At 39.4% G+C, this 60948-nt stretch overlaps 1 protein-coding gene across 1 annotated transcript; it reads left to right on the top strand.

The window, feature by feature from the left end:
* Window positions 1-6041: 6041 nt before the first annotated feature.
* LOC116523926 (myosin-3) lies at window positions 6042-33735 on the top strand. Its single transcript, XM_032239018.1, has 38 exons — window positions 6042-6245; window positions 7003-7146; window positions 7228-7384; window positions 7864-7891; window positions 7988-8105; window positions 9782-9874; window positions 11238-11301; window positions 11383-11481; window positions 11646-11749; window positions 11846-11984; window positions 12879-12997; window positions 14623-14772; window positions 15048-15218; window positions 15545-15854; window positions 16008-16078; window positions 16389-16476; window positions 16565-16682; window positions 17361-17484; window positions 17567-17703; window positions 20086-20341; window positions 22190-22432; window positions 24281-24457; window positions 24864-25009; window positions 25094-25184; window positions 26527-26916; window positions 27033-27159; window positions 27625-27743; window positions 28523-28719; window positions 30055-30238; window positions 30723-30888; window positions 31005-31129; window positions 31371-31679; window positions 31772-31975; window positions 32205-32330; window positions 32882-33052; window positions 33143-33247; window positions 33323-33418; window positions 33559-33735. The coding sequence occupies exons 1-38, from the start codon at window positions 6042-6044 to the stop codon at window positions 33733-33735; spliced, it is 5847 nt and encodes a 1948-aa protein (XP_032094909.1).
* The last annotated feature ends 27213 nt before the right edge of the window (window positions 33736-60948 follow it).

Below are 60948 nucleotides of genomic sequence, written 5' to 3'. Positions count from 1 at the left end.
TTAGGTTGAGCTATTCAACCCACCCTGTTGCTTGAATGCATCTCTCACTGAATTTCTGGACCTGGTACAGTATTGGATTCTCTCCAGCTGTTATCTTTTACCACAGAGCAGTTGGCTTGTAATTTAACAACGGAGAATATTAGTCTTTTATCATAGACAGATCATTCTCTGGTCAGTCTATGGCTTATCAAGACCACTGACCTCTGAAAATGTAGAGGATAAGGAAGATGACCTTAACGTAAATACAGGTAGTCTTCAACTTACACAAGTTCATTTAATGACTGTTCAAAGTTACAACAGCACTGAAAAAAGTGACTTATGACCATTTTTCACATTTACAACCGTTGCAGCATCCCCATGGTCACATGATCAAAATTCAGTTGCTTGGCAACTACTTACAGTATCCTGGGGTCATGTGATTCCCTTTTGCGACCTTCTGACAAGCAAAGTCATTGCGAAAGCCAAATTCACTTAACAACCCTGTTACTAATTTAACAATTGCAATGATTCACTTAACAACAGTGGTGAGAAAAGTTGCAAAATGGGGCAAATCACCTTACAAATGGTGCAACATAAATTTTGGGCTCAATTGTGGTCATACATTGAGGACTACTTGTATGCAAGATTCCTTACCTAGGTGAAAGGGGAAGAAGCATTTTTAAAGTCCAGAACAAGAAGATAATGTTCAGAAGTAGCTCAGAGTCCTCCCTAATTCACTGAACTATTGTATATGAAGGAGGAAAAGGTACACAACAATCTGACTTGGAAATTTGGTTATTGTATCCAATCTCAATAGGAATATTTTTTTTGTTTATAGTGGAATTGATTTCCTGGTTTGCTCTACCTACTGAGGCTGATAGCAAAAAGTGTGCGGAATGGGGGCAACCAATTAAGATGGTTCCTCCTGGAAGCCTAATGGATCTGCTTGGTTTTCTGCAGGTTATGCTTTTGGATTTGGCTAGAAATATATTAGACAATACTACCATATGCCTTGTTCAATCCTGGAATGTAGAAATGATGAGAATATTGAATACAATTGCTTTCCAGGAGGCTTTGAAGTTTATTTGGGAGCTCTGGAATTGCTGAAGTGATGCTTTCAGTAATGGTGACAAAACATGTGGAATGATGAAACCAAAGTACAAGCCCATTGTCAGGCCTACATCATGGGAATGAAGGTTGTGAAGCATTCTTACTTCCCCACTCTCACTGGGTTCACAGAATATTGTCCAGAATATTGTCCACTGTTAAAGGCGGCTTGTGTCATAAGAAACAACAGTGATAACTGAGACTACATATCTTATTAGGTTACTTGTCTTTTTGATGGGGTTTTTTTTTTTTTTTTGATTCTGAAGTGGGTGGACAATATTCTTGAGAGCATGAGCTCTGAGCTAAAGGTGAATTTGAGAGATGATGTATACTTTTTTGAAGGAGTGTGGGTGTGTCTTGACCTGAATGAAGGAGTAGTGCACTCTGTCCTGTTGATCCATCTCTCAGTTAGATCGTAAACTTTCTCTTTGGAGAAGAAGGGTGGTGGGGCAGTGGCTGTAAAGCAGGTCTGTCAAACTCACGACCCGTGGGCCAGATACGTCACACGCTGGCCATGCCCACACCTGGTTTAGGGAAGGGGAAAAAGTCTTGATACATCACGTGACACCGCAGTGATGCCACAAGGTCGACATCCCTGCTATAAAGAATCCTATTTGAAATGAAATGATTTATTTAGGTTCCTTTCTGCTGAGATTCAGACCTAGGCATGAGATTGAAAACATATTGGTCACTTTTATGGAATACTCCACCAGGACCTGGGTGGGTCCTGCAGTACTTCTGAACTAATGGAACTCTTAGCAGCGCTGGATACTATAGTCTACACCACCTGTAAGGATTGAGCACAATAATTCTGTCTTGCGATGGTTCTACTACTACTGAGTCAATGGTTTTGGAAGATGGAGGAGAAGGAGGCGAGCGATGAAGAGTACCACTGAGATGGGTGAAGTCATTAATCAGTTTGAAGTGTCATTAGTGAGATATTGTGAGAGCCAAGGTGGCGCAGTGGGTAGAGTGCAGTACTGTAGGCCACTTCAGCTGACTGCTGTCTACAGTTCAGCGGTTCAAATCTCACCGGCTCAGGGTTGACTCAGCCTTCCATCCTTCCGAAGTGGGTAAAATGAGGACCCAGATTGTGGGGGAGATATGCTGACTCTGTAAACTGCTTAGAGAGGGCTGAAAGCTCTATGAAGCGGTATATAAGTCTAACTAACTGCTATTTATCAGTGTGCTGATGATGTTAGTTACACTATATTGCCAAAAGTATTTGCTCACAACTGCTTCTGATTATGTGGGTGGTTGAGCGAATACTTTTGGCAATATAGTGTCTCTCCATGATTGGAAAGATAGTGGATGATGTTCTAACCTGATGTGTAGAGGTAATAAGGGGCAAAATGGGTTGAATCACACGAGGTGAAGTGGGATTGGCCCTGATCTTATTGGCAGTCAGGAAATCCCTCAAAATCTGGTTTAAAACAGGTTTGAGAATTCCAGAGAAACAGAAGCCTGTGAGGTGGCAACACTGTGTCTGAGATGCTGGTCCATTCTTCTCTGCATCTCAAATATATGACTCTGGGCAGCTTATAAAACATAACATCAGGTAAAGCAAATATAAAACAGTAGTAAAAGTAAAGGTTCCCCTTGCACATATGTGCTAATCGTTCCTGACTCTATGGGGCGGTGCTCATCTCCGTTTCAAAGTCGAAGAGCCAGGGCAGTCCGAAGAAGTCTCCGTAATCATGTGGCCAGCATGATTAAACTCTGAAGGCGCACTAAACATTGTTACCTTCTCACCAAAGGTGGTTCCCGTGAAGGCATGAGGCCTTCTTCTAAATGCAACCAAAGGCAAACTATTTACCCTGGCATTTCTTGGGTAAGAATTTTGTCCAGAACAGGACTAGTTTTTGTTAGACTTAAAAAAAAGTGTAACCCTTTAATTTCTGTATTGTTATTGTCCTGGATGGTTTTGTCTCTTACCCTGGTTTCATTGTTTAATGATTTACAACAGGGGTGTCAGACTCAAGGTCCATGGGCCAAATCCAGCCCATGGGGTGCTTAGATCTGGCCTGTGAGGCCACCCTGGAAACAACGAAGGTCCGACCCGTAGGACCCCTGCCAGCAAAAATGGGCTCCCAATCTTCGTTTTCTTCTGGGACGGCCTCCTGCCATCCTCTGCCATTCTGGCCACACCCATCCCAGCCCCCCCAAGGTCAAACGCAACCCTCAATGAAATCGAGTTTGACACCTCTGATCTACAGTAACAAGAGATGGATCTTGTTTGCTTTGGGAAGCTCATTATTGTAGTGAGACTTACTATCGTGACAGCTGAGTTCTGGAACACTGCAATCACTGTCAAGGAATGGAGAGTTGAGAGATTTCCCATTTAATATATTTGCTCTCAGTTACTCATTTGGATATCTTGCTTTACACAACGGCTGCTTTTATCAGCTGTTCCTAATTCTATGTTTGAGGAAAGCATTATTGTGATTCTTTGGCATGCTTAGTTAGGAAGTCATGCCTGCAGACATAGTGATAAATCAATAATGGCTTAATGGGCAAACCTATGGGTGTTAGAAATAATTAGTTCTTTATTGACTATTAAGGCCTGCTAATTAGTATATACTTTAGGTATTTTATACATTTATGGCTATATCCTTTTTACCCAAACCCTTATAACTATTTCTTTCTTAGCTGTTATAATTTTTTTAATTTATCCATTCATTCTTTAGTACTCCATCTTGTTACAAACAAAAGAGGAGTCTAGGTTGATTGTAATTTCTCATGACTACAACCAGCAGAAAATGAACAAATAAATCCATTATGCATATGCTGTGCATATATTTATATACTGTATTTCCCAGTATTAACTAAACAACAGCTCTTTTATTAAACTGTGTGGATATGCATATTGAGTATTCACACTCAATATATTGTCTGAATAGTGGTATATATGATGTCGCAGCCATAAATTAGCCTTTGCATAATTCTCAGCTCAGAACAATCTCAGCTCACGTTACTTTGCACGAATTTTTGCTAAATAGATTTATTCTCTTAATGTATACTGATCCAAAATTAGCTGAGATTAGCACTAGCATATGAGGAGATCTACAGAACTATCATAAACATATAAGAAGCCTGTAAAGTTTCTGAAGTAGAAGATAATCTCCTTCCTACTATGTTCTTGACTTCCAAAATTAAAACAGGTGCATTTACAAGATTGCCCTAGGTTATCAGAACTGATAAATAATGTGTGAACTTGGTCATTTCTAAAAATACATTAACAGGAGAAAAAAAATAAGGTAGAAGTGGCAAGCAGATTGCAGGGCTGGTCTCTAATTTCCATATAGGGAAAAGGGTTGAGCTAAAAGAAGAATCAGAGCCTATAAAAGCTTTCAAAGGTGAAAGGTTTCTTGGTGGTTACGGACTGTCAGGGGTAAGTTTTCTTTTGTTTCCCTTTGCCCTGATCTTTTCTCTTCAAAAAAAGTACAGGTTATACTATTTTAGGGGATTTTAGAATGCCATGAGATTAAAGGCACTTTTCTATGGTGAAGATGTCTTGTGCAGTCCATTCTTTGCTGTGTATTTTGAGCCTTTGCATATGGGAAGAATGACAAATTCTCAGCTGTTGGGCTGCCTGGGATCCTGGATGCATTATCACATATTCTGTCTATTCCTTTGCAGGTTGAGCATTTCATCCAGTTCCTTCTTTCTGTTGAGAATAGATAATAAAAAGGTGAGAAATCCAAGTGTGGTTATTGAGTGTCTATTCTTTACAGCAAATTGCAGGTATCTATAGGTCTCTTGTGTGCTCTAATTTCATTTGATGAGGGTTTGGGAGGGAGGTTGTGCTTTTGTGTTTCTGAGTATGGAGATGAAAATCTATGTGCTTTGATTTTCTTGATGGAAGAATAGAATGTAATCTTGTTTTGAAGAGATAAGAAGATCAATGCCAACTTTTCATTAAACTCAGCTTTGCAAACAAAAATCTTAGTTGTCTATTGCAAGTTGTTCTGCTCAAGGTTGCTTAGTGATGTAGCTGTTTCTCACTTCAATACCATTTCCCTATCTATTCTGCAGAAATAACTATCCAATTCATTGGACATCCTTTTAAATATATGGGACAGTTCATAATCTAAATCACCCCTCTTCTGACAAAGAGATGCACCAGGTCTTCTCAATGCTTCTGATGAATGATAAGGAGCTGAGCTTCCACTTATATTAAAACAGGAGAGGAAAAAGGCTTGCCCCTGCCCAGAATTTCTTGTTATTTTATAACTCATTTTATATGCTCATTTCCCCTTCCCCCATTTTATGAGCCATTAAAATGTGATTTGGGGTTTGGAAGTCATCTCATATTAGAACCTCAGCAAACCACCCCATTCCATCTCAGACCATTGTGGCACAAAGTCTAATGCAAAAATATACTTAAGGAAGTAGCTTCTGGACATCAAGGTGATATATAAAGTGAATTAATATAGAAAAATAATAAGAATTTAATTAGAAATAATATTGCCTGTATCCATTTCACATTATTTATATCCCATAGTCTTTGGAAATCAGTAGAAAATGTATGTGTTGCATGTATGTGTATCACTATATACATATAGTGGAATAAACATTTTTTTTTGTATTTCAATGCTCTTCCTACAATGTTATATTGTTTTATATCTTTCTTTCCCCTGTTAACTTTCAACAATTTATTGCAAAGTGCTGTCTCTTGATACTTAAGATTTTGCACTTGCCCAACTATTTAATGAACAGCAAACCACCCTTGTTATTATTGTTATGCATTCCCCTTCTACTTATTTTTTGATATTGATATTTTCATTTTTTTTACAAAAGTTCTCAGAAAAAAATCAGCAAAATTTAACAAAAGCTTTTTTTTACATAAGGCATCTACTATAGTGAATCATATCACCAGATATAGCAACTGAGAGCAGGTGTACTAACCTTAAACCAAACAAACTAAGGTTTTTGTATCTCCTTTAGCTGCAGCCATGAGCAGGGATGCAGAGATGGAGGCTTTTGGGGTGGCTGCCCCTTTCCTGCGTAAATCTGAAAAGGAGCGAATAGAGGCTCAGAACCAGCCCTTTGATGCCAAGACTTACTGCTATGTGGGTGAACCCAAGGAGGAATATGCCAAAGGGAAAATTAAGAGCTCTGAAGGTGGGAAAATTACTGTAGAGACATCAGATGGCCGGGTGAGCATCTTCCATGGTTTGGGCGAGGAGAGGGTGGGAAACACTTTTTAAATAAAATAAAATATTTTTCTGGTACAATGTGAGATTTTTGGAATTAGAATCAATACATAGCTCTGTCATTTACTGTATATATTGGTGCAAAACCTGATCCCATCAATTCCTTCCTCAATTATTCTGAAGGCAAATGGGGCAAGATTGGATATTTTATTGGGCTGAGTTGCTGTAAGTACCATCAGCACGAGGGGGCATAAGCAATAGATTTTCCCTTCAAAATTTCCTTTGGGTCCCAAAGACAAGCAGACTGTGAAGTGTCATTTGCTGGGCCATTCATTCTTATGACAATTGTCACATTTGAAGACTAAGTTAAAGTTTTAATCATCTAAGCTTCGATGCAAGCACTTCTACCATCGGGCAGAAGACATCAAAGTATAGCCAGCCGAACAAATAGGATAGTTTCTATCCTTTGGCTGTAAAACTTTTAAATACAACCACAATCACTCCATGCACACGCTAATTTTTTTTTCTTTTTCTTTCTTTTTTCGTTTCTGCTATAATTTTGCACCAGGTGAGATTAAAACCAATTTCGTTGTATTTAAGTACGATGACAATAAAGATTATACTTATACTTAAGGGGGAAATGGCTGTAATGTTATCAATAGCTTCTCGTTAATAACATAATGATTGTTCAAAGTATTGAGTTGGGATTGAATCTCTAATTCTGAGCTTTTTCTGAAGGCTTTTCCTCTTATTCTTTCAGACAATAATTGCCAAGCCAGAGGATGTGTACGCAATGAACCCACCAAAGTTTGACAAAATTGAAGACATGGCAATGCTGACGCATTTACATGAACCAGCTGTTTTGTATAACCTCAAAGAGCGCTACAGCTCTTGGATGATCTACGTATGTTTTATTCTTACCTCGTACCAGGACTGAAATCTCAAAGAGGGCAGATTTTAACCACTATTTTTGGTTTCCATGCAGACCTATTCAGGCCTCTTCTGTGTCACTATTAATCCATACAAATGGTTGCCTGTGTACAATCCAGAGGTGGTTTCTGCTTATCGTGGGAAAAAGCGTTCTGAGGCCCCTCCCCACATCTTCACCATCTCTGACAATGCATATCAGTTCATGCTAACTGGTAAGTCTGCTTGAAGGCCTGAAAGGGAATAAGGTTGAATAAAGAACAATACAGAGCAGGGGTGGGTTGCTGCCGGTGTTACTACCGGTTCACTTCCCACCACATGTGCTTGCACATGTTCAGTTGCCTGTAAATTGTTCTGCGCATGCGCAGAACATTATAAAATGCTTAAAAAACATGCTGGCAATGGCGTGGGCAACCAGGAAACCGGTTCAGGGGCTGGGCCAACCTACCGTCCCTACCAGTTCAGCGACCCAGTCCCAATTTCCACTACCAGTTCACCCAAACCGGTGCGAACCAGTAGCAACCCACCTCTGGTATGGAGGGATGAGGGGTTGGGGGCAATGGCAAAGGTCTTCCTCATCCCTCCCAAATAGCCCTGCCTTCATGAAATTAATTCCAGAGGCGCTACTTAACATGGCTCAGCATCCATCTCTGTAGTTTGTAAATATATATATTTTTGCCTCTTCCTTTGGCAGATCGTGAAAATCAGTCTATTCTGATCACGTAAGTAGACATTTCAGATTCGTCCTGCTTGTTTAAAGTAGTAACACAGTGCTAATACAAATAATATTTCTTTACCTGATGATTGATTTTTCCTAGCGGAGAATCTGGTGCTGGAAAGACTGTCAATACCAAGCGGGTCATTCAGTATTTTGCAACAATTGCAGCTACTGGAGAAGGCGCCAAGAAGAAAGAAGAGTCAAAATCGGGGATGAAGGTATGAAAAATACATCTCATTCTAGAAGTGCAGATAAAGGAATTGAAAATCCCCAAACTCTAAGCAAAGGTAGTCTGACTAATTATATTCTTTCTGTCTCAACTTCCACAGAGTTTGCTCAGTGGAATTCTTTTCATCAATTAAAACTATTAACTATTAACTATTAAAACCAAAGTAACACCATATAAGTAGTCCTTGCCTTATGACCACAACTGAGCCTAACATTTCTGTTGTTAAGTGAGACATTTGTTAAATGGGTTTTCCCGATTGTACAACCTTTCTGGCCACAGTTTTTAAGTGAATCACTGCGGTTGTTAATTTGCTAGCATGGTTGTTAAGTGAATCTGGCTTCTCCATTGACTTTGCTTGTTGGAAAGTTACAAAAGGTGATCACATGACATTGGGACAATGCAACCATCGTAAGTATGAACCAGGTGCCAAGCATCTCAATTTTCATTACTTGATCATGGGGATGCTGCAAAGTTTATACCTGTGAAAGATGGTCATAAGTCACTTTTTTTCAGTGCTGTTGCAACTTTGAACAGTCACTAAACAAACATAACTTGAGGACTACCTATAATAACATTAAGACTCCTTCAGAAAGGTCTATACTGCATAGTTCCATAAACAGTTTTATTCTATTTTTTAAAAAATAAAAGAGAATGGAATTGTAATAAATAATCATTATACTTAATAACTGTCTGAAATTGATTTCTCATGCCTTCATAATAGTTACTCTCAATGCTGTTAAAGCAAAAACCTTTGACAAAGGTTCTAGGACATAAACTACAGTGATTTGCAGTTATGATTTCAGTTATTTCATCCCAAATGCTGACAAATGTAGAAATGGTTGAACGGTAGTTTTTTTTAAACCCTAAACAGAATAGGTGACTGGATCATGAAATCTATATACTGAAGAAAGCACTTTCTAAGTCCCACAGGAAATGAAGCTCTCCTGCTGCCAGCAGCAATTCTAGTTTGCAGAATCATAACATTCTAGGCAGGACTTATGAAAAATGTATTGCCTTCTTTTGCCCCCTCTCTTATCCTCCTAATTCTCTCCTTCTGTTCTTTCCCTCCATTCTGACAGAACTTTTTAGGAACCATTTCTGGGGGGAGGGAGTGTGAAGGGATCGAAATGTATTTCCTGCTTATAGAATCAATTTCTGATCTTCTATTTTCTTGAGCAAAATAATTAATGCAACACCTAGTAACAGTGTGCAAAATGTTTTGTAATTCTGAGTTTTTCAAGTCTGAAACAGCTGTTTTGATTTGGGTGAAAATGTTCTGAGCTTTCTGTACTATTGGTAAAGTTAGAGCAAACCCATTTTGAACTCAAAACATTTTGCACATTTCTGAATCTGAGCACCAATTACAAATCATTTAAATCTTAAGAGGGAAGAGTGATGCCTGTTTGGTGCAAAAAAATATTGTGTGGAAAACAAGGACTTGTCAGAATTAATTGAAATTCAGTGAAGGTGCTCTGGTAATTTAATTCCAGATTTCTCATTCCTTGGTCCTATGGGGGAAAAAAACATTTAAAAAAACATTCTAAATCCATTCATTGGAAAATCAGTCACATTTACTTTAATTAAGCTCGCTTATGTTCAAGATTTTGCAATGCTTCCCCCCCCCCCCCTTTTGGTTTTCAAATATGTCTTCCAATACTCCTGCAGGGGACACTTGAAGATCAAATCATCAGTGCCAACCCTTTATTGGAGGCCTTTGGGAATGCCAAGACTGTGAGGAATGACAACTCCTCCCGTTTTGTAAGTGATGAATCTTTGGCAGGTGACACATTTACTTGCAAGCCTCTCCAGACAGCCTGTTCTGCTCCTTTTCTCATTCCCTGTAGAGCAATTCAAGCTGACATTAAAAATGTCCCATATTCAATGAAAGGCTTTAAAAAAAAACGTAATTCAAAACCTAATACAAAGAAGTAATTGGTATGGGGGATATTTCAGCTTGGATATGAATGTATAACTTACCTCCCTGCCCAAAATGATTATGTCCTTCCTCAGAGATTCATTGAAAGATTTTTCCAACTGGGCTAGTAGATTTCTTTGGCTCAAACTACATGCTGTGATATTTTCACAGGTGCTGCTAATTCTTATGTGGGAGAGGATATTCAAAAATAAAGTAATGGGGAAGAAGCTTTAATCCTCCCATCCTCACATGCCATATCCAGTGTTAACAAAATGAGTCAGTTTTATGTTCTTAAATATGGTAAATATATCATTTCACCATGGACATGACTGTGGGTTATTAAAACAAGAACAGGTTTGTGGGTGCCTGTTTTATGTGAGTCAGGGGGTGTTGGCCCCTTGGGTATATAACACCATAAAATATGTCCTTACAGGGAGTGGTCCTCCAACTAAAGAGGAGGATTCTTTGCTTGTTTACTTTCCATCATCCCAAAGCTGTTTTCGTTTACTCAGTAATAACCATTTCATAATATAACATCTATCTCTTCCATTCTTGGAACAATACAGATATACTGAGAAAATCCTCGCTGAACTGATACAGGAGAGCCATGTTAGTCAATATTGGCCAAAAATCAAAAGGAATCTGGTGGCACCTTTTCTAATAACAAATTTATTAAAAGACATATTTATTTGAGCTGCCACTCACTTCATTTGATGCATGGAGTCTGACTGAAGCTTGACAGCTTTGTAGTTGGGCAGTTCAATAGATAGTGGATGATTTACATGTTAGTTTTATATTGCCAATTTTATAGGTTTCCGGAATGTTTTGGAACATTAACGTTATCTTGACTTCAGCAGCCATCTTATTCCATTTTAAATTCACTTATAGGAAGGAGTGGAAGGGATGTGAAAATAATATCCCAAACTGGAGCATTTGTGTTGTTCCTGCCTATGTGGTAAAACATGCTATACCTATTAAGAAATCCTTGCAAGAAAAAGATTTTAACTGAATATACACAACACAAGAACATTTGTTAAAATTCAGTGACTTACCTATTTACTCTTCAGCAGCAAACAGTTCCTATGAAAACAGTACCACCTTCAAAATATAAAATAGAACAAAAACCATAGCAAAATATTCAGTTACAAAAATAATCCATATGTTGTGGCTCATTAAACATTTCTCTTCCATCTTTCTACCCTATAGGGTAAATTCATTAGGATTCATTTTGGTGCCACTGGAAAGCTGGCTTCTGCAGATATTGAGACCTGTAAGTAGCTGAATTTGAAAATTGTCTCCATAATGTCTACAAAATTGGACTTGCAAACATTAATTGGACCTTCTGTTATAGATCTTCTGGAAAAGTCAAGAGTAACCTTTCAGCTAAAGGCTGAGAGGAGTTACCACATTTTCTACCAGATTATGTCCAATAAGAAACCAGAATTAATTGGTAGGTAGGATTCTATTTTACTTTCCTGAACCTTTTATCTTATTGATAATGTGTGCGGTAAATAATATGGGGAAGGTTTTTTTTTTACTCTGTTGAGTTTTTGTCTGCATTGGAAAGTACAATAATCCCTAGAATTTCAGAAAGGCTTCCCGTGTATATTTCAGAAATGCTTCTCATTACAACAAACCCATATGACTATCCGTTCGTAAGCCAAGGTGAAATTACGGTCCAGAGCATTGATGACCAAGAGGAGCTTATAGCTACAGAAGTGAGTGAAAAAATGATTATGATGTAAAACAAAGAATGTAATTCCTGTCTGAAAACATAACTAACTGTGACACTCTCTCCCCACTCCCCCTTTTAGACAGCTATAGACATCCTGGGCTTTACTTCGGAAGAGAAAGTTGGCATTTATAAACTGACAGGAGCAGTGATGCATTATGGCAACATGAAATTTAAACAGAAACCCCGAGAGGAGCAGGCAGAACCAGATGGCACAGAAGGTAACAAATTCCACAAGTTAGCTTTCAAATTTTATAGATCATATGATTCAACTGTATGATTTACAAAACTCCTTTGGAAAGAGCAATGATAAAGGATGTCGCCTCAGCTTTCAGCAATGAAACACTTGTTTTCCCTCATTTGCTTTGCATGTTTTGTAGTGTGTACCAGAATTAAACTGATTACTTTTTGCTTTGGTTGCTTATTGATTGGGAGGTAGGAATGTGAGTGACAAAGGAAAGAGTTTTGAAAAAGAGAGAGGATACACAACTAACTTTTTAATTGGGTTCTGAGTAGTAAGGATTAAATGAGTAGTAAGGATTGGACGTGGTGACGTATCAGCAAGTAGTAAGCAGTAAGTAAGTAGTCAATAAGAAGTAAGGACAAGGGGACACGATGGTTCAGTGGCTGAGCTTGTTGATCAGAAAGGTTGGCAGTTCGGCGGTTCGAATCCCTAGTGCCGCGTAATGGACTGAGTTCCCGTTACTTGTACCAGCTTCTGCCAACCTAGCAGTTCAAAAGTATGTAAAATGCAAGTAGATAGGAACCACCTTTGGTTAGAAGATAACAGTGTTCCGTGTGCCTTTGGTGTTTAGTCATGCCGGCCACATGACCACGGAGATGTTTTTGGACAGTGCTAGCTTTTCGGCATTGAAACGGAGATGAACACCATCCCTTAGAGTCGGGAACGACTAGTACATTTGTGCGAGGGGAACTTTTACCTTTATTTTTAAGGATTGGACAAAGGCTGAATTTCACAAACGTGCTCTGTCCAGAAATGTCAGTATTGTTTTCCTGCTTTTAACTTGTGCTGCCAATTCATTGGTTGTATTTTTCACAATCCCGAATATTCTACTAAAGTTTCACAAAGCCTTTTTCTTGTGGGTTTTTTACAGAGGCTGACAAGACAGGTTATCTGATGGGCCTAAATTCTTCCGATTTGTTGAAAGCCCTGTGCTTTCCTCGGGTGAAAGTGGGAAATGAGTATGTGACCAAAGGTCAAACTGTGGATCAGGTGAGTATAGGTAACAAATCAAAACCACCTAGTAGTCCATATGTCAAACAACAAGGATGTGTATTTCTTCTATTCAGAGTGTTCATTAATTTAGAATTACTACTTTGAAGGAAATTGTTCCATTCATCCTATTTAGATTATATCGCTGGAATGCCATTTAGGAAAAAAAAGTTCCACTAACAAGAACTGTAAGGAGCATGCAGTGAATTTTCAACAGGAAGGCATTTCAGCTACAGACAATTCCAAATGGAAACTTAAACTACTTGTCTGCAGCATGAAAGTTGGCTTTTCCTGATGCTAACTTTAAAAATGGTCTAGCAGGGGACCAAGTGCATTTGCAGGCTCTGATTGGTCATTCCTCTGCTTGCCTTTCCCATTCACACAGACAATGCTTGCTGGTTGGCCCCTCTGTGGGCCAATCTATCAATAACGCTATTTGGAGATTGTTTTGTCCCCATTAGCTCCTCTTCTTTTGCACTATTTTATTTGCATACCATGGATCCTTCCCACATTCTGGGGGAACATATCCACTTCCCACATTCTGTCCTTTAATTCTAAACAGACTCTCCTTTCTCTCCAGCCCGTTATTTTACCTTTATTACTCTGTTGCTACAAAGGGGACAAGTTGTCCATTTGTTCCTACATTTCACTGTAGGATTGAGGAAAAGATCAGTTTTGAAGCAGAGGCAAGGGTATGTTTGCAATGAACAGGGATTTGGTAGATGACAACTTTATCTATTCCTACACTCAAGAAGCGTCAGATGTCCTGTATTGGCAATTGGGCAAATAGAAAATGACGATTTGGAGATAATAACTTACAGTACATACAATGCCAATTACCATTCATATTTCTCAGGGAGAGATATGAAGATCTCTAAAATAGATTACAGTCTGACTTAAGTACATTTTAGAGATTCATGCAAATGCCTTTTAAAATTCTTTGCTACTGATTTTTTTAATTTGCTCCTGGGTAAAGAGAAACAACTTCTCAAAGAGAGAAATATTCTTAGCTGACAGAATAATACAGATAATAGGAGAGATGATTCCTCTTGGTTATAATTGAAGCCTGGGAAACCAGAAGACTGCGAACTAGACAATTCTAAGGCAGGACATTCACACTCACCCCTTCATTATTTCATAGCAAAACAAATGCAGGAATGCCAAACTTCATCCAGGATAATTCCTCTTCCCTTTTAAAATATAAAGTAATTGGTGATCAATTGATTTGAGTGAGATCAGGTAGAAAGAAATGCAGGAAAATATATTGGCCTTACACTGATATGTGCATAGAGGGGAAGTTTGTTCTAGTGGTGAAGGCACGACTAGAACAAACCAGCTCTCTATGCAAATATTAGTGCCAGGCTAGAAAGCAAGAGATCGTGAGTTCAGGTCCTGCCTAAGCCATGAAAACCAGCTGGGTGATCTTGGAACAGTTACTCTCTCTCAGCCCAACTCACCACACAGGGGTGTTTTATAATGGGAAAAATAGGATGAGAAAGGAATATTAGCTATATTTGCCACCTTGAGTTATTTGTAGAAATAATAAAGATGGGATATAAATAAATGAATAAATAAATAATAGTGGATCATTATCTTCATTTGTTGCTAATTGTTTATAATTATAGGTTCATCATGCTGTCAATGCACTTTCTAAATCCGTTTATGAAAAACTCTTCTTCTGGATGGTAGCTCGTATTAATCAACAGCTGGACACCAAGTTGCCCAGACAACATTTCATTGGAGTCTTGGATATTGCAGGTTTTGAAATCTTTGAGGTAGGCAGATCTATTGCAAACACCATTTCTCTGCCTTCTGTGTTTTATAGCAGCCCATGGTTGGAACGTGTGCCATCTAGAGTTGAGGATAAGAATAACACTCAAATGTTGTCTACAGCAGAAAAGCAGAAAGATTGAAATATTTTCTTCTCATTATTAGCATTCAATTTATTTGCTGCCTGTATCTGTAAAATTCCTGATGAACTGAAGTTTCATTTAGTAGAGAATTAATGAAGTCTGAGGAATTATATTAACTGAATATATTTTGTTGTTAGTTTAACAGCTTGGAGCAGCTCTGCATCAACTTCACCAATGAGAAACTACAACAATTTTTCAACCACCATATGTTTGTACTAGAACAAGAAGAATACAAGAAAGAGGGAATTGAGTGGACTTTCATAGATTTTGGCATGGATTTGGCTGCTTGCATTGAGCTTATTGAGAAGGTAAATTGGAATGTTATCTTATAAGTAACTACTAAGCTGGCAGCCCTTTGTGTTAGACCACATTGGAAGATCCATCGCACAAGAATGTTGGACCTTTACTTCATGGACATAGTCTATCTTGAAAGCCTGTGTTTTATCCTCCCTGTCTTATACTCCAGGGAGTGAAGGCAGAGTTGGTTTGAGTTCCTTTCTAATATTTTCTGGACTTAAAATATGTTTTTTAAAAGTTGTCATAGAGTTTCTCCAAGGTTATCTCTATGGCTTTCCAGGCCAATTGGTAAGAAGACACATCTGAAATAAAACTATGTTGTTGTTTTTTAATGTAGCCAATGGGCATATTTTCCATCTTGGAAGAAGAATGTATGTTCCCCAAGGCAACTGATCAGTCTTTCAAGAACAAACTCTATGATCAGCATCTTGGCAAATCAGCCAACTTCCTAAAGCCAAAGCCTGTCAAAGGCAAGGCTGAGGCCCATTTCTCTCTTGTGCACTATGCTGGGGTTGTGGACTACAATATTGGCGGCTGGTTAGAGAAGAACAAAGATCCCTTAAATGAAACTGTTGTGGCACTGTATCAGAAGTCATCCATTAGAATTTTAGCCAACCTGTATGCAACCTTTGCTTCCCAAGACGATGGTAAGTTTCAAGAGTCTTTTCCTTTCTCTCTTTATTCTATAATCAAAACTGCCTTGAAACTTTGTCCTGTGTTGCATCATATCTAGGGAAAAGATTGGATAGGGACGATGACAACAAGATAACTAATTACATTTATGTTCTGCTTTCTAATAGAAGGTACTACTAAAAAGAAAGGTGCCAAGAAGAAGGGTTCATCTTTCCAAACTGTTTCTGCACTTTTCAGGGTAAGGATCTTTGATTGCATAGATTGCAAAGAATATTGTGTACAATTATATACGTATGTATATAATGCATCATTTTATGAGCATAGTTTGGAAACTAATGAGTATTGGTTAAATCTTAAGGCAATGCAGATCATATTAAACCCAAACTTCATATTTTTCTTCTTCCAAAATGTTTAAAATAAAATTGAAAAATTAGCAATATGGTTCTCAGTTTAAAAATTCTATACTTTAAATTTTATACTTTGGATTTTTTAAAAAAATTATTTAAGAGCTAACAAATATTTTACAATTGCTCTATCCAAAATTACAGGAAAATCTGAACAAATTGATGTCCAATTTGAGAACAACTCATCCACATTTTGTGCGCTGCATTATCCCTAATGAAACTAAAACTCCAGGTAATTTACTCTTGTTTGGATTTCCAGAAAAGCTTCAGGAGAAAATCAGAAAAAAACTGCCTTTTTTCTTTGCTTTGATCTTGCACAGGTGCAATGGATCACAAGCTTGTCCTACACCAACTGAGATGCAATGGAGTGCTTGAAGGCATTCGAATCTGTAGGAAGGGATTTCCAAACAGAATTGTATACGGAGATTTTAAGCAAAGGTCTGTCGACCCAATTTCTAGTAAACATGTCATTTTGCATGCTAGATTCTTGTTAGGTAAATATTATCTAATGCAGGGCCGTCAAACTCCTGGCCCACAGGCCAGATGCATCACATGTTGGCCATGCCTATTCCCAATTTAGCAAAGGGGGGGGGGAAGTCCCGATACGTCACATGATGTCACTGTGACGACATGAGTGGCACCCCTGATCCAAAGCAATAGTGATGCTCTACCCATCATTCTGTATATTATAACTTCAATTCAGCTATATACACTAAGAAAATGTACATCTGTAGGATTACATAGTTACTTTTTTCTTCAGAAATTTTCCTAGGGTGAGTTTTGCTATCAAAAACAAACAAACAAAAATAATCAAAAAACGTTCTTCTGTAAATTAATTATATCCTGGCACATTTATAGTGATAAGACAAAATCAGGTCTGGTTATTTTTGGGGTTTTTTTTATGGATGAGGATGTTTCTAAATAAGAGTTTCATGCTCGCACATCATTCTAAATGACCAAGTTTTATCATTGCTCAGTTTTATGTTTGTACCACATTTTGTGAACAATAACTAAAACAATGAGAAGATATTAAAAGTCTGCCAATGAATCAGAGCCTTTCCCTTTGCCACCGATTCCAATGATATGTATTTTTTTCTTTTATGTTTAAATGGGCAGATATCGTGTACTAAATGCTAGTGCCATCCCAGAGGGCCAGTTTATGGACAGTAAGAAAGCCTGTGAGAAACTGCTGGGCTCCATCGATATCGATCATACTCAGTACAAATTTGGGCATACCAAAGTAAGCACTTTTCTGAGCTGAGGGCTTGCTGGGCACAAGCTGTCAGCGTAGCTTTTTTAAAAAATTCTTTTTTCCCCCCCAGGTGTTTTTCAAGGCTGGTTTGCTGGGCCTTCTGGAAGAGATGAGAGATGACCGCCTCACTTTGCTCATTACCCGCACGCAGGCTGTGTGTAGGGCGTATCTCATGAGAGCGGAATACCAAAAAATGGTGGCAAGGAGGTAGAGTACATTTCTCTTCCACAGGTTTTGTTCATGTAGGCCAGTGGTTCCCAAACTTGGCAACTTTAAGTCTTGTGGACTTCAACTCCCAGAATTCTCCAGCCAGCTCTGTTGGCGTATGTCAGTCGAGAACTACCTGTACCCCGAAAGCCTCAGCCTACATCAGTGGTTCCCAAACTTGGCAACTTTAAGACTTGTGAAGTCCACAAGTCTTAAAGTTGCCAAGTTTGGGAACCACTGATGTAGGCTGAGGCTTTCGGGGTACAGGTAGTTCTCGACTGACAAACGTTCGTTTAGTGACCAAAGTTACCACGGCCTTGAAAAGAGTGACTTAGGACCGTTTTTCACACTTACGACCATTGCAGCATTGGTCACATGATCAAAATTCCAATGCTTGGTAACTGGCTCATACTTATGATGGCTGCCGTATCCTGGAGTCCAGGTGATCTCCTTTGGCGACCTTCTGACAAGCAAAGTCAACGGGGAAGCCAGATTCATTTAACAACCATGTTTCTAACTTGACAACTGCAGGGATTTGCTTAACAACCTTGGCAAGAAAGGTTGTAAAATGGGGCAAAATCTCTTAACAACTTTCTCACTTAGCAACTAACATTTTGGACTCGACTGTGCTCATAAGTTGAGGACTATCTGTAATTAGATATTCATCCATATTTCTGCTGAGGAAACTTTTCAAACTTTCCTAGGCTATGGTTCAGAGGTAGTATTCAGCAGGTTCTGACTAGTTCTGGAGAACCTGTAGAGGAAATTTTGAGTAGTTCGGTAAATACCACCTCTGACTTGCCACACCCACATCTATTCTCTGCCTCCCGAGTCCCAGCTGATCTGGAGGAAATGGGGATTTTGCAGTAACCTTCCCCTGGAGTGGGGAGGGAATGGAGATTTTATAGTATACTTTCCCTGCCATGCCCACCAAGCCATGTCACACCCACCAAGCAACGCCCACAGAACTGGTAGTAAAAAAAAAAATTGAATCCCACCACTGCTATGGTTGACTTCAAATCTTACATTATACCATGATTAACTAGGATCTCTATATAAGCCATGATTTGTCAGGTTTACATAACAAGTAAACCATAGAGAAATATCTGAGGGAGTGGATATGGAACTTTAAATGTGTGGCACCAGAAGGTATGCCCTTATGGAAAGGGATCCTCCAACTTAAAGAAAATGATTTTTTTTGCTTATTTACTTTTCATCACTCCAAAGTTGTTATATTTTTATCCAGTAATAACTATTTTATAATATAACATCTACCTGTTGCACTCTTAGAACAGTTGAGATATACAGGTGATCCTCAACTTACTACCACAATTGAGCCCCAAATTTCTATTGTTAAGTGACACATTTGTTAAGTGAATCACTGCAGTTGATAAGTTAGTAATCCAGTTGTTAAATGAATCTGGCTTCCCCATTGAATTTGCTTGTAAGAAGGTCACAAAAAGTGATCACATGACCTTGGGACATGGCAAACATCATAAATATGAACCAGTTGCCAAGCATCTGAATTTTGATCACACAATCATGGGAAGATTGCAAAGGTTGTAACTGTGAAAAACAGTCATAAGTTACTTTTGTCAGTGTTGTTGTAACGTTGAACGGTCACTAAATGAATTGTTGTAACTCGAGAACTTCCCATACTTGGAAAATCCTCACTGAATAATGCCAGCTGTGTTAGTCTATAGTGCCAAAAATCAAAAGGAATCTAGTAGCACCTTTTGCAATAATATATATTTTTTAAGGCATAGTTTTTGAGCTGCTACTCCCTTCATCAGATGTTTGGAGTCTGACTGGAGTCTGACTGAAACTTGACAGTTTTACAGTCAGGCAGTTCAACACAGAATGAATGAATAACATATTAGTTTTGTACTGCAGATTTCATAGGTTTCTGTTCTGAAATACTAACTTCATCTTGGCTTCAGCAGCCATCTTGTTGCCTTTCAACACCATTTCTTGTAGGAAGAAATGGAAAAGATGCTAAAGAAAAGACCTCTTCCCATGGAGTATTTCTAAGACACATATTGTATCATTCTTTTAACTTTTAATTTCATCTTCTTTATTTCTCAATTCAGTTTACAATCTTTGGCTTTCATGATACTCTTCCATCAAGTAATAGCCAGGCTAACTCTCTTTAGCTTTGTAACCCAGATAAAATGTTCATGTAAAAATTTTCATCTCTTTCTTGCCTCAACTGCCAGTTTTCAGCATTTAAATTTCCAAGCTCAGCAATATATTTGGAAATGATTCAAACTATGGGATTGGAAGATTGATGTTGGTCTCATAATATAACTCCATTGCCTTACTTAGTAAATCCTATTTTTATTAATCTACAATAAGTAACTTTCTGGAATGGTTTCATTACAGGGAAGCAATTTTCATGATTCAGTACAACATTCGCTCATTCATGAATGTCAAACATTGGCCTTGGATGAAGCTGTTCTTCAAGATTAAGCCACTGTTAAAGAGTGCAGAAGCAGAGAAAGAAATGGCTAACATGAAAGAAGAGTTTCAGAGAACTAAGGAAGAACTTGCTAAATCAGAAGCCAAAAGGAAAGAACTAGAAGAAAAAATGGTGTCTTTGTTGCAAGAGAAAAATGACCTGCAGCTTCAAGTACAATCTGTAAGATTCGTTTGCTAATCTTTTGTATGATCGGCTATAGGAATTGTGGTGTCCTAAGCAGATAATTACAGGCAAAGGCCTACTTGAATTTTTTTTTTAAAAAAGTGTTTGTCATATGGCAAAAAGTCACGAATAATGTTGATAACTATATTTTTGTAAGCAGTGCATTTCACAGTATAGACAAAGACATTAAGGAAGCCTGGTCTCTCATTACCATCACTTCTGTATCCATCTTGAATATGATACAGAACTGAGCCTATATATATACACAGACACAGACACACAGACACACATACACACACAAACACACACAAACTATATTTGTGTGTGTGTGTGTATACACAGACACACACACACACACACATACACACAGACACATGCACACACACACTGTATATACACACTATATTGCCAAAAGTATTCGCTCATCCATCCACATAATCAGACTCAGTTGTGAGTGAATACTTTTGGCAATATAGTGTATATCCCCCTCCCTCTCCCTCCTCCCTCTCCCTCTCTCTATCTCTCTTTGCCCTCCCTATCTCTCTCCCCTCTCCCCACCCCTCTCTCCTCCCCTCCCTCTCTCTTCCTCCCTCCCTCCCTCCCTCCCTCCCTTCCTCTCCCTCTCTCCTCCCACCCTCTCTCTCTCACACACACACATACACCTCGTTATCTCCCTGGCTACATTCTGGACTCAAGTCATTTCAGACTTTTAATTCTTTTAGTTAAAAGAAGTTTTCAGGAGCAAAGGATGCAGGAAAGCTTAATAAAATTCCATGGAGATATGCCTACTAGTTTTTCACTGAATTGTAAATCAATAGCAGCTTTAAAACAATTAATATCAAATTGAGCATCTTTATCCATTTAATTCTGATGAGGTATTCTGAGATACAGTTTATAATTAGCTCTTCTTAAATTAATATTTCAATTACAGTAAACCTATGTCTCCTCTGGGTGACTGATCCCTCCTTACTTTCCTCTTGAATGGTCTTCCTTTCTCTATAGCTGATGCTTTTGAGCACCAGAAGGAACATCTTTCTTGCTACATGGAAAAGATAAAGCTGTTCCATCACCTGCTTGGGAGAATTTGTCCTTCTGCAACATTGCATTGCAGCAGTTATGTAGGATTCGTACATTAATTTTATTTGATATTCACCTAGGGCAATGAAACAACCCAAATAAAATAGTGAAGTACTTTCATTTCCCATGGTCCCAAATATTTCTTTGTAAATCAAAGAACAAGATTTGATAACATATTACTGCAGAAATCACAATGGAATTATTATTCAAGTGTCTCCATTTGCTTCCTCCTGCCTTCATTTTTTCCAAGTTTCCTATTTATTTTTGTTAGGTGATTGCAGCACATTTTATCCAGTTTGAACCAATGTTCCCGTGTGTTTGTTAGTGAAAAAAAAAAAACAGCATTGAATCTTGAAAGTATGGAGAAAAATTATGTGGTTGTGGTGGTGAAGAATTGTACCAGTGTAATGTGAAGATAAAAATTTGATTTCTTTCAATTTTAAATCTTTGGGTTTACTTCAGAAATGGCAAAAGGCTGATGAACTTCTGGGCTTTATGTATTGATGGGATTTGGCTTCTTTCCTTAAAAATGGAGCCCCTCCCTTTTTTAATGCTCTCTTTCCATGCTGCCTAATTATTCCAAAAGCTTAACAATATGTTTGTTATTTGAAAAAAACTAAAAATATTTATAATTAATATTACTTAAGATGAGTCATACATTAAATCTGAGTAAGTTAAGGTTGATAATTATTGATTAAAGGAAAGTCTATTTAAGAAAGTGAAAACATTCTGAGCAATAATTAATAATGTTATCTTTTCTTTAATAAGGAAAGTGAAAGTTTGGCAGATGCTGAAGAAAGATGTGACCAATTGATCAAGACTAAAATCCAGTTGGAGGCTAAGATCAAGGAACTGACTGAAAGAGCAGAAGATGAAGAGGAGCTGAATGCAGAACTGACTGCCAAGAAAAGGAAACTAGAGGATGAATGCTCTGAATTGAAGAAGGATATTGATGATCTTGAGCTAACATTGGCCAAGGTTGAAAAAGAAAAGCATGCCACTGAAAACAAGGTAATATAATTTAAACTGAATTTCTGTCCATAGTTGTTGGTGAAAACCTCCAGTGGAGGTTTGGGTCAGTGAAGTGGTGAATACTTCCTGGTGTAAAGAGAAGGTATGATGTTTCTTGAAGGAGACAAAGGTAAGATTCCTGCATCAGTCAACCTAGCAATTACCCACAATCTCCAATCTCTTGTTTGGGGGAACATTGTAGAGAAAAAGGTGGGTTGAAAGGGCACAGAAATTTGGAAGAATTTGATCTTTTTGAAACAGATTTTAGTTTATAGCAGTGATGGTGAATCTTTTAGACACTGAGTGGTCAAACTGTGCATGCATGTGAATGTCCAAACTGAAAGGTGCCTGGACATGAACATGAGTATGCATGCACAGACATGCACATGCATATACATGCCCAGAAATCCACGGACATGCATGCATGCACAGCAGAGACCCGAAGACCAGCTAGCCGGCAGGAGGCAGGGCATCCCAACACCAGTAGCACAGGAAGAGGTAAGATCTTTTTCTTTTGTGAGCTTCTGTTTTGTTGTTTGCAGGGAAACAGAGGCTCATGAAAGAAACGCCACAGAGATCTGACCTGGGATAATGGTGCATGTGCCAACAGAGAGGGCTCTGTGTGCCACCTCTGGCACATGTGTCATAGGTTCGCCTTCGTGGGCTTATAATATTGAGACTGCAATGGTGGTGTTTATGAATGGCATTTAGTTAAACTTGAGTAAGGAGTGTGATCTTTGTGGTGTTCAGTGCCTCAGACCAAACCAGTCCAAAAAAACCCAGCAGTCAAATAAGCATTTTACAATTTGCATATGTGACATACTGTATGTGATATCCCAGGCCGCTTCTTCTCCCAATTCTTTTTTTTTTTTGCCTGTCCAATAATATTATGTAGAAGGAATTCATCTCACTTCCTTACCACTTTCCACCTTCAGAGCAGTGTGGGTTTCAAAATTTTTTAGAACCTCTTCTGTAGGTGTGACCTACTTTGTGGGAGTGGCTTGCCGGCCATGTGACTGGGTGGGAGTGGCTTGCCAGCCATGTGACTGGGTGGGCGTGGCCAACTTGTAAAATGTGGTGAAACTCACTTAACAACGCTCTTGCTTAGCAACCAAAATGTTGGCTCAGGAACTCTGTCATTGAAGTGTGCAAGTCTTAAAGCTGTCAAGTTACAAGACCCTTGCACCCCAACCCTTTAGAAAAAAACCCCAGGGGTGTTCAAACTTGACAATTTTAAGACTTGTGGACTTCAACTCCCAGAATTCCTCCTCTCACTCTTCATCTTGATGATGTGCAGACGGGCGGGGGGAGGGAGTTGGAACCGGTTCTAAATAGCACTGTAGATTTGTGGAACCTCTTCTATAGAAGAGGTTAGAACTGGCAGGAACCCACCCCTGGTGCAGAGGTAGGTCTTTTCAACTGCTTTGAAACAGCCTTTCCCATGAGATTCAGACAGGCCTTACACTGCTTTAGAATGATCATCCAAAGTGAATCTTAGTTCCAGAATTTTGGTGAATTGTTCCTTCTTGTAATTTTGGAGTTTATGAAATGGAATTATTATGTTTATCTCCTCGGCTGCCCCGTGTTTTGTATGATATTGTGCTGTTATTAATACTGTATTTTAACCTTATTTATAAAAATGTAAATCAACAGAGCTGACATTGATTGAAGCAGTATATGATGCCAGTAAACAAATAGATATTGCTTGAAAAGGGAGTTAATGGCTGTATATTGTTGATGAATGTAAGGAATTAACTTCATTGGAACACTCATAAATGAATTATTTATTGCATATGAGATCATGACCAGGTTTTCAAATCATCAGCTAGGTTTTGCTGTTTTCTATAGGTGAAGAATCTAACAGAAGAAATGGCAGTTTTGGATGAAACCATTGTGAAATTAACCAAGGAGAAGAAAGCCCTCCAAGAAGCTCATCAGCAAGCTCTTGATGATCTACAGGCTGAGGAAGACAAAGTCAACACCCTCACAAAAGCCAAAGCAAAACTGGAACAACAAGTTGATGATGTGAGAAATTGTTCTTTATTTTTCACTATGGGCTATCCCAATATAATCAAACATTGAACCAATGTAATACATACACTGTATACATTAGGTGAGAGAATATCAGAGGTGGGTTGCTCCCAGTTTGGCCCAGATCGGGCAAACTGGTAGTGGCATCAGCGGGAGACTCCACCCACCCACCCGGATGCATGTGTGCATGTGCAGAAGCATTGTGTGCAAGAGAACATGAGCGAACCGGTAGCGCCGGGATTTGCAACCCACCTCTGGAGAATACAATAATGAAAATATCCATATCTCTGCTGAAAATGTCCATTCCTTGTAGGGGAGTGCATATCAAAGAGCATATCAAAGGAAAACATATAAATTGCCCATATGAAAGTACAAAGCTAATATTAAACTTCTGTTGCAGCTGGAAGGCTCTTTGGAACAAGAAAAGAAAATCCGCATGGATCTTGAAAGGGCCAAGAGAAAATTAGAAGGGGACTTGAAACTATCTCAAGAATCTATTATGGATCTAGAAAATGATAAAATGCAATTAGAAGAAAAGCTGAAAAAGTATGTCATGTATATACTGTAGCTAAACATTGAAGTATAATTATAAGATTATTTTAATTAATTCTCTCTTTGGTATGTTTACAGAAAAGATTTTGAATACAGTCAACTACAAAGCAAAACTGAGGATGAGCAAACTATGAGTATTCAGCTGCAAAAGAAAATCAAGGAACTACAGGCATGAATTGTTTCCATCACATTCAAATTTGTGTTCCAGATTATTGTGATTTAGTAACCACAACACAAGGGACGCAGTGGCTCAATGGCTAAGACACTGAGCTTGTTGATCGGAAAGGTCGGCAGTTTGGTGGCTCGAATCCCTAGCGCCGCGTAACGGAGTGACTTCCCACTACTTGTCCCAGCTTCTGCCAACCTAGCAGTTCAAAAGCATGTAAAAAATGCAAGTAGAAAAATAGGAACCACCTTTGGTGGGAAGTTCCGTGTGCCTTTGGTGTTTAGACCACGGAGATGTCTTTGGACAGCGCTGGCTCTTCGGCTTTGAAACGGAGATGAGCACCCCCCCTAGAGTTGGGAACGACTAGCACATATGTGCGAGGGGAACTTTTATCATTATCTTTACCTTTAAGGATTGGAGAAAGGCTGACTTTCACAACTGTGCTCTGTCTAGAAATGTCAGTATTGTTTTCCTGCTTCTAACTCATGCTGCCAATTTATTAGTTGTATTTTTCACAACCCCGATTATTCTACTAAAGTTTCACAAAGCCTTTTTCTTGGTTTTTTTTTACAGATGTTGACAAGACAGGTTATCTGATGAGCCTAAATTCACTAAAGTTAATGAGATTTATTTCTTCCAGAGGCATATCTTTTAGCTAATGCTAAAATTAATGCAATAGAATCAAATGTACCACTGAAGCAACTCTCCTATATCAGTCTTTCATCTTTTTTTAATCTAATCCTTATCAATAGATCTCTTCATATATATGCCCCATCCAAATGTTCTGTCCATATTTTCCATTATTTCTCTCACCCTCCTATGTCAAAAAACCTACTGTTCTTTCCCACCATTATCAGATGTTAGTTTTACTTTTTCCACCCTTGTGATACCTCTGATTTTCTGCAAAAAGCCTTAGTTAAACTGTTTAACTCAGTGCTACTTCACACTGCTGCACATTTTTGGTAGCCCCCCCCTCTACCTATCTCTGGTTATTTTTAGGTTGAGAACTCCTTGATGTCATTGCCCTTTTTTGCTTATTAAACTCTTAAATAATTTTCTTCATTGATGATTCTGCACTGAATTACCCCCACCTAGGGGTGAAATCCAGCAGGTTCTGACAGGTTCTGGCGAACCAGTAGCGGAAATTTTGAGTAGTTTGGAGAACCAGCAAATACCACCTCTGGCTGGCCCCAAAGTGGGATGGGGAGGGAATGGAGATTTTGCAGTATCCTTCCCCTGCCATGGCCACCAAGCCACGCCCAGAGAACCAGTAGTAAACAATTATGAATTTCACCACTGCCCCCACCATTGCTACCCTTAACTAGCAGAAACCTCTTCTCTACAGGCTCGTATTGAGGAACTGGAAGAAGAGATTGAATCTGAAAGAGCAACCCGAGCAAAGGCAGAGAAGCAGAGAGCTGATTTGTCACGTGAACTGGAGGAAATCAGTGAGAGGCTTGAAGAAGCCGGAGGGGCCACCTCTGCCCAGATTGAACTCAATAAAAAACGGGAAGCGGAATTCCAGAAAATGAGGCGGGATCTGGAGGAATCTGCCTTGCAGCATGAAGCCACTATTGCAGCTCTTCGCAAAAAGCATGCGGATAGCACAGCCGAGCTCGGGGAACAAATCGATAATCTTCAACGTGTCAAGCAAAAATTGGAGAAGGAGAAGAGTGAGTTTAAAATGGAAATTGATGACCTGGCCAGTAACCTGGAGTCTATTTCCAAGTCTAAGGTATTTGAAAATAAAATCAATTAGTAATCCCAGAATGTAGATTCTTGGTTATACGCAGCTATGTAAATACAAAGACATATATGTATAAGAAATCTTCTTAATTCTGTGTATTACAGGCAAATCTAGAGAAAATGTGCCGCACATTAGAGGACCAGCTTAGTGAATTGAAGGCCAAATCTGAGGAAAACCAGAGATCGGTTAATGATCTAACCACTCAAAAAGCTCGTCTACAGGCTGAAACAGGTAAGAAGAACATTGAAAATGGGCCAGAATGCAAATAAAGGCTATTCCAAACCTTTTTCTCCCTCATCAATTGATCGTAAGTGGGAGGCATTAAATCTACATATTCAGTTATGGACCTGAACCTCAGTTTATCTAGTTTATCTTTACCCTAAGGCCTGAAAATGTAGAGACACTAATCTAGGGAGCTGCCCTAGGTGCATCAAAATTATGTTATTGACACTAACTGAAATGAAGCACTAGGAAAATCTGTGGCTGTAGGCTTTCCAACGTCCTGGAAGAAGCCAGTGGCAAACAATTTTTTGCAAACTCTACATGGAGACTCATTGATGTCTCCATAAAGTCAAAAGAAGTTGGATTTGACACAAAGAAGATTTTAATGGGTACTGCTTCCAGGATCAATAATTATATTAAGTATGTATTCTTCTTGCTTAAAGAGTAAAATTATTTTAAAATCTTGGTTGAAAGGCGAATTGTCACGTCAGCTTGAGGAGAAGGAGAGCATAATATCACAGCTTTCCAGAAGCAAGCAAGCATTTACTCAGCAAATAGAAGAGCTGAAGAGGCAGCTAGAGGAAGAGACCAAGGTATTCATTCATAAGCAGGAAATGCTGGGAAATATTTTGTATGGGTTATTAAACATAACAGCACTGTCATTTTCAATACTTGAGTCATGTTTGGCAACAAGCAATTTTGTCATGATGAGTTATTGATAAGTGATTATTTAACAGAATTGATGTGACCCCTTAGTGAGCAAAAATCTTGTCATGTATCATAATTGAATCAAACACTTGACATGTTTACAGTTCTGAGACTCAGCTACTCACATGTTCATCTTCCTAAAATCTCATAGAAATCAGAGGATATTATTTTGTATTAGACATGCATAGGATTTACTGGCCATGCATTTCAATTCTGAACTCCCTGTTAACTTGTCAAGTATGAATTCAGTACTTGACAACACCAAGAACCTTTTTGATTTAATCTGCCCAATTATACATAAATTGCTGAATTAAAATATTAACTCAAGTTCATCATGATAATACTTTGCATTGCCTAGAAATATCTTCCACATCAGGGAGCCCACATTTTCAAGAAAGGGAGCTAATTTTCTTGTAAATTACATGATTACAAGAAATTCCAAAATCTTAGAATACATTTTGGGACATTCAAGGAGAAAGCTTGAGTAATGTGGATAAACTCCCCAACTTCCTTCTCATGATAATTTGAAACTAAGTTCTTTGCACAAAGTATATAAAATATAAGCATTAATGTTTGTGTATGAAGTTTGTAGCATGTCTACAGTGAATGCTGTACATGTTATAATCTGAGTTCAGAAATTTCATAGTGTACTGCTAATTCTTAGGCAAAGAATGCATTGGCACATGCTTTACAGTCTGCTCGGCATGACTGTGACTTGCTCCGAGAACAATATGAAGAAGAACAAGAAGCCAAGAGTGAGCTCCAGCGTGCCTTGTCCAAAGCCAACGGAGAAGTTGCTCAGTGGAGAACCAAGTATGAAACAGATGCTATTCAACGCACAGAAGAGCTAGAAGAGGCAAAGTAAGTGAGGAGTGACAAAAAATGATATAATTTTTACATTCTACATAAACATTTCCAACTTTTATGCGCTCAAATGACCCATTTCTGTGAACATTCCAACAAAAATTTGTAATTCTTATTATATTCAAGGATGTTTATAATCTTCCATATAAATGCCAGTGTAAGAGAACTTTTCAGCAACTCTAAAAAAGAAAAGAAAAGGCTGCTGGTGTGTGGTCCACAGTCTGTATTTTTGTTGTTGTTGTTTCTTAATATATTTGAAAGGTTTTTTTTTCCTGAGAACTATATGAGTGTTTTAGAAACAGATTATACTAAAACGAATGCAATGGATTATATTCAGTCTTACATTAGGCTAGGGTTTCTTTTGCTCATTTAAAAAAAAGCTGCAATACCTGGTTGACACCAGACGTATACTGAACTTTAAAGATGGTTTACAAACTAGCTTAGATTTGTTCTGACCTAGGCTTCCTGAGACAGTAAAAAGCACATGCTTAGTCCCAAAAACCTTCTTTTTATTTCAACGTCTATGAGTTATGTTCATTCACAGCCCATAATGAGCCACAAATAATTTGTTAAGAGTCTGACAGAAGTCTGCCACAGTCTTTCAGGATAAGGCTGATAAGCACCCACCTTTATCTCCCTTGAAACACTGCCAAAGATCTAATTGCCAATTAGCTTTGGAAGGCACACGGAGCACAGAGTCAAAATGGAGCTTCAGAGTTTAAACTGACCAGAACAAAGTTGCTTCCTACAAAGACTCATGTGCCTTTGCTCCTTTTTTATGTCTTCTGGGAGGGGCCAATCATCTTCAAGCCTTACTTCTGAGTCGGCCCTTTTGCCTTAACTGTTCTTGCCTTCTGGCAGCTCTGTGCATGCGCACACTGGCTCTCCCTGTTCCTCTGTCTTGCTGATGTCTGATTCTGGAGGCTCCGGAGGCAGCACATAACTCCCAGATGGCCCTGGTCCCCTCTCTGCCTCTGACGCAGAGCCCTTGTCCGAGCCTTCCCCAGACTCCAGGATTGGTCCATGTTCCTCCCCAACCTCCTCACTGTCAGACTGTCTTGCCAGCTCTAAAGGCTGCCGGCGGACCACAACAATTTTCAGCTAAAATACGATACAAATGATACAATACATACAATATGATACAAACAGTTAGCTTAGTGTAATGTGTGACTCCAGCCACTGTATTTAACTTTGGTATTAGAGAGGTTTTCTAAACACAAAATTTTTGAGGCATTCAATTATGCATTAAGCACTACTCTACTGGACAAAACTGATTCATAGAGAACCTAAATATCTGATGGAACATTATTATTTCAATCTGACTTCTTTAAGGAAAAAACTTGCTCAGCGACTTCAAGAGGCTGAAGAGCAAGTTGAAGCTGTGAACTCCAAATGTGCTTCCTTGGAGAAAACAAAGCAGAGACTGCTTTGTGAAGTGGAAGACCTAATGGTGGATGTTGAAAGAGCAAATGCACAGGCAGCTGCTCTAGACAAAAAACAAAGAAATTTTGACAAGGTATAGTTTGAAGTATTACAATTTTTAAAAGTCTATTGCCACCAGAGGTATAGCTAGATTTGAAGAATGGAGGCATGCCGTGTAAATATAAAGTGTAGCTTTTGTAAACCTGAATTTAGAATTTATACAGTAGTGTAAACTTAGTTGGTATCATTCTAAGATCTTCTTTATGTGTACTAACATGTACATAAGCAAGTCAGGGTCATTATTTAATTGTCAGTGATTTGTGTTAGTTTCACTTGAACCTTCTTAGCTTAACCAAGATACCAATGGCTGGTATGTTCAGACCATTTTATGGGACACACAAGTCATATCTTGACTTGTTTAGAATTGAAAGGTGTTACCTGCCACTGTAAGATCAGTGGGGTTAAGAAAGTGATGTGTTGATAGAAAAGCTACTGAAATGCTGGACAGATTTAGCAAAGAGAAATAAGCGGACAAAATCAGTACTATAGTAACTGACTCAAACATATTGTGTACCAAGATTTTGGCAGAATGGAAGACCAAATATGAGGAGAGCCAGTCAGAACTGGAAGGTTCCTTAAAGGAAGCTCGCTCCTTGAGTACTGAACTTTTCAAAATGAAAAATGCCTATGAAGAAACATTAGATCAACTGGAGACAATGAAGAGAGAAAACAAGAATTTGCAGCGTAAGTACCACATCTTGGGGCTTTGTTGGCATTTTAATGTTTGTTTTATGGCCCCGGGCAGATTGCTCTTCTTTTATTCTTTTGATCAACTATTTGTATGCTTTAATATTTTGTAGAAGAAATTGCTGATCTCACAGAACAAATTGCTCAAAATGGCAAGTTTATCCATGAACTTGAGAAAGCCAAGAAACAGGTAGAGGTAGAGAAATCTGAGATGCAGATGGCTTTGGAGGAAGCAGAGGTAAGAAGTTAAAAATGGATTTTTTTAAAAAAGGTCATTAATTATACTTTTATAAGTGTCTTTTTGAGTAGTCACTGAAAATGCTAATTCACAGCAGTTAATTAAGTCTGTGTTGTATACTCATTCATTTATAAAAAATTCCATTTTGATGCTAACTCATTTTAAAATGTTCCTCTAAAAAGAGTCCTAATCGATTTAAGTTTCTCAAACCTAGCATCAATATGCATTTATTTTCCAACAGGCAGCTCTTGAACATGAGGAGGCCAAAATTCTTCGCATTCAGCTTGAGTTGACCCAGGTTAAATCGGAGATTGATAGGAAGATTGCAGAGAAAGATGAAGAAATTGATCAGATGAAGAGGAATCACCAAAGAACAGTGGAAGGCATGCAAAGTGCCTTGGATGCAGAAATCCGGAGTAGGAATGAGGCCATAAGGATTAAGAAGAAGATGGAAGGGGATCTAAATGAAATGGAAATCCAGCTGAGCCATGCAAATCGCCTTGCAGCTGAGACACAGAAACATTTGAGGAATGTTCAAGGACAGCTCAAAGTACTTTCCATCAATTAATATTTTATATGAATAATAATAAAATGATTGGCCCAAGGATCACTCCTATTAAACAATATCTTGTTTGAAATTAGGACACACAGCTACATTTGGACGATGCCCTGCGAGGCCAAGAAGATCTAAAAGAGCAATTGGCCATGGTTGAACGCAGAGCTAATCTGATGCAGGCTGAGATTGAGGAACTCCGGGCAAGTCTGGAACAGACAGAGAGAGGAAGGAAGATTGCTGAACAAGAGCTTCTTGATGCTACTGAACGGGTGCAGCTTTTGCATACACAGGTAAGGATGATGTCATGATAGCAGTATAAGAATTGCCTTACAAAATTTTGTCCATTGTGGAATGTCCAACATTGGCCAACAAGATAGCACGATGGATATAGCTATCCTTTTGTTTATTGAAACTCCTCACATCAAGAATCCTGATTTTAAATTTGGAAGGAATAGCTCTAATAATTACTAGGAGTTTTTGCAAAAATATTCAGATACATTTTCATTCTCTCTTCTTTAGAACACTAGTCTCATTAACACAAAGAAGAAGCTGGAAGTTGATATTTCTCAGCTTCAAGGTGAAGTGGAAGATGCTATCAAAGAGGCCAGAAATGCAGAGGAAAAGGCAAAGAAGGCCATCACGGATGTAAGTCTTAGATTATGTACTTCCCAACTACCACATTTTTACCATATGCAATGCAATATTCTCAAATCAAATAATCTTGCTTTTCAAAGTTTAGTCTGGAAAAAAATGAGACTTTTGCAGATAGTTTAGGCATTCATTATTATTGCAAGTAATCCTGTACAGAGATCTAGTGGGAAGTCCAAATTGTGGTGCTCACTTTGTTTGGTTGTTTGTTTATAGGATTTATAGGCCATTGTAAATCCAATGGATTTATAAGTCCTCAAATCCACAACTTGGGTAAAACCAGAAAAGATAAATAGACAAAATCAAGTAAATATTAACAATTACATAATCAAATAAAGATCAAAAATCATACTACAGCTATATATCAGTCAGAAATCTAAACATTCAAAGCCAAGGTTAAACCCCCTAAATTCAGTGAGAAGAGGAATAATTTATCAAGCTCGTTATGAGATGCTCATTCGTAATTCCCAAGCTGACCTCCTCTTCTTTATTTTACATGCACTGGCTTTGACTACTTGATGATCTGAATCTACTGCTTATGTTTCAAGGCGGCCATGATGGCAGAGGAGCTGAAGAAAGAGCAAGACACAAGTGCCCACCTAGAAAGAATGAAGAAGAATCTGGATCAGACAGTGAAGGATCTCCAGCTTCGTCTGGATGAGGCAGAACAACTCGCCTTGAAAGGAGGAAAGAAACAGATTCAGAAGATGGAAGCCAGGGTAAACACTGGGGTTCAGAGCTGTGGTAGATATCAGCTATCTTCAGAGACTCTGCTATTAGATATTCACATTGTATTATTTCAACTCTAGATCCGAGAGCTAGAGTCTGAACTTGAGGGAGAGCAGAAGCGAGCCACGGAAGCCATCAAAGGTATCCGCAAATATGAGCGGCGAGTCAAAGAATTGACTTTCCAGGTAAGAGGAAAAAGAAGAAGTTTGTTCACAGCAATTCTTTCCTTTGAATATGCTAATATTTTATCACATTTCTAGAGTGAGGAGGACAGGAAGAATGTGATCAGACTACAAGATTTAGTGGATAAACTTCAGTTGAAAGTGAAATCCTACAAGAGACAAGCAGAGGAAGCTGTGAGTTATTTTAGACTTTTTTTGCACTTAAAAACACAAACCTCAGGTTCTCAAAATTGAAATTCATACATTGCCTTTTCAGGCTAATATGGTTTTGTGTATGTGTGGTGTGTGTTTGTGTAATTCTTGTCTGGCTACAGGATGAACAGGCCAACGTTCACCTCTCCAAATTCAGAAAAACACAACACGAGCTGGAAGAGGCTGAGGAAAGAGCTGATATTGCTGAGTCTCAGGTCAATAAGCTCCGAGCAAAATCCAGAGAAGTTTCTACCTCAAAGGTAAATGCCTCTTTTGTCCAGCACATTTTTTCTACATAAAGGATGAAGTGGCATTTCAACAAGGAATGAGGGAACCTTAGTTCTCCTTAGGACTATTTTGAATAGAAATGTATATACTACTAAAACGCTTGATCTTTAACAGGATAAAATGGTGCATCGTAGGCAACACTTTTTGAAGCAAGATAATTCAAATGGGTTAATTTATAGAACATGTCTGAAATCTGAGGAAATGAAATTTGAGAAAGTTGTGGTTGCTTCACTGCTACTGGGCCACAGTGGCACAGTGGTTAGAGTGCAGTACTACAGGCTACTTCTGCTGACTGCTGGCTGCCTTCAATTTGGCAGTTCAAATCTAACCAGGCTGAAGGTTGACTCAGCTTTCCATCCTTCTGAGGTCGATAAATGAGGACCCAGATTATTGGGGACAATATGCTGACTCTGTAAACCGCTTAGAGAGGGCTGTAAAGCACTGTAAAACAATATATAAGTCTAATTGATATTGCTGTTGCTACTGGCTGGTGCTGGGCTGATGCTGTAGCCACATGATTTTCATTTTCAATATCCTGGGACAATTTCTCGAATAATTTTGTAATTTGTTGCAAATCCCTTACCCAACTACTTACCTACCTACTGAAAGGGGAAGGAAGAGAGGAAGGGATGGAGGGAGGAAAGGAACCCTGCATACTATACCAACCCCTGCCAACCACTATTTGCTCCCCAAATGCGTGCCAGCCCTCCCCATCTATGTGGTATCTCTTCCATGCCCCCATGCATCTTTCTAAGGTATTTCCCCCTTACATTCTTTCCCTGGACTACCAGGCACCAGTTATCAAATACTCATAATATCTGCCTTTTGATGCAGAAGATTGTCTCAACACTGCTTTCTGTAAAAACTAACATTCATTATATTTAAAATAAAAAGCAGATATATTAAGAAGCACACGAGGCAATAAAGCCTCCGGTCTATACCACACCTTAAAGAGAAGAAGACACAGTGTAAGAAAGACAAAGATAGGAACAGGAAGTTCTTTTTGTGTCTTAATTTACAGGAACTGAATTTTCTAATAGGACAGGTAAGAGACAGACATGGAGTCAGGGTATGATATTTTCCTCATTGGGCTGGTCCTGAGAGGTAACTAATAAAACAGTACTAAGTTGAAATACTATGGGTGGTATCCCATTCTTTTTCAAGAGGCAAGTGGACTTTCTGGTTTTTCTTTGAAGACATTTCTCATCTGAAAGAAGCTTCTTCAGTTCTGACTGGATGGTGGGGGAATGGAAAGATTTATACTCCTTGCAGACAACTGGTCATTTGTATTTTTTTAGAGATCTATGTTAAATTCAGCAGCCTTCTCTCTACAGAGGGGCTGGGGGCGGGATACAGTATCATCTATCTCCAGTCTGCAACACAGTCCTTTTAGCAGTCCCAAGAAGATTCCACACCCATTTGCACTATTCATGTGACCCTGAGAACACAGACAAACCTCCAAGTGGCCTCAACAACTCTCTAAAAGAATGCAAATGACCAGCTCTCTGCAAGGAATACAAATCCTTCCATTCCCCACCGTCCAGGCAGAACTGAAGAAGCTTCTTGGATGAGAAGCGAAAGATCTTCAAAGAAAACCAAAGGAAGTGCAGTTGCCTCTTGAAAAAGCACCTTCAGTACACCCATGAGCTGGATGACTGAAAATCTCCATAGACGCCACGGATGTTATGTAAGACATTGGGACAAAATGTCAAAAAAATGGCTTTGGACCTTTCTGGGCAGATGTCAGGGCAGTTTTATACACTGTTATTGTTGTACCTTCCCTCAAAGGTGTACCTGGAAGACCATTAAATCTAGCCAAGAAAATCACTGTCCTACATAGAAAAGAAATGACTAGTGAGAATAGTTGGTTGGAGGAAAAAGGCCTTTCATACAAATCATCCTTAGAGAAATAGGGGAATAAATGTCACTCTTTCTGAAAGTTAGCAGAATTTAATTTAATTTCAGCTAATAACTTCTGCCAGCATATTCTCATCTGTGCCTCAATAGTGCAGATCCAAGCAATCTCCAGGCATAAAAGAACATTAGCTACACCCTAGGCGACATGCAGCACTGCTCTTGTAGATTGAATTTGAGTTGCTTCAAGAGCAAGTAGATTTTTATAATATGCAAAGCCGCACTCTATAAAAGAAAAGGTTCAATACCTCAGCCTGAAGAATTTGACTCCAGCAGGGAGGTAATTATTGCCTCTGCGGTATGCAATTTGTATGATTGCATTGGTTCAGGCAGTCATGGTCTCACTTGCTTCTTCCTTTGGGGTAGAAAATTGAACGATGATGATCCCAAGTTATTTGAACTCCTTAGCTTGTTCTATATAGGTATTGCTTAGCTTCCCGTGGTGAATGCTGTTACTACACATTTTCCCAAACAAAAACATTCTAATTCTGGCCACACTGAGAATATTAAAGGCTTACCTGGGCAAGCAGTTTGAAATGCTCCCCTGACTTATTTTAGCTCTTTGCTGGTTAGCTAGCTAGTTGTAAAGGCACAACTATGACAACCGTTCAAACAAATATACTCAGGGAGAAGTAGTATGATAATTCAAGTCTATTCAAAATACACGTTGCACCACATTATCTCTCAGTATATATAAGCTGCAAATGCCAGATCTAGCTTATGCATATAGAACTCTACGTTTAGGCTGTATTGAGTACCGTCTGCAGCAGAGGTGGGTTCCAACCGGTTTGGACCAGTTCGGGTGAACCGGTAGTGGTTTGGCAGCCTGGGTCGCTGGAACCAGCAGGGACCCAGGCCTGCCACACCCCTGAAATGGCAGTAATGCTGGGAGCAACCCATCCCTGGTCTGCAGGATGTGCAGATGAGGTAAAGTACACAGGCTTCAGCCCATATGCTGACTTTGAACCCATTCATGAGTGAAAGCCAAGTGAAATCCAGGAAGGCAGAACAGAAGCCAGGCTGCCAGTCTTGAATGTGGGGGCCTCTCTGCATGGGATAGTGATATTTTAATAATCACGGCTTACAGAAAGAGATCAAGGTCAAACTATACCACTTTTAATTCTTCAATATTTTCAGTTCACATACAAGAAGGCGAATGAAGCAAAGCTATGAGTTTTGTTTATATTTCTTTTTACTAAGATGAAAGGGCACCAACTATATCTTTCCTTTACCTGAATTGTTGCCTACATCTCTCTTAGGCTAAGGGAGTGAAATTGCAGCATCCTCCTGTTTCCAGACTTGGAGGCACACAATTTTGCTTGTTTACATTGAGAAAACCTTGTATGAGGATAGATTTGACTTACTCTTGCTTACAGAAAAATTTAGCTGTAGGGATATGTTGCTTTCATACTTACAGTATATATGAACGTGTTTCCCCGAAAATAAGACCGGGTCTTATTATTTTTGGTCACAAAAAAAGCATCAGGTCTTATTTTCAGAGGGATGTCATCCATTGACTCACCTCCTTTGCGCACGTCGACCCCGGCCTCCTTTTCACTGTCAGAGGCCTTCAGGAACATCTGCTGCTGCCAGCAAGGCCTGAAAAGCTTTCCTGAAGGCCTCTGTAAGTGATATCGGCTGCAGAGGCCTTCAGGAAAGCCTTGTAGGCAGAAGAAATGGGCTGGCAAGGCAGGTGTCAGGGTGTGCTAGGCCTGGCTGCAATTGTCCGAAGGTAAGTAGTAGGGTAGTTCCACTCCCCCATCTCCACCCTAGCTTAATGTTTACCCGTGCACCCTGGAGTGGGCAGGATCTTAATTAGGGCTTATTTGGGGGGTATATTATATTGGTCACACATGTAAAAATCAAGCTAAGATTTACTTTCGGGGTAGGTCGTATTATTGGGGAAGCACAGTATATAAAGTATGTATGTATATAAAGTATATATGTATATAAAGTATACATATACACATACCCACTTTGTTTTTTGTTTCTGGCAGGTTGTAATAGAAAGTGAAGAATGAATCCATTGCTGGACTGAAGATGGGAATGTATGCAAAATGCATATGTCTTCCTGATCTTTCTTGAAAATTGTAGTAATCTTTCCTTTAGCCAAGTCAGTAGAAAATAAATTGTGCTTTACTTAATAACTAAGTGATTTTTGTTTTCTTTCTGAATTTGGTGTAGCTTCTATTAGCTAATGGTTGACATCTGCCTTTGCACGACATATCGAGAGTTACACTCCAAATGTCAGTGGCGACAATTTATTGTTCACATATTGTACATGTATAATGTTGTTCTCAATTCCCTTTCATGTAACTGTTTACCTTCCCCCAATATATCTGCACAGGCTGCCTAATTGTATCCCAGCAAAATACCACTCTGCCCCCCTCCTCCTCACACTGCAGTTTATTTGTTTACCTGTAGATGGAGCTATTGTCACCAGTGACACCCCTCTCAATGCTGACAAGCTGATTTCAGCCCTGAGGGGGAAAAGCCCTGTAAAGGCAAGAGATTAACACAAATGGATTAACAGCACAGAAGGAAAGGAGGAGTGGGGTGAACACAGATGCTGCACTTTTTGTTCAGAACAAATAAAAGAACTTTCTTTCATTTCCCAAAGGAAAAGAAAGCACAGCTTTGTTTGTTTATAGAGAGGCCTATCCATGTCATAATAATCTCTACAATAACCAGGAAAAAATGAGTCAACCCCCCCCCCCCACTGCTTTTTTCTACCTCCTTTGGACTAAAGAAGAATGAAAGGAGGGAGTGGCAGAGAGAAAGGCAGAGAAATGGTTGAGGAAATGAAAAGATAACAGGCAACAGTATGTGGGCACAAATACTGGGAATGAAAAGACTGAAGGAGAGGGGCTTTCCTGAGCAGCACCAAGGTTTCCCTGACACTTTCTCCTTTCCCCCTTCATTCACATTTTCTGAAGTTCACTCTTAAATACCAATGCAAATTATGCCTCTGCTTTGCATCCTGATATCTTAAGAGTCACAAACAATGTTTAGAACTCTGATTATATACATTGCATGATTGAACCCACACATCAGCAAAGAGATTCAGTATCACTATTGATGTGTGACACTATCTCCCTCACAATTTAGCCACTGCAAGAGGCAAAGAGGAAAAAATGGGTTTTTATTTCAGTCCCCCTTCTTCTATCACTCTACCTAGATTGCTGATTGTAGTTTACTTCCTTTTACCTTTGTACCAAACACACTGAATTGTCACTCCCTGGGACTCCTCTTGATAGGATGAAGTTACCTAGATGCTAGGCTTTGCTTGTCCCTATTGTGTATTTCCTTTAAATCAGTCTCCTTTCTGTTCTCATCATAAAACCATATATTGATAATTATTGCTCAGGTTAGATTACTGTTCTTAAAGGTAAAGGTTCTCCTCACACTTATGTGCTAGTCATCCCTGACTTTAGCGGGTGGTGCTCATCTCCGTTTCAAAGCCAAAGAGCCAGCACTGTGCGAAGACGTCTCCGTGGTCATGTGGCTGACATGACTAAATGTTGAAGGCACACGGAACACTGTTGCTTTCCCACCAAAGGTGGTTTCTATTTTTCTACTTGCATTTTTAATGCTTCCGAACTGCTAGGTTGGCAGAAGCTGGAACAAGTAATGGGAACTCACTCAGTTACGTGGCACTAGGGATTCGAACTGCCAAACTGCTGACCATTCTGATTGAGAAGTTCAGCATCTTAGCCACTGAGCCACCCTTACTTTTCGTAGGAACTTATATTTTTAAGTCCACCGTTCCTGTATCTCACTCCCACCCTACAGGATGGATCTACACTCTACATTATCATAAAAAGGTTGCTTAGAACATGGAATGGGGATATGATATAACGGTGTAATTTATAATTTAAACTAAGGCAGAGCACATACTGGTCTAGGGTGCCAAAGCTTAGGAGGTGCCAACATTGCCCTGCATCCAAATGATTCTAACAGTAGCAATCTTTGCATCCTCAGGAGGTGCTGCTCTCACTCAAAGTGGCCTAGAGGTGCTATATATCTTTGCACTGGCACCAGTTTTAGACCATGAACTAAAATTTGGATAGTGCATCACTTCATCTGTGGAATTACCTTCTTAGAGATCACTGTGAGAACCCTGCTCAGTTATTAAGGTACTGTGGCAGCATGAAAAGTAAACATTTTCCTCAAGATGGGCCTCACTGCAGCTTTGGTTCCGAGGATAGAAACATACGAGACAACAAGTACTGTAGCTGCTGAGAGGGTGAATGAAACTTGACAAGGTTGTATTGCCTTACATAGAAAGGATATATGCCTGAGCCAGCAGGCTAACTATAGGCAGTCTTAGAGGTTTCTTGATATAGTTAAAGTAGCTCTTAATAGATATGCAAGACATTCCACAGGAGGCTGCCTGCTGCATGTTAAAATTAACCATGATGTCATAATACTATTGATAACACAGTTTTAAAAAGACAAAACTTATTCATATAAGCAACTATATGAACTTACCAATTGCCACAAATAATACCCATTTGTAAAATATCCTGCTAATTTATTATGTCTACAAAATGTCTGCAAATAATTCCTTTGCTGTAACTGTGGAATAATTCGATGTAGATAGATACGTTTTGCCCCTGTCATGTTTCACCATGTCTTATATAGACTTATCACTACACTTAAGAATGTAGGTTAGGAGTAAGGTTGTCAATGACCATTGCAGTAGAGAAGCTGCAAAGTATGACAGCATAACATTTAACAAATGAAATTTTGCCACTACAGTATACAGACACAGAAATGGAGGATGCATTGAGCCTCTTACTTAAGCGATCTTCATCTAAACTTAGCTGTTTTTCATCAACATCTTTTCTTCAAGTCAGCTTTGGCTCTCTGAGACAATCTGGACAAATTCCTCTATTTTTCCTTGCAATATTTTCAGAAGTGATTTGCTTACTTTCTGTGGAGAGGGTGGGAAGGAGAGAGAGGGGGGAACTGGAGTTACCCATGTAGCATTGTACTTAATGCAAGATTAGAACAGCCTTCTAGTTTCTAACCTAGTGTCTTTTAACTGGTACATCAAACTGGCTTCAGTCTAACATTCCATTAACATAGCTAAGTTAATAGAAAAAATAATGGACATAAGGCTACAGGAGATTTTACATAAAAACGAGGACCTTTTCAGTTTATATTTAAAGTTGGATTTGAGCATTGGGGCTGGCCTGGGGGCTCTGATAATTGTGCTATGTTGGAAGAGGGAGAGTTATTCTGGTAATGCCCCTGAATCTTTTTGTGTCTTTTAATATTCTTGTGAATGAAGGCACATATAGATGCCATAGAATAATGTTGCAGGAGCAGATCTGAGTCGGTCACCAGTACCAAAGATTTATTCTTCCAAAGTTGACACTTGTGCTGGACCCAAAGGGAACTTATCTCTCTCCAGAATATTTTAATTTTCTTGTTTATATTGCTGCATCCTCCCTATTTACAGTCTATTGGGATTCAGCACTAATGCTGGACAGACAAGTATTATTGGTGAAAAAAATGGCTTTTTCATAAGATTTGTTTAATAAACCAACTGCATGCCCATTTACAGAGCAAAGGTCTGGCCTCTATGACTTATGTGCTGGTAAATCTAAAAGGTGGGTTACTGTAATATGAAAAATGCACTTTTTGTAGAGCAGCCAATAAAGATGGCCTAAAAAATTAGAATGACCCAGAATTTGGCAGCAAACATAGGGAGTAATATCTCCTGAAGGTCCCACATTTAAAGAGCTTTACTGGTTGCTGGTTGTCTGCCAAGTCTAATTTAAGGTGGTTGACGCGAATTCTCTCTTTTTTTCCAGCTATCTAATCAGTCTGGTTATTATAAAACAGAGTAGAAAGTGAAGAGTATTTCTCTTTGCTATTCCTATCTGGCTTATTTTTTCCTTTCACGCAATGTCTTTTACAGTGCAAGAAATGTTCTGATTTGTTCCTGATTTTGTGTAAATGACTCCAGAGGCTTTGTCTGATGAATGGGGTAAATTATTTTAAATATTAAATACATATTTTAAATAGCTGTGAGAAAATATCCAACAATCTCTTGTCATAGTCCATCCAACCTGAATCCAGCCTGAATCTCCTGACAGTAGTTGACCAATTTTAACCAATAGTTCCCAGCAACTGTTCCCATTTTAGCACTGCCTGCCTAATACACAACCTTGCTTTCAATTCCTTTAGGAACCCTTTGTATCACAACTGGCCATTTAGAGCTGGGATCTCCAATGTAGTGTCTGGACATATCAATGTGAACACCTCTCTTTGACTTCTGATTTTCTTATGTTACATTTTTATTTCAACTAAAAAAAAGTTGCCAAACTGCAAAGCAATAGGGAAGAACTATACAGTAGTAATTATGGCCATCGTGATTTTTTTCTATACATAATTCAAGGCTTCATACAATAATGCTATGCTTTTAATTGAGAACAGTCAACAAAGGGAAGCATAATGGGAATTTTTTGAAACAACACAGAGGTACTTTTCTCACACACAAAGACACACATTAGTTTCTGCTTCAAAAGTAGTCATCTTTATAGGGAACTGTAATAATACAGTCCAGAAACATTGAAGTGTGCCTATCTGTCTTTGAATAGGGGGCACAGATGGACTACCTAGCAAACCTGCTAAAATGAATTACAGTAGACATAACTTTGAACTTGAAGGATAATTGCTGGGTTCTAAAGTACAGTGAACTTACAATTTGATGGACATTGGTTTGGCAGTTTGGAGATTTAATGGGCAGGATCTGCGGACTGAGAAAGTCCCTACCTCATCCTTTTGCTACTTCTGGAAGCTGTTCTGCCTCTTAGATAACCAAGTGAATCTAAGAGCCAGTGTTTCTGGCTCTGGTGCTCCCAAACATGCTACTCGGCATCCATTTGGCTTCTTCTCTGTGCTGATTCATTTTGCTTGAAGGTCACAGCTCCTGCTGCTTTGTGATCTTTGGCTGAGATCTGAATGCCTTCTTCACATTTTTTGGTACAATTATAATTTTTCAAGTGGGCTTGAAAAACCCTATTTCCCAATTAGTGGCGTCTTGGCTTTTAGCAGACCTTCCTTCCGCCCATTAGTTCCCATGGATCCATTAAACTGAAGGCTCACTGTACTCTGATTGACAGGTCTGATCCTTGAGAGAAAGTGAGATTATTCTTGGCTCCGTTTGCACTGTTACTGTGCAAGAGTTCTTTAGACTGTGATCGTCTGTGTGCTTTCTTTTATTCTGGAATTTTTCACTAGAGATTTATAGAATCTATGCTGTTTCTATGCAAAATACGGCAGTCTTTGTGAATTATTGTCATACTGATGACTGGGATGGCAGTATAAGAAGATGCTGTAAATCATAATAACTCTTCATAATGTTATGCTTTTCTGCTTTTTTTTGTTTGCTTGCATGTACAGTAGAGCACCCTTAAGTGTTTTATTGTGAACGAAAACTCCATACATCTCCATATCACTGAGGGGATGAGAGGATACATCCCATTTGCCTTGTCACTTCTCTACCTTTCCTTACTCCCTGATCCTTTATTCATTTGTCTTAATATAGTGGTAGCTGTGATCATCCAAGTATTTATTAAAAAGCACAAGCGAGGATCTGCTAGCTGCCTCTAATATGCAGTTTACTCATGAGCAAGTTTACTCATGAGCAGGGTGCTCAGTAGCTGACAGATTGCTGGCTTGCTCGCTCGGCTGCAAACAAAACCACACACTCTTTGGACCCTTCAGGTCTCCTGTGTTTGGCTTGGCACAGCTCAGGTTGCTGCTTACTTTGGCCTTTTTTTAAAAGCATACAGCATATTTTACAGCATATTTTATTTCCCATTTCCAATTGGCTTGGCAATTGGAAACATAAATTTGCCAAGCTATGCCCACAGAATCAGTAGTAAAAATTTTTGAAACCCACTCCTGCCCTGCGTCCTATGCTTGTACCAACATATCTTCAAGGAAAAATTAAGGGCTGAAATATTGGGTCATATCAGACAGTGTATTACATCAGTCTGTCTTATTGTGACTATAATGCATCACGGCTGAAAAGATATAATTATTAGAACTCCTCCACTCCCAAGGACCATTGGCCCATGCAGTATAGATTATTTGTCTGGGTTATGTGAATAACCAGTAGACCAGAAAAGGAAATTAATTTCATTTGATTATGTTCATATTGATTATAATAACAGAACCTTGCAAGGATAATTGTGCTACACCTTCTCTTTCTTATTGTTGAGTGAATTAGGCAGGCATCTGCCCAAGTCACTTCTGGACATTCTAGTCTTAAAAATGCTTCAGTTCTTCTTGCCTAGGTAACTGCTCCTATATATCCACGTCAAAATAATCTCCCTTACTCTATACAAATGAAGATGTTTCGCAGGGATATATGCTCCTAAACCTCTCCATGAAAGTAGATATTACTGAAATAATACCTAAATAATAATGCCCATTTCGTTTACCTACTGACCTTTACTGATCAAGAGCAAAAAAACCTCATAAAGTTGGCAACTACACTGACTTTTGCTTGTCACTCGATTATTTTTCTATTCTCACATTATATTAAAAATTGACACATACTGTTGGAAATAGACTGAGCCTGAGGAAACAGTAAAGTGGGAAATTAGTCTAGAATCCCTACATGGGGACAACAGAGCAAAGTCTGACCTCACCCCCTACCCCCAATGCTTTTGAACCTTATCTAGTCTTACCAAGTGCAAACCAACAGAATGAGAAGATTCCTGTATATAGGCTTGAGCAATAAAATAGCTAATTGAACTCTTCACATGTGGATCTGCCTGTCACACACATACCCTTTAATACCATGGTCTCTAACCTTTCTGGCTCAGTGGACTGGTGACAGTGGGGGAGAAGAGGGAATGGTTTCTCAAACGTGCCACTTTTACAAATGCAGCTTCATGCATGCACTTGCCCACCACTTCCACCACCAGGTTCTCAAAGGGCTGAGACCCTGCTTTAATACATAGTGGAGCATGGAGAAAATGAAGTTCACATGGCATCTTTACTACATGGGGTACGGTTTCCCATTCAAAATTATATTAAAATCTAAGAAGGTTAGAATATCAAGACAATTCTAAGTTGATTTGCTTTCATTTTGAAGAATTTGATTTTTAAAATATAAATAATTATCAAAGAAGCTGAGGCCAACAGAAAGAGAATAAATGATCCATCAAAATAATTTCTGTGCATTAATGGATAAGCTCCATCACTTATTTAAACCACAGAGGCTGTATTTTTAATTAGCTATACAGTTACCTACTTTTTTACCACTAGAGGGACATCCAGTCCATGAGATGTCCGTATTATGTTTTTCTATGACAGTTTTTGTCAATCTTCTCACCAACTTTCTTCAACCCATGAGCCTTAAATTCTTGCTTTTCAACATAAAAACAAAATATTCTATAAATTTAGAGAATAGTAAATGTACTGGTTTTTCAATTTTTATAGTTAGCGGTAGCCCTTTGCTTTTCATTAAAAGTTCATATAAATACCTGGAGTAACTTATAGTTTCTTGGAATTTCGTCAATGTTGGATTATACCCCACCTCCTCTCTCTTTATACAACTTCCTCCTCCTATTTTCTCCACAACCACAACACTGTGAAGTGGGTTGGACTGAGAGAGAGTGATTGGCTCAAAGTCACCCGCCTGGCATTCATGGCTAATACAGGCCTTGAATTCACGGTTTCCCTCTTTCTAGCCTGGTACCTTAACTACTAGACCAAACTGGCTCTCTATTATTTATTTCTTAATATTTTTAAACTAGTTTTTCATTATTATTTATTGTTTATATGCATTATTCATTATGGTTAGTCACACAGTCAGCCAGATGTTTCTATAATTATTTATTAAAAATTTATTTATTTAATAAATATTTATTTAAAAGATATTATTCATTTGTTTTGAATAACAGCAAGTGTTTGTGTAAACTTCCACAAACATATCTATCCTGCATTTTTCTTTTACTGACCTGCTAAGAATAGGGTGACCAGACATCCCGATTTTGGCAGGACAGTCACAATTTATAACAATTTGTCCCGTGTCCCGGGGCGTTTTTAAAAAGTCCCGATTTTCTGGCTTCATGTTGAAAGCCCAGTGGATTTGCTTAAGGAATCCTAACCGGGGCAAGACAAAAGACACTCTGTCTAAACCCTCTCTATGTCTCAGTACTTTCATTGAAGATAAAACTTTAAAACAAGAAAACGGACCCCCACCCCCGCCCATTTTACTTACTTTTATAAGAAAAGATGACCCAGTACCATAGAGCTCCAGGAAATACTTGGCTAGAGAAGTAGCGAGTGTTCCTTCCTGGATTTCCCGGAGGGGAGGGGCACAGAGGTTGGAGGTCGGCTCGTGTGGAAAAAATGGTGGCAAAGTTTCTTTGAAAAATATTTCCCTGACTAATTTCACCATTTTAATTTGCTCAGTTCTTTGTATTAACATCTACATCATTCTGGATTGACTTGGAGTGTCTGCCTGCTGGTAAGTGAGCTGGGTTTTTTTCTTTTATTTTTTTTAATATATTTTAAAATAATATTTTATTTATTGTGCATAGGATTTTTTAAAATAGTTTTATTCTGTGTGGATTCTTTTTTTAAATTGTCTTAGACTATTTAAAAAAAAGATTCTATCCAAAATAAATTGAAGTGAAACAATTTTTAAAAATTCTATGCACAATACTTTGAAATATATTGTGCATAGAATTTTTTAAAATAGTTTTACTTCAATTTATTCTGAATGGAATAGTTTGAAATGTTTTACTTCAATTTATTCTGTGTGGATTTTTTTTTAAATTGTCTTAGACTATTTAAAAAAAGATTCTATCCAAAATACAAAATACCAGCTGCAGTTATTCACTTAAGAAGTGTGGCAAGAAAGGTGGTATAGTGACCAAAGTTACAATGGCATTGAAAAAAGTGACTGATGACCATTTTCACACTTAGCGACCCTTTTCACACTTAGCGACCGTTGCAGCATCCTCATGGTCACGCAATCAAAACTTTGATGTTTGGCAACAGATTCGTATTTATGATGGTTTCAGTGTCCTGGGGTCATATAATTGTCTTTTGTGACCTTTTGACAAAGTCAAATGGGAAAACCAGATTCACTTATGTTACTAACTTATCAGCTGCAGTTATTCACTTAAGAACTGTGGCAAGAAAGGTGGTATAGTGACCAAAGTTACAATGGCACTGAAAAAAGTGACTGATGACCATTTTCACACTTAGCGACCGTTGCAGCATCGTCATGGTCACGTGATCAAAATTTTGATGTTTGGCAACAGTTACAATTTATATTTGTAAATTGTAGTTATGTTGAAATAAAAAAAATATTACAATACTATTTTTGCGTTGTATGAAAATTTTTGTTGCTCCGTATAAAATTTTTAATCAAGCCTCCCCCCCCCCCCCGGTCAAAGGTGTCCCTCTTTACCAATCTGAAAATCTGATCACCTTAGCTAAGAAGGCTAGTAATCGTTTATATTTCAATAGTAATCTCAGAACAATAAAACATTCCTTCTCAGCAACTGTGGAAATGCAGATAGTATCCCGTAGATTAGTACATTATTTTCAGTGGTGAGAGGAAAAAACAGTATCCTGCTCCTATTCCTTTTTCTTTGGGGGCTACTGCCCATCTAGTGGAGATTTTTTCTTACCCATGGCTGACCACTGGGGTTCAACTGATCTCATCAACATGAGGTGTGCGGAAGAGCCTAAGTTATCCTATTATCTCCTGTCCTAATACTGTAGTTTCCTCAGGTTAGATACAATATGTGTTGGTCATTTGACAAAACCACCCTGTGTTGAGGCAATATGAGCTAGATTTTTTTAAAAAAAATTGTGATGGTATCTTTCAGGATAAATCTCTCTTTTTCACAACATTTTATTGAATAATTTTTTAACAAACTAAAAGCTATAAAGGATAATAAAGAAAAATGCATTTTTCTTTCGTTTCTTTAATATAAATATTCTCAGTGGCAGAAATAAAAACAAAAGATATGTTTGTTTTATTAAACATTAAGAAACAATGCCAAAATGTGCAATGCTGAACTAATAAACCCAAAACAGACTGAGTTCCAAGTGCCCTGTACTTCTATAAGTAGGAACCATCAGCAGGCATTCTCTATTTGGATGGTTAGAGTCTGTTTATGTCAGGGAACCTTATAGGTGACCAGATCCTGAGTCACATACAATTTTATATATAATTATCAGAGTTTTGAATTGCAGTGGAAACAAACTGATGCTCCTGCATGGTAGTAAAGAAGCTAACCAATGATGGGAGTCTTTTTTTACTACTGGTTCTGTGGGCGTGGTGTGGCAGGGGAAGGATACTGCCAAATTCCCATTTCCTCCCCACTCCTGGGGGAAAGTTACTGCAAAATTCCCTCCCCACCCTACTAACCTGTTTTCCAGCTCCGTTGTCCTGTTCAGGGCAACAAAAGAAGATCAGCTGGGAGGCAGCAGGGGCGAGGCCAACCTATTTGCCAGTTCTCTGAACTACTCAAAATTTCCACTACCGGTTCTCCAGAACCTGTCAGAACTGGCTGAATACCACCTCTGAAGCTAACCCATAAATCATAGGGACTAAGTTTCCTGACGGTCTTCAAGAACAGGCCCATGTACAATAAAACAAATTACAGTAATTGATACAAGAAATAAGAATGACATACATGACTATATTTGTTGCCCCTTGCTCTAGGTAGGCATGTTCCTCTGCCTTTAATAGAAACAATTATTTATTTCTATTATTTATTTATTTACTTATTTATTTATAAAAGTCATAGACCGCCCATCTTACCTCAGGATAACTCTGGGCAGCTTACAATCATAAAGGATGTAAATTTATTTAAACTAAAAATATAAAATAAGTTCATACTTATTTATGTTTTTAGATCAAAAAATTCAAACACTACAGCCCAATTAAAATATTTTTATACATTGCCCTTATAATATTTTCCTGAATATGATGATCCCATTAAAATTATGCTGTTTAGTTAAACAGGTGGTAAAATGGTGCTTTTTTAGAATACTTAATTCAGGCAGGGGAGATTTGGATTCATCTTCTCACTCAGACATGACGTTTGTGGGGTGATCTAGGGACAACTGTCCTTTCAGCCAGCCAGCTTCCAAGATGTAGTTGACCAATGTCTGCCTTAAGTTCCTTGAAGGAAGAATGAAGTACTAAAGTAATGATATATACCTCAAAGAGTTAAAAGGATCCTTTGGCTCTATTTACTGCCATCAACATGAGAGAAAAGGGAAATGTCTTAGTTGGTTAAGCAACAGTAACACTCATGAAATAGCAAATAATAATAATACTATATAGGCTTTGAACTGAAGGGAGTCTGTAAATAATGAATTGTGTTACAACAGCCATCTGGGAGGAAGGAGTGATAGATATATGATCTTTTGGGATGCTATGATAATTTTAATCTCTAAAATTCCTTGGCATGTAATTCTACTTTGGATAGAAGCAGTGCGAATAGAAGATGTGGTTGTTTCGTAGCTGAAAGTATCTTTCCACAGGACAGTCATTGCGGTCAGCTCAAACTGTTGTGCCTGGGGTAGAGAGCTTGCAGTGGATTAACAGGGTCGAGTGGAACTTTAATGAGGGTAGATGGAAAATAAATTTCATTGCCATACATGGAGGATAGGAGCCACTTGGCATTGACACCCTATTTCTGTACTCAGTCTGTCTGCCAGCTGGTAAGTGCTGATGCAAAGGTAACTGATCTCCCAAAAAACATGGGTCCCTAAAGTAATGTCCATAAAGGAACATTACTGGGTGAAGCCTTAAAAATAGATGCAGTCAATGTGATGCACCCAAAATTGTCCTAGGACCTGGTCTACTCTTGTAACGGCAAAAGAAACTGTTGAAAGAAAAGGGTAATATGAGTTTTAGTTTCCCATGCAAGAACTATTCCCAGATTACTTTATGGAGCAAGTGGAAGTAGCAAGCTGTTTCTTAAGCTGGTGTACTGTACAGTACACCTTATATAGATTTGGATGCCCTTCTATTTTTTTAGAAAGCAAAAAAAAACAACCCCCACTTCAGGAAGGACTGCACTTTCCACAATAGAATTATCCATTTATTTTAGGGATCCTTTCTTGGGGGAAATGCCATGTACAATTCACAAGGCATGGTTCCTGAGTCTGTGTACGTGATACATTTGGGAATAAGAAAGATGACAAGGAGTCTGGAGGCTAAAGTGTACGAGGGAACTAGTGTAGTCTAACTATCAGAGGGATTAGGGATGATATGATAGAAGTCTTTTAATATTTGAGGGGCAGTCATAGAGAAGAGGGGATCAACCTATTTTCCAAAGCACCTGTGGGCAGGACAAGATGTAATGGAAGATCATAGAAAAGAGATCCAACTTAGAATTAAAGAGAAATTTTGTGAAAGTGAGAACAAGAAAATAGTGGAAGGGCTTTCCTCTGAAAGCTTTGGGCTTTCCTCTGGAAACTTTCCTCTGGAAGCTCTGGAACCATTACTGAAGGCTTTCAGAAAGAGACTAGACATCCATTTGTCCAGAATGGAATAAGGTTTTCTGCTTGAGCAGGTGGTTGGAAGAAAAGACATCTTACCCTATTATTGTATGTTCTACGCTGATGACTGAATTTGTTTAAGAGCTAGAACTCAAGCTTTGAGGCATGCAGACATGCAATTATATAATTTTCTTCTCTGTCACTCTCCACTGCTCCCAATATGCATAGCCTGACATACTTTTCCTTCTTTCACAATGGAGATGAGACATTTTCTTTGTCTGGAAAGAATCCAGATTTAAGCAGGATTAATATCTAGTCTAATAAGACTCAGATAAAAATCACAAATCACAAATGGGAGCCTGAAAGATAATTAGAATCTTAATTTGAAGTGCTAAAATGCAATGGACTATTGCACTGATTCCCCACCACCATTTATCATTTACCATGAAGATGGATGTAACGTTCAGACTTGCTAAATTGAGATAAGGTATAAAAAGCAACATTTCACAGCCACTACATGCAGATTATTCACTTTTGCATATATAATTGTACTGTAAATGTATCTGTACTGTGTTTAAACTGATAGAAAAATTCAATCCTGTACTATATAATATATATGTCACAACTTTTAAATCCCACTTCTAAGTACAATAGTGAATGTACAAGTCTTAAACAAGACACAGAAAAAAATTATTATTCTGCATACTTGGGACAAATGAAATAATTCAAAATGAAGACATGAAAGGGGCGGAAATACTTTGCAGGCTATATCATCTTAGTACAGGGAAAAATAGGGAAGGACAACTGCAGGGTAAGTGTGGTTAAGAAGAGTAAAGTGCTTTGGGCCTTTGAGGATAATCATGAGCAGCTGTAAGATCTTAGAAATGAACATGGCCTGTCCTGCAGGAAGCAACCCAAGAAATTGGAAGCCCTCAAGGGATGATATCAACATAGTGAAAAATGGGATTGAGGTCATTAAGATCTATATCTGATTGGTAGAACAGTGACTGCTACATTTTGATGGTGTAGAAAATGTGTGTCAAACTTGCCGCATCACATTGCCATCACGTGACGTATTGTGATGTTTTTTTCCCTTCGCAGATCTGGAGTGGGCCTGGCCCACATGTGATGAATCTGGCCTGTGGCCACCAGTTTGATATTCCTGGTGTAGAAATTAAGTGCTCAGAGTCAATTTAAATTAAAGTTAAAAGTGCCTTCCTGGATTACCAGAGGTTGTTTGGAAGAAACAGAAACTCTATCCAAGCATCAGGAAGTTTGGAGTGCTCTGAATAGACCCTGACCTCTACTGGAGCCATTTAAATGATATCTGCAGGGGAAGAAGGACATTCAGTTGTATTTATCAGAGGCTTGTCTCACGTGGAAATCACAGTTCTATGGGCAAACTTTTTTCTCCTGGAAGGTTACAGGAGGAAAAAAAACCATTCGAGAAATGTTATGCAATAAGTACTGATGGCTAGACTGCTTTCAGTTCATATTAAATCCAATTCTGGCACAGGAACTACATTAGTCCTCTTGATGGATGACCTTGGTGAGGGAAGAGATAGGATGAAAGCAATCTTGTTGATTTCCCCTAAACGTCCATCAGCTTTTGCTAAACTAGCCCTGCAAATTGAGTGTAAGGTGTATATAGTATATCCACATTTAAGTGCTTGATTATGATTCAGTAGGTAGCATATATGCTGTGGCATCCTTCATATCATCACCCATGCTTTTCAAAATCAATAATAAATTGCTGGGTGAAGTCACTGGAGAACTGGAAGTGAGGTGCTATCAATACGCCAATTGCACCCTATGTTATTTCTTTGCATCATCTAAATCAGGGGTGTCAAACTCGATTTCATTGAGGGCTACATCAGGGTTGTATTTGACCTGGGGGTGGTGGTAGGCATGGCCAGGGTGGGCGTGGCCAGCTTGACATCACTCGTCTCAGTGGCGCCTGTGGTGGCCCGAGCTCTCTTCCAGCAAAAATGGAGCTCCGTTTTCGCTGGCGGAGGGTTGCAGGAAGCATTCGCAGCCAAAAACAGAGCTCCATTTTCACTGGCAGAGGCACTGCAGACCAATCTTTCACAGGCCATATCTAAACATACCAAGGCCAGATCACGTGGGCCTTGAGTTTGGCACCCCTGATCTAATCCAAGTGAGACTCTGTAGCTGCTGAGTCTGTTTCTGAACTCAGTAATTGGTTGGATTAGAGTCAGTGAGATGAACTGGAATCCTAGTAAACTGGTCCTTTGTCCAATAATTCAGCCGGCACTTATGTTTTGTATAAGCAATTGCATACATTGGGAGTACTTTTTAATTCATGTCCTTGGTTGCTTGAGATGCCTTTTATCAGCTTTGATTGATGGAAAGCTATTTCTAACTGTCAGACAAAGATGTTTCACCCATTGTGATTCATCTTCCACTAGCATCTGAACAGCAGTAGCATAATGTGTTGTGTATGCAGCAGTTCTTGGGTATGATTTGGAAGTTTTAGTTAGTACCAAATAAGGTGCTAAAATACTGATGGATGCACCGAGATGTCCTTCAATAGTACTGATTCTAAGGAGCTGTAATGGTTGGTTATTTCCTATTGTGCTCTGTTCTAAACTAGCCTACCTTTAAATCCCTAAATGGCTACAATCTAAAATATCAATGTTTCTTACCATACTAGGTTGCCTATGTCTTAAGATTTGTAGGGGAGAGCGTGCTATTATTTAAATTGGGTAGCATATCTTCTATATATGTTTGTAACCTTAACTGCTGTGCCTTATTGTTTTGTTTTTAGATGATTTTCTGGGATTCTATAATGATTTGTAGTGATATGATTTATTTTCTGATGTCTGGTTTTTTTTAACACTGATGTAATTATTTTGTCACTACATGAAATAATCAACTCTCTATTTGGCTTGAAAAATCCTGCAGATGCCCTGGATAAAGACCACTGAAAAATTATCTTAACCCTACAAAGTTTTGGGGGAAAAGTCATATATATATTTGAATCTTGTAGGCTGAGAAATTCTATTACTGTTATTATTTATTGGTCCCTACAATTTATCACTCCTGGCTATAGTGTCTTTTCTTCCATATTAACAACTGATCTTCCCGAAAATAATGTACAAGAACAGTTTTGTAAAACAGTTAAATTGTACTGTAGATTTTGAATGCTGACTTGATATATTAAATTGTACAAGCTTGGGAACTGGAATTCTGAAGTTAGAAGAGGCCTTTTAGATCACTTGCTGTAATCCTGTCCATTCTGTATTAATAACAGCCTTTAAAGATGCCTCTCCATCTCACATCATTTATTTGTTATCTCTAATTACATTTGTGTGTTATCTCAAAGGAGGTAAGAAAAAAATATTTAATGGGAAAAAGAAGTGGCTGGCATTCTCCTCAAGAGACTGTCCTCAAGAACCTGGAAATAACTGCTGGTTCTCACGTAAATAGTGGTATCTAAATATTGCAAAGAAATGTATCTAGAAATTTGGGCTCTGAGCTGCGCAGAGCGATTTGGATTCAGGCAGTTTCCAGGAAGGAAGGAAGGAAGGAAGGAAGGAAGGAAGGAAGGAAGGAAGGAAGGAAGGAAGGAAGGAAGGAAAGAGTGTTAAAAACCAAATCAATCTACTTAGATGATGACATGTATTTTCTCCAACATATGTGTAAATGTATAATAAATAAGGAGTAAGTAGAGTTGTCCAAAAGATGACAGCTGTATGAATGTTTTAAATAAATAAGGCAAAAAGAATTGTTAGATTAGTATATTTTGTATATGTGTGTTTAAATCCCTATATGCCTTCTTGCTCCCCCTTAAACTCTTTTCTCCTCTCCCTCTTCTGTCATGAACTTTTCAGCCTTGTCTTATTACTCACCAGCTGTGTAATAGAACCCCTTCAGCTGTTTTGATGTACAAGGAGTAAGCATACCTAAGTTTCATCCTGTCCTTTGGAAACCTTGTGCCCAAATACTGGACCCCTGGAAGACAGATCCCAGGCTAGTGTAGTGGTTAATATGTTGGATTAAGATTGGGAGACCCAGATTCAAGTCTATTCTCAGACATGGAAAATTCCTGGGCAACTTTGGGCCTTTTACTCTACTTAACAGAGTTGATTATTTGGGGGGTAGGGACTAAAGGAGGTAAAAATGAAATAAGTCCATTAACCATTTAAGTTCTGGTGAACTATTTGGGGAGACCCCTCTATAGTTCCTTTTCTCAGACTTTACCTTTGATTTCACAAGGTCCAAATTACTGTTGCTGCTTTTAAATCAATTTCCTTCAGAAACTGATAACATAGCTGGAAAATGGGAGGTGGTTTGAAACCCCAAAGCTACCATCATGGTACACATCTCCTACTATACTTAATTTATATCGAGTCTCATGGATGTACTCATAATAAGTGATAAATATTATACTCAATGTTTGCTTCTATAACAAGCAGTTATGCAATGTACAATATCAACATGCCTCTGAATAAGCCCATTTAATTCTCTTTGTATTGACCATGCTGCTGAAAATGACCTCTCGGAGACAACCTGAATTAACCATCCCAATGTTGTCACCCCTCCTAAAATCCACTTTCTCACCATCTTCTGGCCTTTTTTCAAGGCTTTAATTTAACTCAGCACCACTATCTTAGCAGGTGAAATAAATTGGTAAGGACAAAAAAATATCTAACTTACCATTTTCGTGGTGTAGAGTCTGGAAGAATTGTAATAGAAGTGTGTAGGGATGGAACATTTAGCTTTGGAGGGTACGGCTCCAGGTTTACTTTTTTTTCCCTCTTACCCAATGCCAAGATTCCTGGCCATTCTCTTGTTACAGGAAGAACGGCTCAAGGCCAAGCTGCACATTCCATTTCACACGTGTTGTTGGGAAAGGATGATCCCTCCAGGCATATGTACTAATTCTGAAAACACGGTTGAGCACAGCTCTGGAAAGCTGCAAATCCCATCGGGAATGTTTTTAGAAACTCATTAATACCTCCACTCAGTCAGAGCAGGTTAAGGTCTCCGGTTGCTCTTCACAATTTTGGAGTTGTACCATAAAAACAAAGCATGTGTTTTCCTCTGTGAGGCTATCCTATCAAACACTGTGAGAGAGACTTCTGAATTGGTTCAGGGCTTAAACTAAATCAATCCAAAGGGACTCTTCTAGTTTTTTAAATGATCCCCATGAATTTATGGAGGAACATTTTATCAGAAACATTTGTGGGAAATAAATACAATCTCTGCTCCTTTAATGTCTGTGGAAATAAATCCTTAAAGAGAAAGGCTGCTGACTTTGTCACTTTAAGCTGGCAGCTTCCATTTTCCTTATTTCGGTGGTTGATATGTTGTACTTCCAGCATACATAATTTCATCTTCACTGACAAGATCAAAAAAAGTTTCTCCCCGATTTAAAAACAATCAGAACCTCACATTTTGGGTTAAAATGAAGCAAACAGTAGAGATTGAACAGCGGCGATTCAAAACAGAATTAAAGAATTCAGATTTTTAAATAGTAAGAAACAAGAATTTGTCAGTTTAGGATTTGCTATGGGTGGCTATTAAAAATGATCTTCTGGAAAGCTTGAATACATTTGAGGAATACTGTTAGATTGGGTAAAGGAAAGACACACTCAGGCTTAGGCAGCAACAGCTTTTTATTGTAACAGAACAACTATGTACAATCCAGTGAAGGTTCAGTCCGACAGCAGTCCTTTTATAGGGAGCTGTCAGACTCTTCGACCAGTCAGGTTGAATCTCTGTTCCCACCGGAATAGAGGACCTTGGTGGAAACTATTGTAACTGATTCTGGTATCTAACACCCCTCCCCTCTTAGATGGGTAGTCGGTGGCTCTCACAGACCTGTGCAGTTCAGTTGGTGGGTGTTTTTCAATCAGGTCAGATTGACCTGTTGACTCTGTGGCTTTGCCTGGTGGAAACTCCTGGAACCTTTCCTAGACCGCGGCTGGAGCTTCTAGAGCCGGTTTGCTCGGAGCTCACTGCGGGCCTGCAACACTAATAGATGAGTATCCCGGCACCATCAAGCACGAGTTGTCTGTGGAAGGAGTGACTTCCTGTTCCTTTTGGGTAGGGCTTTGGCTAACCCATGCAGGAGTTACCTCTGATTGCCTAAGATTGGAGTTGGAGAGGCGGCCATGGAGTTGGTCAACGTACCTTCTCCAATTCCGACAGTCCTCAAGCTCTATTAAGAGCGAGGTCCAATGATGCCTATCACTGTGGCAGGAATCCACAGAGTTCCCCCGGCGTAGTCGTGGGGGTAAATTGAATCCCTTATGCTAAAATTCCTTATTTTGCTTGTTGAATCGGGGTCCAATGAGGCAGAGTAGTTTGGGTGTAGCCGGTCTAAGTGGGACCTTAGCCGGCAACCCATTAGAAGTTCGGAGGGGCTTCTCCCAGTGGCAGCACTTGGTGTGATGTGTTGTATGAGGAGAAATTGATCAACCCATGTTTGCCAATCTCCCGGGCCCATCCTGGATAGGACCTCTTTTGCAGATCTCACCATTCTGTCCACCTGACCATTGGAGGCTGGATGGAATGAAGTGACCAGGGCATGTCTGATTCCCTGCACTGCTAAGTAGATCTCAACCCATTAGAAGTTCTGCATGGCCATAAATTGGGGCCCGTTGTCAGAGACCAAGACATCGGGCAGGCCGTGAGTGGAGAAAAGTCTCCGTAGTGCCTTGATGACCGCTTCTACCATGGTAGAGGCCATCAGGACTACTTTTAGCCATTTCAAGTAGGCATCCACAACTACCATGAAAGTCTGGCCATGAACTGGGCCAGCGAAATCTATGTGGACCCTAGACCACGGTGCTTGAGGTCGCTCCCACTCCTTAGCAGGTGCCTCTGTGGGAGCTGGTCTGGACTCCTGGCACAGTGTGCAGGTGGCCACCCATTCTTCTATCTCCCTGTCCATGTTAGGCCACCACATGTAACTCCTGGCCAAAGACTTCATCATGACAATTCCAGGATGCCCTACGTGCAAAGCCTCTAATATGGCAATGCACAGTTTGGGTGGAACAACAACCCGGTCCCCCCACAGTAGACAACCATTTATTACAGACAGCTCATCATGTTTGCAGTAAAACATTTTAAATTCAGACCCAACAGGCCCCTTAGGCCACCCCCTCCACCCCCAGTTCAAAACCTGTTTGAGAGTGGAGTCTTTTGCCGAATGGTGGGCAATGTCACTAGATGAGACAGTATCTAGGCAGTCAATGAGGAGGACTGGCATCTCAGGGGTAGGGTCTGCAAGCAGTTCAGGAAGTGGGCAGCGACTCAAGGTGTCAGCATGCCCCAATGTAGAGCCAGGTCGATGGACAAGGCAATAACTGTAGGCCACGAGGAAGATTGTCCATCTGGTCATTCATGGCAACAAAGAAGTAGGAGTAGGCCGGTCCCCAGCCAGCAAGTCCAGTAGTGGTTTATGGTCCAAAGTCATGGCTGTAGAGATATTTGTGGAACCTTTTAATGCCGGCGACTACAACCAGAGCCTCATGGTCCAGTTGGCTGTAGTTTCACTCGGCAGCAGACAAGGTTCACGAGTAATAGGCAATGGGCACCTTGGTTCCATTGGGCATGCGGTGGCTAAGGACAGCTCTGACACAAAACGGGGAAGCGTCACATGCTAGAACGAGTGGCAGGGTCTGGATGTATTGGACCAAAAATGTGTCTGCTGACAGCAGTCTCTTTACCACGGAAAATGCAGCTGCTTTGGCTTTTCCCCAGGACCACCTTGCGTTCTTTGCGAGAAGCCAATGTAAAGGTTCAGCAACTGTGGCTTTCTGTTTGAGAAAGACGCTATAGAAGTTAAGGAGCCCGAGGAACGCCTGTAGCTTGGTCTGATTGCGAGGTGTAGGGCTGTCTTGGATTGCCTTAATTTTTTTGTTGGTCGGGTGAATCCCAGAGCCGTCAATGAGGTAGCCTAGGACTTCAACCCTTGGCACATTAATTTGACATTTTTCTTTTTAAAGACGGAGGCCTTTGTCTCTGATTCTGGCCAGAAAAGATCTCAATCTTTTGAATAATTGCGCCTTATTTGCAGCCGATACCAAGATGTCATCAAAATAGGGGATGACTCCTGGAATCCCCTGCAAAAGCCATTCCATGATACTTTGGAACAGTCCAGGGGCGATACTAAAGCCGAATTGCAAACGGTTGCATTTGAATGCACCCCTGTGCGTCACTGTGGTTTGGGCTTCCACTGTGGTGCCATCTACAGGCAACTGCTGGTATGCCTGTGCCATCAATTTTGCAAAAACTTTTCCGGGGCCTAATGAATGTAGTAAATGCTGTACAATGGGTTCAGGATAAGCATTTTGTTGTAAAGCTTTATTTATTGTGCACTTGTAGTCCGCGCAGATGCGGACAAACCTGTCAGATTTGACAGGTGTCACTATATGGGTCTCCCAGTGTGCGTGATCTACCGGCTCTAGGATTTCCTGGCCTATTAATTTGTCCAGTTCCAAATCAATTTTAGGGCGGAGAGTGAAAGGTAATCTCCTGGGTTTTAGCCTGATGGGGGCTACATTGGGCTCCAAGCTAAAGGATATTGGAGTCCCCACATACTCACCTAAAGCGGTGCCAAAGACGCTGTCAAACTCCTTAAGGAATTCCTCAGTGCTTTTGATTCCGGTCACTTCTAGGCCCAGGGCTTCGAACCAGTCAAACCCCTGGACGCTCTGCAGGTCTCCGTTGACTACCGTCACTGGTAGCTGGCCACAGAAAGTCTTGAATTGCACCCAGAAGGTGCCCTGGCCCACAATGGGGACTCAGTTCCCTTGGTAGTTGTGAAGGCAGATGTCAGGAACCCATAGATGCTGCTTCTTGAGGCTAGGGATAGCCTGCTTGAGTACTGCCCAAGGCTTTATGGTAAGGGATGACCCAGTGTCAATCTCCATTTTGCATGGAGAATCCTCGATGAGGACTGTGACCTTCAGCTTTTTTGGCCGCTTCAAGCGGACCTGGCCTATGGAGGTGTGGTAGGGGACTCTGGTGTTGCCTTCTGTTCGCCGTGATGGTGGCTGCTGTGCCCCTTGGTTGGGCCTCTGCTGGTGGTTTGGTCAGCTTCTGGGCTGCCAGGTTGTAGCAGGATGATCACTTCTGCATACCTTAGTGATGTGCCCTTTTCTATCGCAGCGTTGGCAGATTGCGTCACGGAAACAGCAATGCTATCTGAGATAGTCTCCTCCGCAGCTGGTGCAAGGCGGGAAATGCGATTTGAATTTTCGCACCAGCTTGGTGCAGTCACTGCGCATGCAGTAGCTGTCATCTTCGCTCTCTGAGCCTTCAGGCTCTGTAGCCTTGCGATGCACGCCTGCGCTCTTCCACGTGCTTTTAGGACTGTTTTGGCACTGCAGGGTTTCCATCGATTTAACGGCAGATTTGGTGACCCTGGCTTCATCTAGGGCAATTTGAAGCATCAGGTTAGATTTGGCTAATAGCCTTCTCTGCAGGCCAATGTCTCTAAAACTGCATATGATGCGGTCATGTATCAGTTCATTGAGATCTCTAAACTCACAGTACGCTGAAGCTTTTCAACATATTCATTGATGAATTCACCCTCTTTCTGGTTGTGAATGTTAATTTTTTGCCTTCTGACATGTTTAGATGTTTAGATGGTCTGGGAGTGTAGTGTGTCCTCAGCATCTGTTGTAACACTGACCAAGCGACCAATTGGAGTGGCGTTGACTTGGACAAGTCTTTTGCAGTCTCGAACACTTCCCATCTGCAGTAGCTCAGGAACATGTTCTTCTTTCGGCCTTCAGAAAGGTCCATGAGGTCGTTGGCTTCGAGGAAGCAGTTGAACCTCCGCATGTAGGATTCCCAGTGCTCGGTGACTGGGTTGTATGGAGTCGGTGGGGCATGCATGGCCATCTTGTGTCTCTGAGGGCATTTGAATTAGCCGCTCAAAGATGGCTGCTTGATGTTGCACTGAGCTCCGGGCTGGATTTACTTGCTGGATTGTTGTGCTCTTTTTGTTTGCCTAGTTGCCTTCCAAACCCACCTTTGTCGCCAGTGTTAGATTGGGTAAAGGAAAGGCACACTCAGGCTTAGGCAGCAACAGCTCTTTATTGTAACAGAACAACTATGTACAATCCAGCGAAGGTTCAATCTGACAGCAGCCCTTTCATAGGGAACTGTCAGATTATTTGACCAATCAGGTTGAATCTCTGTTCCCACTGGAACAGAGGATCTTGGTGGAAACCATTGTAACTGATTCTGGTATCTAACAAATACCTATAAGGACTTTTAGCTTAGAATGAATGTCCATTCTATTGCATTAATTCTGTACTTTCCATTTTCTGAAATTGCTGATAACCACTTAGGGTATATACTACTCACAAACAAGAATGTGGTAATATAATTATAGTTCCATGTCCCATCTTGTTTCCACCAAGTTATGCAGAAGACTACAAAGTTGATGTCTTTCCATTAAATGTGCTTCATGAGCGCCTGAAATGTACACACATTTTTCAGGTTTTCTGCACAACTATTTCTTTCAAATTGCAGATCATGGATTATTCAGTAAGTTTTTGCGAGCATATTGCAGAATTGCCAGTGGTGCCTTTTCATGCACTGCTTCTGTAGCTTGGGAATAGAAAATTCAATATGGCAGCCATGACCATGTGACTGAAACCCTACTCCTTTGATCCCAGAATTGTGGCTGTCATTTTAAATTTCTGGACAGTTGTTTCAGTGGAGATCTGAATTTCTTGAAACATGGGTAAAGGAGCTGCCTTTGACACTTATAGCACAGTTGTGAAAATAAAATGGGGGAAAGGATAGCCAGATTT

Source organism: Thamnophis elegans, chromosome 2 (genome assembly GCF_009769535.1).
Source record: "Thamnophis elegans isolate rThaEle1 chromosome 2, rThaEle1.pri, whole genome shotgun sequence".
Classification (NCBI taxonomy): domain Eukaryota; kingdom Metazoa; phylum Chordata; class Lepidosauria; order Squamata; family Colubridae; genus Thamnophis; species Thamnophis elegans.
Note: the sequence above shows the minus strand (reverse complement) of the source record. Positions and strands in the feature narration are given on the sequence as shown.

Excerpts from the sequence above, each read along its gene's own strand:
- LOC116523926 (XM_032239018.1), top strand. The coding sequence starts at position 6,042 with ATGAGCAGGGATGCAGAGATGGAGGCTTTTGGGGTGGCTGCCCCTTTC. Across the intron at positions 12,998-14,622 it reads AAGGTCAAACTGTGGATCAG|GTTCATCATGCTGTCAATGC; the intron begins GTGAGTATAGGT and ends TTATAATTATAG. Across the intron at positions 30,889-31,004 it reads AGAAAACAAGAATTTGCAGC|AAGAAATTGCTGATCTCACA; the intron begins GTAAGTACCACA and ends AATATTTTGTAG.